The 60,948-nt window shown below is 39.5% G+C and overlaps 2 protein-coding genes across 7 annotated transcripts; one reads left to right on the forward strand and one right to left on the reverse strand.

Moving 5' to 3' along the window:
- Nucleotides 1–30,143: 30,143 nt before the first annotated feature.
- ap1m1 (adaptor related protein complex 1 subunit mu 1) lies at nt 30,144–46,695 on the reverse strand. 3 transcript variants are annotated; one of them, XM_032530574.1, is made up of 12 exons: nt 46,441–46,695; nt 45,357–45,513; nt 45,172–45,239; nt 44,945–45,075; nt 43,693–43,840; nt 41,110–41,236; nt 40,693–40,832; nt 38,120–38,191; nt 37,873–38,031; nt 37,547–37,672; nt 31,383–31,458; nt 30,144–30,967 (listed from the first exon to the last, which is right to left on the reverse strand). In XM_032530574.1, exons 1-12 carry the CDS (start codon nt 46,480–46,482, stop codon nt 30,945–30,947), a joined length of 1,269 nt encoding a protein of 422 aa, XP_032386465.1. In that variant the 5' UTR covers nt 46,483–46,695; the 3' UTR covers nt 30,144–30,944. The 3 variants fall into 3 exon arrangements, with proteins under 3 accessions (XP_032386465.1, XP_032386464.1, XP_032386466.1); XM_032530573.1 differs by having other exon boundaries at nt 40,693–40,835; XM_032530575.1 differs by lacking the exon at nt 46,441–46,695 and having other exon boundaries at nt 40,693–40,835; nt 44,945–45,074; nt 45,170–45,239.
- Nucleotides 46,696–51,230: 4,535 nt separating this feature from the next.
- On the forward strand, nt 51,231–60,546 carry LOC116698591 (tropomyosin alpha-3 chain). Of its 4 annotated transcripts, none has more exons than XM_032530577.1 (9): nt 51,231–51,575; nt 53,826–53,951; nt 57,740–57,873; nt 58,611–58,728; nt 58,832–58,902; nt 58,981–59,056; nt 59,378–59,440; nt 59,519–59,588; nt 59,779–59,961. In XM_032530577.1, exons 1-9 carry the CDS (start codon nt 51,462–51,464, stop codon nt 59,859–59,861), a joined length of 855 nt encoding a protein of 284 aa, XP_032386468.1. In that variant the 5' UTR covers nt 51,231–51,461; the 3' UTR covers nt 59,862–59,961. The 4 variants fall into 4 exon arrangements, with proteins under 4 accessions (XP_032386468.1, XP_032386467.1, XP_032386470.1 ...); XM_032530576.1 differs by lacking the exon at nt 59,779–59,961 and adding an exon at nt 60,229–60,546 and having other exon boundaries at nt 51,238–51,575; XM_032530579.1 differs by lacking the exons at nt 51,231–51,575; nt 53,826–53,951 and adding an exon at nt 56,278–56,561.
- The last annotated feature ends 402 nt before the right edge of the window (nt 60,547–60,948 follow it).

Raw genomic sequence — 60,948 nt, forward strand, 5'->3', positions numbered from 1 at the left:
TTTTGAATTTGAAAAAACTTACAGAAATCACAGAAAAAGAAAAAGTGTAAGGCACTCTGAGGCAGAGAATTATATTAAAATCTTTAATAAATGATGATATTTGTTTAAAATGCACTTGTGATTTCATTCATTTGCCATAAAAATAAAATTATTATTATGTGTATTATATTATTAATAAGTAATTTGATTCAGAAACATTCGTGAAACAAGTTGAGAATTTACATTGAAGACAAATAAAATAACTTCCCACCACTAACAGATTTTTGGTCTTGTTGAAAACTCAGAAGTATGTATGCCGTGGTACTAAAAAAACTTGAGAGTTTTTCTCTTTATTTCCCTGAAGGCACAAGCAGGAGTTGCCACATTCCACCAAATGAATTACCAGCTGTATGGGCACACCTGATACAACAAAGAGCTTCAACCAGGAGTCATGAATGTTCAAGAGTCATTCATCGTTTGGCACGGAATCCCATCTTATGTCAGGTTAAAGAAGAAAGCTTGCCCTGCTTCACTTTGTGGAAGCACCCTGAACCAACCAACCAACCAACCAGCCAATACCTCAACTAAAAGAAGTCACATTTCACAGATGTGCATACTCCACATCCTGGAAAACAGTGAATAAATATACAGCACTGTGTATTGCATGAGGTTTATACAAGCTTGGAGAAGATGCTGGCTTCTTTGTTCAATGTGAAATATTAATCTTTCAATCCTGTTTGAAAAGGAAGACAGGATTTGCAAAGCCAAACTGCCAGGGGGACAGGTGTGTGTGTATGTGTGTGTGTGTGTGTGTGTGTGTGTGTGTGTGTGTGTGTGTGTGTGTGTGTTTTGTGTGTTTACTCTTAAAAGGTCAACTTGAAACAATGGCAAAAACAGAGGCAAAAACAGAAAATCACACACACACACTTATGTTGTATATGTAAAATGTACAACATGTACTATATATATATACATATAGTACATGTTGTACATTTTACTTACTTGCCATATATATGCACCAACACCTGTTATTTCTAAGCTAGTGAAGGCAGACTTGGACAGTGTGATGGGAACTGTTTGGAGCCAGAACCAAAAAGACAACTTGCGTGTTGACTCAGTGACTCACAGCAGGGTTGTTGCTGTTTGCACTGGGCTGTTAATCACAAGTGTATATGGCCATGTGAGCGGGTGGAGGAGCAGGATCTGTGGCAGGTAGACTCCGATGGACCAATCCGGACACAGAGTAGAGCAAGAAAACAAACAACTACAAATGTGCAATGAAACCAAAGCGTATGCGATTCACGTGTGTTTACACTCTTACAGTTTGGTGTACAGGATGGTTTGGTGTGAAATAGATCAGAGGATTTATCTAGGTGTAAATGGTTGTCAGACTGGATGGAGCCCTTTGCCCAGACTTGCCTGTTGTGTGCCCATCCACGTGTTCTGGATACCCATGTGTCAGTGGTTATGAGTCACGCCAGACAACAGTCTTTGCCCAAACTTCCATGACTCATTGTGTGCTTGCTGGATGGGACCTGGACTGTCGATCTTTTCTCATGCCTTAAGTAGTCTATCTGTTTGACTTGAGCTTTTGTAAAGTAGTCCTATCTGTGTTTTTTTAATGCACACTCAAAGACAACTGAACGTCTGTCTTTGTCTTTTTCTTTGAATCAGCATCTTGCATGTCACTAAAGACTGCTTTGGTTCTTTATGATGGGATCTGCTGTGATGTGTTCTGCCCTTTTTTACCTCTGAAGAATGCCAGAGTGAGATGTTTTCAACATAACATACTTCTACATAAGTGCACACATACACACATTTCTTTGCTTTGGAAACATGCGTGGGCGACTGTCAAAGCCATGTATCGGTGCCTGGCCAAGGGTTACAGCCTGATAGAGACAGCGTTAACCTGAGTGCTGATATGGAGACAATATAGGTGTTTTATCTCTGCCTCTGGCTCCTTAAGTCAGCTATACACCACTTCAGCAACAGGATTTTATAGCAAGAGAAAAAATGGCCATAAACATAAAATGACTGACTGATAGCTGCACTCTGCATAAGGATGCCCTCTAATTAGAGTGCTTTAAGAGCCCAGGATCGACAGTGAAAACATGTTCGTGCTGCGCAGAAAAGCAAACACCGCCTGGGAGGTCACAGTTCCCGCAGAAAGCTCTGGAGTGTCCTCAGACCAAGTTCAGGACACTTCATAGAAAGTCTCACGGTGGACTTTTGGTGCCCAGATCGTATTTGCTAATTGCATGGCTAATTACAATGTGAGTAATAGGACAATTTCAACAAGTAAAACGTAAGGACTGTCACTAAAATCAAAAAAATAATGTAACAAAAATCAAGTTTGAATGAATCAGATCAAACACATTTTTTTTAAAAATTAATTTAAATGCAACCCATGTAAGTACCTCTAGCAGAAAATGTAAATTAACGGACTTCATTCTAAGACTATGATGAAATGGAAGGACACCTTACCCTTATTCAATGACCAACAACACAGCTGGGACAAACCACAAACACAGCGATGCTAGCACAAAGTGTAAAGTTATGGTCATAGAAGTCAACAGCACAAAGAGAGAACATATTCTTAAGTACACAATTTTGCAGCTATGCTTATTGACATCAAAAATTTAAACACATTAGATGTGATAATGGGAAACCTAAACTCGTGACTGATGGAATAATGACACTTTTTGAAACAATTTTGTTTATATTTTGGTAATTTGGGAATAAATCCTCAAGGAATTCCTCCAGTCTCAGCAATCAGACCTCCAACATCTCCTGTAATACCTGCTCCCGCACGAGTGAACCAACAAGCTCTCTTCCCCGACGACACAGGCCAACCTCTCTGCAAAGAAAAGCCTTTTAAATGATTGAAATATTTCAGATGCTCCTCGAGACAAAAGAAGTTAAAACAAGTGTGCTGAGTGAGAGGCAGGCGAGTGCCCCCTGACCCTCTGGTCAACCCGAAAGTGGGAAGGGTAATCCCGGTTTACACTGACTTCACTCAGCAGCTCCTTAGCACTGGAGTGATAAACATGAGTACGAGGAGGATTCTCCTCTCACCTGGAGACAACACATCGCCCCAGGCCTGACCCCAGAGGTGAAGACAGACCTGACATGACAACTCTATTGTGGAAGAGATACACGGACAGAGAGAGAGAGAGTGAGAGAGAGCCATGAAGATGTAAAGAGAGGGAGAAAAGGAGGAATAAAAAGCAGAAAAAGGCATGAAGAAAAGCCGCTTTTAGACATGGAACTACTGAAACTGCTGGCTTTGGACATGCAGGAAATTGGATAGTGAAAGATAGTTTAATGCAACAAGTGATGTCTTTTTTGTCTAGGTACTTCTCCAAATTCAGCCTTAGACCAGTTTACAGCCGTTTAAAAAACCTTTTATTTATTTTATTTTTTACATAAGTAGCTCAGGTTGCCTCAAAACTACCTAAATGATCAATTTACAACAGTTTCAGCTTCATTGTATTGCATGTTGTGATTGGTTAACATCCTGTACACAAAAATATTAGAATGTGACTGCTTTTAATCACACTTGAGCCATGAAGAAAATATCATGGAAATGATGGATACTTACAAAAAAGATTCTACTCAACCAATGCTTACAGGAACTATGCAGTATGTAAGCAGTATGAATGGGACTTCAGTGATTTTAATTTCACTTAGTAGTTTTAAAACATCTAATCTACAGTTTGTCCCATTGATTTTGACTGAACTGTGGTGTCTTTCCAAATATTAGCCACCTTTGCTGTTTTGCTTTCTTTCCATTGTTGAGTCTCATGCTGCGGCATGCTAACGCTGGCTCAGCCAATGCACATTAAGCTCAATTCTTAAATGAAAGACTAAGATTTGCTTTGGCGTTAGAAATGCTCACCAAATTCCAGGTGGAATGTTTAGTACAGTACATGTTGGGATCTGATTGGGTGTCACAAATCCAAATGAAAAGCAGACATGAAATTCCACCTGCATATCAACCCCTTGTTTTCTTTTCGTCTTTTCGAGGAAATCAGCAAGCTTTTCTTCGCTCTTCTCTTGCAACTGATAAAATCCCTGCTATCGTTCAAGGTAAATGCAGAGTTCAAAGGATGTCAAAACTGTTTGCAAAGAATTGGGCGTTGACATGAGCGTTACAGCCAGATTTCTTTTCCCCAGACTTATCTTAATTTCTATTGATAAGTTGAAGCTGATTCATCAGTGTCAGGTGGTCAAATTTGATCGCTTCAGTTTAAAATTGTGTGACTAATGTTAAAACTATATGTTTGTTATGTACACCGTTTTTGTACAACAGTGAGGTTTCTATTTGAGACCTGTGATTGGGTAATACCTATAAATCATTCCAAGACATGTTTTTGTAGACATGTGTAGGTGTGTTTTGTGTTAAACAGGCTTATAACACTATTACTACATACCGTGTGTGTGTTTACCTGTCCGCTCAGGTCTCTTCTTCAACCACACCCTCTTATCTTATGCCACAATAAAAAACTGCAGACTTGTAACATGCTACAAAAACAGTTTTATTGTATTTTGTTGTCAATTTCCTTGTACACAAATCCTAAATAATGTTAATCTAAATAGAAAGATGAACTTGCAGTAAACTTAAACGGAAAAATACTGATACATGTTGTAACTTTCATGTAAAATCAACAGCCTCCTGGAGATACACACAGCACAGAAGAAAAAATCCAACAAAGTGCAGCTCCTGCAAACAATTTGAGAGTGTTTTTTCCTGCTTTGTTGACATCTTACAGCAATAAAACTAATAAAATGATCTACAGAGGAGCTTCTTCGATGCAACCTTCTTGTAAAACGTTACTAGAAACTCCGTAAGTATTTTAATGAGCACATCATAAACTAAATATTCACTTGTGTTGACAGAGAGAGAGAAATAAAAGAGCACTGACTGTGTTTTGTCTGTCCTTTAACAAAGCACTTTTTGTGCTGCATCTGTCTTACTTTATAATTATTTACCATTTAAGAGGAGCATCAAGTCATGGAGGCAATGCCAGTTATGGGTTTGATGTTCTCACATGGGCAACAACATAAAATTCCTAACCATGTGAATTTTATGTCAGGCTTTATGCATCTCCTGACTCCACCTGCTTGTGGAGGATGCTTAGGATCCTTTATCGTCCTTCAGTTGTTTGTTAGCTTCTTGGCTTTGCAGGAACCCTTTTATCTCCTGCTTTTTGTCTTATAAAAATGAGAGTACTTTTAGTGCAGTCACTAAAAAATGGATTGCTGAGAAACAATAGTGTTAGTGTGATTCTGCCAAACTTTATTTTTAGATAGAGCATAAGATTTGATGGATTAAGGTTACATCAAGTCAAACCTTGACTATCAGCAGCTCCAGTTGGGCGTGCTTCCACACACACTCACTTAAATACACACACACCATGCACCTGTGCAGGATTGAGCTGAAAAGAGCTGATAGCAGTGTGAAAGAACTTGACATTTGTTTTCCTAATCACCTCCGACACCTTCTTTCTGTTTGTGCAGAGCGAGAAGTATCACAGAGCGCAACAAAGGCCCCATTTACTCACCATTCTTATTTGTCCAAGCGTGTTTCCCTCCAGCTCTCTGAAACCACAAGCTCATTATTTCATCCTCTGTAATGTTAGCTTTTAAATCCACATCAGCACACTCATTTGGTTGGAGATGGTAAATATTTATGCTGCATGTCACACACACACACACACACACACACACACACAACTGGCAAACAGACACACACATGCAAGTACACTTTTACACTCCCATTTGTTCAGATTTCCTTTTTTACTTTCAATTTGAAGTGGAATAGTTTGTGGCTGGATTCAGAAGTTAAATGATCATTTAAGGCCAAAGAAGTGCTGTGCTGTTTGCATGAGTGTTTCTTTGTGTTGCTTAGTTTCTTTGTTTTCTCATGCAAAGTGTTTCCAAATTGATTGATGACTGTGCATATGGATAGATTGTGCTTCTCTGGGTTGAATAATTGTGCTTTGGCTTTTGGAGTTTATCACTGATTTTCTATATGAAAATATGACCTGGCCGACGTCCTAGCCGGTATGACTCTCATGTTTGGAGTGTTGCTCATACTCGAGGTAGGCAGAAAGCATCAAGGGTCTTGCCAAAAGCCCACACTTGAATGGACCCACTCTGGATTGGATGTTAGCCACGGGGCTTAGAAAAGGGGCAAGAGAAGATATGGAAAGTGAAGGCAACAGAGGTTCCTGTGGTAATTGGATCAATCGGGGCTGTAATGCCGGATCTCTGTCCAAGAGGTTGCAGTCCTAGGAACAATAAAGATCTTAATCTGAATCTAAATATTTTGAAGTGCAATACCTGTTTAATGAAGCCAAAGTTCACCCTCAGATACTCTTACACTATTGGATATAACCAGCAACTAATGATCATTGCATTTCCTAAGCTATCTTGTGCTAAATGTCCTTGTAGTGTGCATGTTCAACATCATCTACATCTGCTGCAGTTTAGCAATGAGTTGTGTGTTGCGTTCACTCTTCGGCATGCACATACATACAAGTGTGCACTGTGTAGCTGGACTGTATGCAACAATACTATCTTAAAATGATCACTTTTGACATATAATCAATAATAAAAGACTCAATCTCTAGAGGCTTTGCATTTTTCAAGGAGAAATGTTAATAACAGTCATTTCAAACAGAGGCTCTGGCTTAGGTGGGGCCCCCTGATTCCTTGGGCCCCTTGGTCTGTGCCTGGTAATTCATCCATGCTCTCAGTTGTGCTGCAGGCTCTTAGCAAGTATGCTTGTGTGATGGAACATTGTCTCATTGTGAGAGTGAACACTGACGCTTTGACTTTCTAAAACAGTTGCTTCATGATCCAGGTAAAAATGATGCCACTGTGCTCCCCTCTCAGCTAGAAAGAAGTAAGACCTGACATTAAACATGACACAAATATTCTGCTGTCCCTAGTAGCTGCTGGATGTGTTGAGATCATTTTTAAGTTTGACCAGAAACATTGAAGTCAACAACAAATTATGCCCCTGAATGTGTCTCACAAATATTTTTTTATAAACAGTTTTTCAGGTATTTTTTTTTTTTAAGTCATTCACTTTTTTTAAGCCACTCCTCCCCCTCCCTCTACTCTGTGTCTCAGGTTGCCTGCAGTCAGGTAGGATGGCCCGAGGCCTCCTGTTAAATCCCCAGCCCAGACGTCTGCATAGCCCTAGTCTGCCTCATTGGGAGTCCTGCATTGATTGCTGCTTTAAGTCTCCCCTCATTGTTAATGTGAACCCTGCATTGTGAGGGTGCACTTGCATTGTGACGGGCTTCTTGTAATATTGTCTTGCAGAGTGCTGGGGAATTGGCTGTGTGGGCACCAGGCTGCCAGCAGCACCTGTGAGGTCTTGTTGACCGGTTGAATGGAGCCATCTGACAGACCAAAAGACCCCAACGAGACTGAAAAATGTGACAAACAAGTCTCAAATAGTGACCAAATACAATATATACAGGAATATGTCATTTGAACTTAAACAGCACACACAATCAAAAAATACATATTTTTTTAAAACACATAAATCAAAACTGCCAAAATTATTGTATGCCTGCACTGTAGCATCAATTATGCAATAATGAAAATGAAAAAAATGAATAATGACTCAATAATGAAACGTAATGGTGCTAGGGTTTTGTTGCATTTTGCCACAACTTCTGTGCAGAAAATGTGATGGGATTTTGACTCAGTATATAATTGAGTCATAAAAATTGTATTTAATTAAAACAAGTGAAAGATTATGTAATTGTTGTTTCCATCTCTGTATGAATTGCTTTTTAGCAACATTTAAAGCTGCTGTCAGTAACAACATTTAGTGTCTGGGGTATGTAAAATGTATACATTCTGAAAGATACTGTTAATACAAACTTATTTTAGCCTTTAATCTTCAAAAAAGGGGATAGGTTTTCCGATACATAATTTCACCTTAAAATGTCTCAAAATTTGATGCACAAACATAATGAGTTATCTTTCTGCTGCTCAAGGCAGACACCCCTTACTTATAAATCTCCCTGTAGAGTTCCAAAGACTTTCTGCCAAGGAAATATCACATATCATGTCACGTCATATTAAATATGAATCTTTACTTTATTAACTTGATTGAAATACTATGTTATTTATTATTATGTCTAACTGTTATCAATATTGAAATAAAAACACACACTCACACACTCAAACCTTTAAATGCGCGTATGTAAACTCACTGTACTGAAACAGAGAAACAGTCATTCCACATTCAAATGCACTCAGCTGCACAGGAGAAAGGAATGTACCATGTTTGTGTTTGGACTCCCCGTTGTTCCTGCAGGATGCTGTAATTAAACCTTCAAAAATCAATATCTTCTCTCTTTCTCTCTGTGGTTCTGTGTTATGACATCTCTCTCGCACTTGTTACAGAGCCATTGTTTCACTTTGCTAATCAAAGACTCAACTGCTATTAGATCAGGGAATGTTTTACATCTGTCAGCAGCCTGAACAAGCCAAGCTCCTGCCTCCCTCTCAGCACGCAAGATGATGCTAAAAGAATGACTTTGAGGAGGGAGAGAAGAAACTGTGGTGCTAATTTGGGAAATTTGTTTCTTTCTTTATATGTAAAAGTCTGAGGTTGATAGGTTTGTAGTTTGCTTTCAACAAACTAATATTCAAGGATATTGGAGCTATTGATGTCAGTGGGAGTGTTGATCACTCAGTTTTGCTTTATATGTGATTCTAAATGGGTCTCTGGAAAAAGGATCAGCCTGGAATAACCTTCTATATTAACTTGGATTCTTTCTAAAAACTATTGACTGTTGTAGAAGAAAACATACTGTATATACATTAGGTTTTGGAAACACAATCCTTTACGTGGAACTTTATACTGACGGTCACTCAGATAAACGCGAGGTTAGCTCTTCAGTGGAGTCACTGGAGGGATGTGGGCTCATCTCATGTAACTGAAGCTCACAGTGAATCTCGTGGATAATGATGGGGACTGAGCCTTCTTCTATTGTTCACCTGCATTGTGTTACATGGGAATGAGGACGGCAGGAAACCTTTTGTTGAACTTTTATATTTTGTATTACCACACCAGAGCTGGTGCATCCGCGTACACGCACATACACTAACACACACATTTACATTATTTGCAAGAGAGCTTCACAACTTCAAAGGCTTTAATTTGTGCACAAAGCAAATGGCAAGAGGAGGCAAATTAGAAGGGGTGCAAGGGTGCTTCTTCAGAAGGAGAGGAAGCACATCGGAAGAACCTTTAATCTCCCACAACCCTGCCAACACCCGGAGGAAATGACATTACATGACTTGCTGTAGTGATTTCATATTGGAAAATACAAAATTCTTTGCTGTCCCAGACATTATTGTCCCCAGCATTACATAGTCATGTTAGTTGATATTGTAAGCTACTCAATGAGCAGCTTCTTGGAGGTATTATGTTGCTAATCCAATCTGACAATGGAGGAAAAAGTAGTCCAATAATAATATTGAATTGTATTGGGTCAATATTCAAAGACTCCTAAAACATTACATACAACAGTTCTATTTACTTTCCCACAGTGGCGGTTCATTTATGTGACCGTAATCATGTGATTGTTCTTTTTATTGTAACAGGCGCAGTTAACAGTTTGAAACGTTGTGAAATAGAACTAGTTTAGTTAAGGAAACAAAAATACTAAAGGTTAGTAAAACATCAGGGATTGGCCTAAATTGAGTCATGTAAAACTACTAAAATGAGGACGTAACCTAACATAACGAGACTTTACGGATAACTAATGTCTGTAAACCCCATTTAACTTAAAAATAACAGTTGACGTTTGGTTTTACCCGGACACAAACCCTGGTCTCTTGAGTTAAAATCCTATCTTTGTTTGATTCTTGTGACAGTTGTTGTATCCGGGTTATCTAATTAAACTAAGATAAAGTTGACATACTGTATTCTGACATTTGAATACTTGAGATTAACTACTGTTTGTGTACTTCATATGTTTTTATCGTTATGTGCAGGCTCTGTATTATTCTGTGTTCTGTGTGTCTTGCAATTACAAATACATTTTTCTATTTCTGACAAAAACAAGGTAACACAGACACATATTTGTTTGCCATCATGGTCATTATCTGTTTACATCATTAGAAGCTAGAGGGCTTCATCCTAAAGCCTTATTGTTTTGCACTATGCACTACATTGTTTATCAAACCTCACAGAGGAAAAGAAAAACCCTAAGAGGATTCCTAAGTTATGGATTGCAAAGAATGAAGCGGTAGAACAATGTTTGATGTAAATTGTAACCTTTAAATTAGCCCGTGTCGTTCCAGGAGCCCAGCTTAACTCATCATCTCTTTCTTTGTGACAACCTATAATTGCAGACTTTTTAAGCAGCCCTGGAGATGTGTTGTAGATAAGCTGTCCAACTTAACACATTCAAGGCTTCTCAGTGGTTTCCTTTAGGCCTGGCGTTCCTGCAGGCGCCAGATTTTGTGTGGCAGTGTCATATTTCAAAGTCATTATTGAAAACACGTTAGAGTAAAATGCCTGATACATCTTGTGATTGGCAGTAGAGAAATGTCCTTGGAATTTAAGTTTTATATTTAAATGACAAATGTGTTCACATGTGTCACAATGTGTTTGTATGTTTTCTAACTAAAGAAGACGTGGATCCCCGGGATCATGAAAGGCCACCGGGGACAACAGTACTTGAAGTGATTAGTGGTCACAGCATTTCGTAAAGGCCAACTCTTTAATTACAGAAAACACCAATGGAGGTAAATATTCCGTCATCTGATAGCATCTCGGGTAGAGTAACCCCCCCCCCCCCCCTTCCTTCTCCCATCAACACTAAACACTTAGTGCTGGTAATGAATCCGTAGCCCTGAGGTCCCTCTGTCTCCAAACTAATCAAGAATGACAATAGAAGTAAATCTCATTTCTATTGTGAGAAAAACATTAGGCAATATGAAACAGAGGTGTTTTTCAGGTAGTAATTTTGATTTCACAAATGATGAGAATCTTTGTTAACCAGCACAGGTTAGATAACGCATTCAAGAAAACACTGTGACTACTGAATGAACTCAATGCTTATTGTGTACAAACAACTTTACTGGAACAACACAATGCGTGACTTTCTTCCTCAGCTCGGATTTCCAATGAGGATTTCTTGGCACATGCCAGTGATTTCTTGTCTGAGGCTGATTAACATCCTGCTTAACTCAAAAAGAGGAAGAGCTCGCTTTAAGTTGACTCCTCCAGCAGCAGCTTCCTTTGATGAGCTGTGATTAAACTCAACATTCAAACTGGTTTACTGGATTCAACCTTTAGTGCTCAAGAGGATGTAAAGAAACTCCTACAAACAATAAAACAGGTAAAGATAAAGAAAGTTAGAGCCAAAGTTTAGTAGAAAAGCTTTATGATACCGTATGAAAAAGATGAGTGTTCTTAAGATGGAGTTTCTTAAGCAGATTTTTCCATCAGGCAACTTTAACCTTGAAAGAGGAAAAGCCAGACAGTTCTGTCTGATGGTCTCGGTTGCATGAAGAAATCAACAGTCCAGAAAGAGAACTGGTGTCAAATTAAACAGCAAGGATGAAATAGTGAATAATTAAACCTGCTAATCAAACAGGTACATGAGAGGTGTTAAGTGTAATTTCTCATAGGATTTAGGATTTATTTATTTGATTAGGACAATGCACATTAATCAACATTTCTGTAAATGCGCCAGTGTTAGCAAGTCGGCTAATTTTCAACTGTAGTCTTAGTTACCCAGCATGCATGTCTTTATTCATGTCTGTTTAGAGATATTTTTAAAAGTACCCCCCTTTTTTAAAGATAGATTTTTGGGCGTTTTGGGAATTTATTCAACAGGATAGTTGAAGACAGGAAGGGGGAGAGAACATGTAGCAAAGACTGATGATCTTGCTTCCTATGACCTCATGAGGAGCAAGATTCCAGATCGGCCCATTTGAGCTTTTATTTTTGCAAAAGACAGAGCAGGATGCCCATACACCTATCTTTATTTCACTTTATCCACTATTGCACTGGTGGACCATGTGCAGGCTGGGGGAAGGCATATTAATGTTAAACCTCATAAAGTCAAATTGTCATGCCATGGGACCTTTAACATATGCACAGCCCACCTGTACAAGTCTTACCTGACAGAGCAGCATCTCTATCTGTTTGGAAGGCTAAAAGGCTTGGTAGCTGGATAGCGCAGTCTGGTACACTGATGTTCAACCATGTTTCCACAAAAACGTTCCATGTTTCCGCTTTCTTGCACATGGCTTTTGATGTGCCCTTCCCTGGCTAGCAGCATCAAGCGACACCGCAGCCTGAGGTGCTGGTCACCGTAGCAGGCGCATCGCGTTGTGTGTTGAGTATTCCTGCTGTAATAAAGTTTCCTGCAAATTATCCAATCTGTACCAGTATCCTGGTGTTACATGTGTGGTAGTTTGCTGCTGAAAAAGTCTTTGCCAGATAAACATTTTTACGAGCATCGGATTTGCACACTAGATCTTCAAAATCCCCTTCTGCTATATCATCTTCAAAACTACCTTGCGCAATCGTGGTTAGACTACTAAAATATGAATTAATTACTCAGCTTTCTCCACAGAGCAATAGCCTGTTAGCTTAGCTTCAAGATGGCTGACACTCAACTCCCATCGGGTAGTTACAGTCCCACCCCCTATGGGCGGGTTGAAAACTAGCTGGCTGTAGTCCGTAGCCTCTGGGCAAAAATGCCTCAGATGACGCAAGAATAACTATTTTTGCGTCATCTGATCTTTTTTCCAGCTTTTTTTGTCACTAAGGGAGGGAAGCACGGCAATTCGAAAATGCTACTGGGTTTCTACTGATACAAAGCTTAATGCTAATTGGTGAAGTATCCCTGTAAAATAAAAGTGGAGTAATTCGCATTGGGTTTCTGACACTTTCGGGTCAAAAGAGAGGAGCAAGGCAATGGAGTTGCTAGGCAATGGAAAAAAATAATACACAAACTCATCCCTGGAACCCTGGAATATTCTGATGGCAGGTCGATTTTTGTAGTATGAGTCACGATAACCGCAACCACGGGTGTGCTAACATAACAGATAACAGAATTTGGCCAAGATGGGATTTTGGATCATTTGAAAGAGAAATCTGTCTGAGGTAGTTTATCTTTCCCATTTTTTTTTTTTTTAATTGGTCACTTATGTCCCTGGCTGACAGAATAATATAATGTTTGACTTTATTTCTCATTACTCTGAGAAACATTTTTCTGCCTTTTTTTTAATTTAATTTTGTGGAGATAAATCTTGGAAAATATAACTTGAATCAGTTCCAATAAATGTCTCTGACGACCGGATACCTATAAGAACTGTTAGATGAATTAAAACCACAAAAGGAGACCTGTGGATCATTTCTCTGCTGGGTTATAAAACTCCTTGGCATGAATTTAATCTTCTCCTGCAGTAGATTAGATTACAAACTGGCATATTACCAGATTCAATAACTACTGTAGCCAATGTATTTATTCTAAACCCGAGATAAGGCCTTGACTTTTGCAAACAGTTGGCTTCGGGTGATCGTGCCGATTGGAAAACAAAAGGTGTAGACTGACTGCAGCCCTGCAGGTCACATGAACTTCACAGATGAAACATGTGCTAATTACCTAACACTGGCACCATGGTCATGCCTGATCCAACCTCGAACAGTGATTTGCAAAGCGAGCAGAGCCGCAAATACATGTCTGCCCTCACAAGATGTGATGGACAGCAAGACGTTAGACAGACAAGTCACAGCATATGGCAGCAGTAGCAATTATCCCTTTGTATTCTTTTCTTTCTATTTGTTCTCGTTCTCTTTCTATTCAAATTAAAATACCTATTTGATGAACTAATGATGAGTAATTAATAACAGCGCGAACCATGTGCAGTCTTGTTCTTTTTGCTACCAGCAATGCTGACGAGCAGAGTACCTGTCTCTCTTATTATTGATGACGTTTGGCAACAAGCATTGGCTGGAGACTTGTAGGATATTTCTGTATCTCAATCACATTCACCAAGCAGAAGTGGAAATCGTAAAATATTTTACCCACTCGACCCAAAATTTAAAAGGTTACTGCTCTGGAAGCTAACTGATGTGTTTGTAATACTTTTACAATAGAGCTCTAGGGCACAGAGGACCAATCTGTATCAGTCATTAGCTACACAAAAAAAAACTTGCTGGTCGGATGAATCTATGTAACTTTTAGTCTTTTTGTGAGATTTGTTGACATTAAGAAAAACACAGAATATCACCAGACTTATCTTGTAAGGGCTTAAAGCACGGGGAGGAAGCTGCTACTTGTGTTTTTACTTTTGGTCACGTTTGTTGTTTTGGACCCCAGGGAGACTAGCTGGTCGTCTAGGCTCAGCTAATGTGGATCCTTACAATAAATACAAACATAAAATAATTTTGGTCACTGAAAAAGAAAAAAAGTGTGCATATTCTGTTGTCTTCACGTTGAAAAATAACAATGTCCTTGCCTTCCTTGTTAGTTGTAGCACTGAAAAACAATATCTGTTATTGGAGGGAAGACCTAAAATATTAGGATTGTACTCACTACACTCACATCTAAAACATTCAAGGATTACACATACAAAAGTTAAAGGTCCGGTGATTTGACTTTACCCAAAGCACAAAATGGTCATAAAACATTACATATTTTGATAGAGTTGTCAACCAATCCCAATGACTCACAGATTCATTATCCAGCCTCAGAGAGTTCTGGCATTCAAAACTCTGGCCCGTACTTCATTTAAATGGAAGAAGAATGCTCCTCGGCAAAAAGCATTTCAATAAATTGCAATTTAAATTAATAAAAAAATGGTGGTGCTTTTCTGGGTCATTTTTTATTATTTCATGACACGACCAAACACTTAACTATTTTCATCATCATCTGTACAACAGTGGCACATAGTATGGAGCAACCAACCAATGTTGCAGCACATTTCTGACAAAAAAAAGTTGAAGAAAGCTGACTTGGCATCATGGTATATTATTGCTTTAGTTGTTTCTTTTGTACAAATCTTCATGTTCATGTATGTTACAGGCCACTGCAATCAGGCATTGTACTGCATGTTGTTCCTCTACAGATCAGTACAACTTAATTATGTCAATTGAATCCCTAATTAATGCACTTAAATTCAGCAGTGTTACCTTGAGATTCCATCCACTCATAAGTAACCAAATTAGCTTTAACTAGTTACACCTGTTATAGTGAGAACACTGTGCTTCTCTTTCCTTGGAAGGTGCTGGAACTGGAAACGCTTTCAACTCAAGTAAACGCCTACACGTTCATAAAAGCCTCAAACTGGACAATGAAGCTTGAGTTGTTAAACATTTTATAGTGAAATACCCCTGCCTGTTCTCTCGGCCTCGTACACACAAGCAGAAGTCAAACATTTACTGACCCTAAAAATAAATGTTTTCTGCCAATTGTATAATTACATGGCGCGGGGATGTTAGCGTGTAATGTGATGCCGTGATGTGTGTTTGTGAAGGGAAGGGGTTGCAGGAAAGGGGTTGCGGAAAGAGGAGGGAGATGGGGCGGGGGAGCTTTGGTACAATATAATTAAAATGGGATGGCCTTCACAGGGCTCAACTTGTTATTGTCTATTCAACCTCAAAAAGACAACATATAAAAATAGACATGTGGCATAAGTTTTTCTTCTTCGTCATCTATATATTTCACAAAGATTCAATGAATGAATACGTATTTGAGATGGTGATGCTTATCAACATCTCAGGATCTAGCAAAATGACAGCCTCAGCATTCCCTCAATCAAGTTTTTGTACCAGCACATACCATTTACATGTATATCCGCTGTAAACCTGTCAACACAATAAATCCCCTTTCTTTACATAGTAGCCTACTTTAAAACTTCAGGTAAACCTTTAACCGTTGGTGTTCCCTGAGTTTCACCCCGGGCTGGCCAGTGCTTGCTTTTCTGACTTATGCAATTCCCTCCAAGAGGTATTTTATTGAAGTGGTTGCCTATTTGCCCTCACATTAAACGCCTGAGGAATTCGTCCCTGGGTTTGCTGAGGTTGTTTTGATGTGCATTTAAAAAGCCAGTGTGTACAGAAGGAGCTCATTCACAGCTCACAGGGACTCAATGGCTTCATTTGTCCTTGAAGGTAAACACTCACAGAGGAGGCCCTCAAATATGGCCTTTTCAAATGCCAAGGCCTCCTCGGCTCTCCATCATATGTGACAATGAACAAATTCCCATTCAAAAGCACTTACTGTGCGATAGCGTAGCATTGTGGTGCCTTCAACACACCTGAGTAAATGAATGAACCACAGCACTGAGGAACAAAGCATGTTTACAGTTTAATAAACGTGACAGCCATGTATGATGTACTTTTGCTGGATGAATGACATGTTTCATCACTGAAAACCTTTTTGAAACATTGACATCAGACCAAAATAAAGACATTTTTTCACTGGGGATTAAAATAAATATGTCACGAAGTGTTGTCTGGGTCGTGGTCCCAGGCCTTTTCTTGGCTTGGTACTTACCTTCCACCCGTCGTCCAAATGTTGTTCTATGGGATGATTAAACTGGATGTTACCGGCGGATGGCTTATTGTAAATTAAATAAAGGTGCTGGTACAATAGTTTTCATACCAATTGAAACTGTCCATGTTTTTAGGTGCTTTGGTCAACTTTACTTCATGCTACTTCCACTTGGACTGGCTGAACTTTTCAACTAAATTAATCCATTAAATCAGCAAACTATTCATCTAATACAAATTTTGCTAAGCATTCAACTATTTTTCATTTCTTTTTGCTATTTCAACTGTTTACTCATGGAGTTTGTGTACTTTTCTCCTGTGCAATGCTTTATTTTAGTATGCCCAAAACCCATTTTAATATTATTTCAAGCGGGGAACTACCACAACTGGTGCAACAGGGCTTTTCAAATGCGCCCCCGCACAACCCGAATATTTTTGGAACCCAACCTTGGATCTTTTTTGGATCAAAGCAAGAAAAACATTTTTGGTTCATAAGAATTGTGGAACTGTTTCGAACAAATAATTGGGAACAAAAAGAAAAACAACAAAAAAGCTTTTAAAAATAAAGTCAAAAGCCCTTTTTTGGTCGGTTTATAAACTAAATACTAAACAAAAGCACCCCATTTCACCCCGAGGGTTCCCGAAGGCCGCAATGGTTTTTTTTTTTTTTCAAAGGGTCCAGGTGGGTTGGTGTGGTTGTTCGATTTCCCGTGGCTTTTACGCACCTTAACGAACAGCCCTGGAGATCCGTGGGTTTCTTGTCAACGGGTTTTTTCCCCTACTTCATGTCCAACAATATGAAGGTTGAGACGGTGTGTAAAAACTTTTTTTTTACGTGGAGCCCCACATTCCAACACTTTTAATTTTCCCTTGGTTTGGGGTTATGCCCCAAAAAGGGGAATCTGAAAAAAGCCACCCCGCCATACTTTAGAAAAAAGAATTTTTTTCCTTTCTAACTGAAAATGAACCCTTTTGGGCTGGACCATTCCGAATGCCACTTTTTGGGAAGGGTGTTGTTTTTTTAAACAAAATGGTTTTCCCTTAAATAGACGATTGGTTTGACATGTTCCCCAAAACCTTAAAAAAAAAATTTGGGTTTTCATGTTAAACCCCAACACACTTTAAAGTCAAAATTTAAATTGGTTTAAATTTGGGAAAACTTGCTATTTGAGTTTAGCCTTAGTAAAAAAACTTTTGTTTTCCCCGGCCAGTCAATCTGATTAAAACAAAACAGAAAAATTTTTTCATGTTTTTTTTTTTTTAAATTTTGGTTTCCTCTGAAATTTTTGTTTAATTTTTTCTGTTTCACGGTCGCAGCTGCCTGTACAACCCTCCATTGTTGAATTGGTGTGCAAAGAGTATCTTCATGTGTGAAATGATAACATTTTTTTCGTGAGGATGTTTTCTCATGCCTGCGAGAATCCTGATGCCATACTTTAGGTCTCTGAGCTTTCGATTGCTCCACTGACCTGCACAGAACAAAGAAAAAGAAATGTCCCGAGTATCCACTGCATCAGCATTGTCTGTGCTCACCAGCGTGCAAAGCATGTAAATTGCAGGGAAGGGTGGGTATGTATACTGTAATTTCAATGGGATATGTGTGCTTAAATTAGAGCGCGGCGTGGTTAGGGGGGCAAATGTACCGAGGCACTGAGGCCTCTGGCTGGTGATTGGCTGTGTGTTGTGCTAACAGACAGGGCCTTTCCACTGGTTGTGACGGGCGGTTCTGATGTGGCCGACCACGCGGCCCTGATGACGGGGTTGCATGTGTTCCTTGACCCTGACCATAATGGACAACTTTTCCCCGCCGGAAGAAAATTACAGCCCCTCAGGAATGTTGCTGTTATTATTTTTCCTTCTTCCTATGAAATAAAAAAGGACATTTTAACGTGTAAGTCATTATAAAACCGTTGCAGCTAACCATCCACAGAGGGAAATGGGCTTTTCTGTTGTTGTCCATGTAGGAGGGTAATAGATGATTAAGAGGGTGTGTAGATGAGTTTATGGGGATGTTCTGCTAAATTAGACAAGGACAATCAACACATTTGACAAATTTCTTCCTCCATAACCCGCCTACTACTCCACTAATCCGCTGCTATGGTTGAAATGTATCTGTCACTCAATTTATGTCAGATGCAGAGGGTGTGGATGTCATACTTTGTGAGTCAACGAACGGCATACAGTTTTCATTCTGAGGGAACACATGTTTGAAGACTTTCCCACACAAGCTTCCAACAATATAACTCAAACACTTTAACACATCTCTGGTGGAGTAAAGCAAGTTTTAAATCATCTTTAAAATAGATCTCCTGGAGTATTCCTTCAAACCAACCTGTGCACGCTGGTAAAACTAAAAGTAACTCACTAGTCGACTCCATATAAACTGAAATTGCGTGATATATTTGGCTTGAGTCATTTGGGTACATTTAATAGGGTCTGTAAGAAGTTAAATAGAATTACCACATTGGTCAACACTAAAAGTGAGGCTGGTTTGGCTACAGTGGGTCCAGCATCTGTTTAACAGCTATGAACTTGACACAAAGGGGGGAACTCTGGCTCACCCTCAACCTCCTTTGGAGAGTACAGCCCAAACAGCACACAAACAGGTGGCAGAGCTGAGCTGTTTCAGCCCTTGGTAGTGTAACTCCACATTAGAATTTAGGTCAAGAGATTCTGTTGAACTTTTTTTGGTCCTCTAGTTCTTTTTTTGAAGTGTGGAGATAAGGATCACTGAGATTAGCGCAGCTTGAATTTAGGGAGATGACTCTGAAGGTCTACCATCACACATAATATCTGCTGTGGTGGATCAAAGGAGAGGAGTCCCAGCCCTGAGGGATGCTGTTGCATCTTGTTGCTCTCGCTTCACCTGTCCTGTCAGGTGTGTATGCGGAGAACAGGAGAACAGAAAAAAAAGAGAAAAAATGAGGCAGGTGAAAAATTCCTTTCAGTCTTCAAACATTTTACACAGTTTTAAGGTACTGAAAGCCGTCCTGCAGGCAGATCCGGATCCTCCACCTAAAATTAAGTGGATGTTGATCAAACAACTGCTGAAGATGCTGAGGACACTTGGCAACAAAACAACAATCCTACACATTGTAAATGTTAGAAAATAATCCTCCAAACCATACAACTATACAGGTTGTTTATTCGTACCCTGTAATAGAACCCAGGAGGAGGGTTTTACAAATTAGCACCCCTAGCGGTCCTCATATCTGAACAACAAAACGTAAACATTTTGTTAAAGCTGTGAAACGGTCACAGTTGGATTAGGTTTAGGCACCAAGACTACTTAATTAAATTTAGAAAAAAGATTGTGGTTTGGGCTAAAATCATGGACATTGCTTCACATCTGCTCAAGCATGTGACGCAGTAGTTCTGTAATCGACAAAAAAGACTTGCTGTTTACTTTAATTTTCAAACAGGAGTTAAACCCCGGTCTCCTGGGTTAAGGTTTGTTTGACCCATCCCTCCTAATGTGGAATTTGGTGCTTTTGTACTTAATAATTTATACACTTTATACATATCTATATTTGCTCATGTACTCATAATAAAACATGTTCTAGTGGTGTGACAAACTTAGAATATGTTTTTATTTTTGCTTTACCAGAACTTCAATGTAAAAAAAAAGACAAAAGCTTTTATTTACTTTTAAATTTATCTTTGGAAACCTGTCTTTCTTTAAGGCACCAGCAAAGATGATTCAACATAGTCTCTGCTGACAGCTGCATTCCAACGAGACATCCCTTTGATTTCCTTTCTTTCTACCCTCCAATCACATCTCTCACTGGCTACCATCTAACCAGCAAAACACAAAAGTGTGCCAAAATACTTGAATGAATGAATAAGATAACATTATCCTGAGCAAGGACTATTCTGGAAACTGTTTTCCCGTTGTTATTGGAGTTTTCTTGAATGCACCAGCAAGATGATTTTTTACAATTGTCTCTGTTCACGACTTTACTCCCATGCGACAATGAAACATCTTGGATAAAAAACTAGGAGCCAAAAATATGTTCATTTTGATGAATGACCAGTCATAATGTTTAGATTTCCACACCTTTTATGAACAACAGAAAACAATGCCTTAAAGTTAGAAAATTGATTTAAAAACCTAGTCCAAGGCCTATTTCTCTCAAACTTTGTTCAAAAATCTGTCTAAATCTGTGTTAGTGAGCACTTCTCCTTTGACGAGAAAATCCATCCACCTCACAGGTGTGGCATATCACGATACTGGTAAATGTTAGATATTTGAATTCAGCTCATGAAAATTGGGGGCAAAAACAACAGTGTTGCGTTCATAATTTTGTTCCACCTGTATTCACACTTAACCTTCTTTTCACAACACAACAAATGGCTTCACACACATTTAAGTCAGAGCTCATGTAGTCTTATGAAACCGAAGGATTTCCTGTGAAGATAACAGAAGACATTGGTAGGCCGTCCTAAGCTGTGACTCAACAATGTGTCCTGTTGAGTAGAGCAGTGTAACAGCCTGGGGATTGGCATAACTTTTTATAATTATTTCCTGTCTGTTTATTGAAGACAATACTGATGTCCATGTTGACACGGTTGAAAGATCCCTGGTGTATTTTTCTTGTTAAAACTACAAGTTGAACTTGAAGTTACAGGGAAGCACATCCTATTGTGATAGAAACACATAAAACAGGAATAATTGTGATAAATTTCCATGCTTCTGAAATGTTAGCACGGACACATGATTCTGAAATATTTCCTGTTCACAAACTTGGAATCGCAGTCTTTGATTCAGACTCATTATTTATCGCTTGAGTGCCTTATAATCTCCTGTGGGCATGCAAGTAAATTGCCTCTGTGTAGATGTTGAGATAGTGATCACAGCACTACAACCTCAGCTTTGGTGTGCTGACAGATGGAAGCTGGAGATTTTCAAACACTTGTGAATGCTGAGAGTAAAAAAGTTAATCAACCTGGGGTGAAAAGGTCAATTTAAAAGGATCTTTTCATTGACATATATTCAGGTCTCTCTGCAACATAGTATAATGAGTTTCCCTGTCTTTACCACCTTTTTTAAATATACTTTTGTCAAGTAAAAGTCCTTTACTTCCAGTTTTAGTGATTGTGTTGCTTTTGAAATTAAGGATCATGTCCTCATTGTGAGAAACAAGACTTGCAGCTCTTTGAGGCTGTACTTAACGCCATTAAGCTAATATGCTCACAAAGACAATGCTAACATGCATCAGCAGGTAGAATTTCCCAATATTAACTATTTCAGTTTAGCTTGTTAACTAATTAGCACCAAACACAAAGTATAATTGAGGCTTATGAAAATGGCATTTGTTTTGCAGGTACAAATCAAAGTATTGGACACAAATTTTAACCTGATGGTGCTATATGGAAGGTTAAGGGATCAACAAAGTGATTACGATTTAACCTGAGGGGGACATGCATGTCTGTATCACATTTCATTGCAATCCATCCAACAGTTGTTAAGATATTTCTGTTTGGACCCAAGTGGTGGACAGAACGACCAACTGCCCAACCAACATTACCATACTTTGTATGGTGTGGCTAAAACCTACGTTGGGATTTATCAATTTCAGAAAAAAACAAAAAAACATACATTTCAAAAGAAAAATGTAGTCCTGTGAAGTACTTATATCAAAATTCAAAGAACTTAATACCTTAAAAAAATGTGTGCCAGTTAATTTCGTGTCTGCAAAGAAGCATTTGAGCTGTTAATGAACATATGTCCCCACAGTTTTTTTCAATTGTGAAACACTATCTGTTACAATATCTAGCCAGCCATAAATCAGTCCCAATAATTGTAGAGACAGTAATCTCTGTAATTGCTCTGAGGTGGGCGAAGATCGTGTCTCGAAGTCTGCATGCCTCATACCACATTTACAGGTTAATCGATGTGGGAGGCAGCAGGCAGCCACCACACCTTCTAATTTACAGTAGTTACTACATCATACTGTGATATGAAGACATGCTGTGTTTGCAGAAAGAATGAAGAAATAGCATCAGATAATCTAATAAAATTTCTCAAAGATTAACCCTAAGTGGCATTCTTAACATGTGAGTTTATTTTGGGAGTGTGTGCAATTTACATTTAAAGATGTTTTTTTTCTATCTAAACGTTTCAGGATGTATGAATTCTTAAACCTCCTCTGTCTTATGCAGAAGCACACAGTAAGCTAACCACGTGTGCAACCACCATACCCAAATCATAAATGGGGGGGGGGGGTTAAAGCTCCCTGGAGAGACCTAATCATTGCACCACTGAATTATATACCCATCAAACAAGCTATTTCTGGTCTCAACTTCTTCATGTGGTTGAATTTCTATTTTTGCCTCACCCTTGAATTTTAACTGAATGATATTGTATACCCTGACCGTACTCCCATTGCAAATTATATGAGGGGAATCATCTGCAGATAGGATGAATCATAGTAGGTTATCACAACCAGCACAACATTAAGCACAAGTCATACTGAACGTGTCTCCTAACCCCTGTCCCAAGGATGCGTCCCAAAGGTTTATTTTTACTCAGCTGTGAATGGTTATGGCAGCAAACCACCATATGGCTGTAAGATTGAGTGGTCTTGGTGGAAAATGGGGATGGAAATTATAGAGGGAGAGAGCTGGTGTCACACAGGCCTTTCATTCCTTCACTTCTCCACAAGCTGATTAGGTAAATACACATTGGGACTGGGAAACAGTTACTGGTTGGGTTTATGAGGATACTGGTCACAAGCATCACCTGTCTTTGCAACAGGAGAATTTGTATTTTTTTGTATTTGTTTCACCCAGACAGTTGCGATGCAGGCCTTTCTATTTTTCAGCTGTATCCTACTTTACATTGACATTTGGCTTAGAGTCACAAAAATGGTATAAAAACTCCAAAAAGCAGACGTTATTGTGGACATGAGTAACACGAAGATTCTGCTCCTTTACCACAAAAGGATCATGTAACAGACAGCACCACAAATGTCTATGTGCATGTCGTGGAAAGGTTTCTTTTTAAAGTCGAACAAGTACAAAAAATTTTAAAAACTGTGAATTTTAGTGTCTAGTGTTGTATATAGTTTGCTAAAACTAAGAACAACGATAATTGGGTTTGGTTAGATTGAAGTCTAGGATTAGAATTACATCAGAGAAACTGAAAATGAAAACTTCACTTGAAGTAAAAGTCACAATCTGACAGATTTGAAGGAAAATCCTCCTGAAGTCCAATGTTTTTTGTCTTTTTATGTCTCATTCATGTAATGCTTTCATGTTGGGTAAAGTATCTCTGAGACTTTTCCTACTTGGACTGAATGTTAATATCATTCTCATTTTAAAACATTTAATAAGACAAAGTTTTGTGACCTAATATTATTTATGAGCCGAAACACACATTTTAGCAATTACATTTCCACACCTGGGAGCCACTGAGCGTTTTTTTCCCACTGGATCATCAGTAGCACAGATGGAGTAATTTTCCGGTTAAGTATTTTGATTATGACCGCCTCAACAGTAGTTGTTATGGCAGTATGGAGCTGCTTTTTCACTTTCGCCTGCCCAACCTGTCACTGGGCATCGGGTTTCTGAGTAATTAGCAGATTTAAAGTTGCTTACGACTTTGTCCTTTGATGTTAAGCATGTTGTACATGGCTTGATAGTCTTGGAGAGTTTGTTGTGGTGCGGGATACGCTGTACTTTGTGCGTGTGTTTACTTTGCTGTATATCCAGAGCCCATTTCAAAGAGGTAGCTAGTATGAACAGCAGCCCAAACAGATTCAAAATAAAACACAATGTTGGATCCAAACAGCCTTTAACCTAAGTAAGCAGGGCTGTCCTCAAACATGAGCTCATTGAATGGACTGCAATCACTCTTTGAAATCAGCCATTGTCACCCGTCAATTTAAGTGGAGTTGCTGTGAGAGGACAATGAAGCCCCACTGAAAACTGTCTAGCGAGTGACACTGATGTCAAACACATGTTTCCCCCACAGCCCAACAGAAATAGACAAGCCTATTTAGAGGGCTGGTTTGCATGCAGGCTCCAAGGACTGATGTTTGCAATCTGGGAGCCACAGTGGGTTTTTACATGATCAGTAATTCAAAAAGCGGTTGGCCAAAGAATTCATCTTGTGCCTCTTTGTTTTGCTGTTGCCATGCACTTGTGCTAAAATATCATTTGGTGCAACAGGCCAGCATTAAGACAGCAGAAAGTATGTCAGACGCCGTCCAAGGCCTATCAAATGTCCAGAAGAGCGAGAGACGGGAAAACACAAATATTTTCAGGAGCAGGGAGCAAAACCAAAAGGCGCTCTGGTGCACACTCAAAGTGAATTAGATGGTTTCTGATGAGCGTGTCAACATTTATTACAGCTGTTAGTGTCCAGATAATATCCAGATGTAGATGTTTAGCTGGTTAAAAAAGCAATTTGAAGGACAGGGAGTAGAGGTTTGTCCTCTGTGGTAAATGCTGAAGGGCTGCAGTTGTCAGAGTGCAAGGTGTCTTTATGCTTGTTGTGCACTTGTCTTTCTTTATCCAAAAAAGAAAGAGGAACAGAAGGTAACTGAAAGCTCATACAGGCCTTTGAACTTACATCTAACAGCCAGGTGTCCTTGTGCTTTCTCAAAGAGGACAGACAAGGACTTTACCCTCTATTGTGAGACAAGAAAAGAATTCTCAATCAGCATTCTGGCTCAAGCCACATTTATTTTCACAGTTTTGTTCATTGACATAAGAAGAGTGAAAGACTTCCTTCCTTGCAATAAAACATAAATTATGTCCAGTGCTATGTAAGCACACTAGGTGTTTCTTCTCTTTTTATGTACTTGATGAAGGAAGACATCTTTTTTTAACAAGACAACTTTCTTCTCATGCAAGCTGGACAAATCTATAGTTGTTTAGTGGGGGATTGTTTACTTTTAAAGACCAGTGCCATTACAGACAGTTATCAAAGGAAAACATGCTTTAAACGACCCTGCAGATTTGGCCTCATGTTGTAAAGAACCGTCATTTTAGATGTGTCATTTTCACATAATCGTTAGCAGTGCAGGGCATGTTGTGGCACTGCAACTTCACAACATAACAGAAAAATAAACATGTAAATATAAAGCGATAAAGAATGACTGGGGGCATATTTAAAAAACTATGCCTCTTCTATCGACCTTCAGTTAGGATCAGTGAGGACACGTTTACTAACAGACAAAACAAACACAACTCCACTGACAGCGAGCCCTGAGTGCCCTTTTTATTTAGGGTGCCATGACAGTATCAAGGGTAGAAGAATGTTACTTTATGCCCCACCAAATAGGCAAAATATGAGGGAGGAAAGCATTAAGTATTTTTTTTAGGTAAGTAATTTGACGTTTTGGGAAATGAGCTAACTTGCTTATTTGCCAAGCAATATGGCAACTTTCTTAAGATAAGTGGCCTGTTATCTGTAAGCATTTTGAGCTTTCTGCATGTATGTCTACGCTGTACACAGCGGGCGTACACTTACACGCCACTTGGCTTGTTAACGCCACATGCCGTGTCAACGAGAAAAGAAAGCTACAGTTGAGTTTAGAGAAAGATGAACCGGTTGGGTTTAGGAAAAAAAAACAGAGTTGGCTTTAGTAAGAGAAGAAGAAGACGAGAGTCTAGGAAACGTGGCATGCGGGACACGATCCACGGTCTCCTGGGTGAAAGTCCTGTGTTTTGCTGTGTCATACATACACCATTTCATGAGCTCAGTCTTTGCCAAGAGTGAGAAGATGGCTACCATGTTTTGATGTCTGCATGGTAAATATGTTGCCAAAAAAGACTGGAGCAGAGGAATCAAAGAATCCAGGAAGTATTGTGGCCCTGGCCAACACATTGAGTGGGATGTAATCAACTGTAAAATGTTAAAAATTATTTTAACATTTCAGTGGATTTTATTACTTTGCCTGGACATAGCCAGTCTAGTGGTTTTCCCCAGTCGCAGTCTTTATGCTAAACTGTACACTTAACTGTTCAACACCACAAGACATGAGATTGATCCTGATTCTCTAATCTTACTTTGTAAAATAAAAGACAAGAACAGGGAATAAGTGTATTACCCAACATGTTTAACTATTTCTATACCCGTCTACTGCCCTCTGATTTATCTTGGGACCACCTGGAGGGTCCAGCCCACAGCTTGGGTTCCACTAATCTGGTAGTCTATACTAATATAGTCTGTGTGTCATCAAATGAGGTTGACAATAAGGTTGTACAAGCTTCACTGCACTTGCTGATGTTTCAGACTTTGGACTCTACTGTTGATGATTCAGTTTCCAAGGCAAAGACATAACAAAACACTTGTTACATTAGATATCTTAATGGGAAGTAAACATAGCATAGGGCCCAAATGTTAACCCGGATGTGCACTTTGACCCTGTGACACTACAAGGAACTGACCCAATGTAAAGGCTCTGATGAGGCTGTATGACCTACTGTCATGCACTGCACTGTACAGTCTCAGCACACTATCTGTCAGCAATGTGTGGGCTGGAGACAGAGAGATTACAACAGTGTCTCAAGGCCAGGTAGGTTGAACACTCAGCTATATGCTCTTTAAACCAATATTATTCTACGGTCTACACACAAGGGTGGAAATTTCCCTACACTTGAGGAATACCCTGCCGTAAAGCCAGCACAGACCACACACTGAGCTCCTGGTGTTTTTTTTCAACCAGTGTAACAACTCCTTCAGGTTTCTGTGGGAGGAAGTCCCTCACATTCCACGGCTTGGCCTATAGTGAAATAGCTTTTCTCCAGTTACTGTCTCAAAGTGACTCACCAACTATTTGTATTTCACAACTGAGGCTGAGAGACTTCACACACACGATTATTGGGGCACTTTGCGTGCCTGAGAGGGGAACGACCTGTCTTGACATCACACAGTGATCAAAGTCCTGATGCGACACGAGAGGATTTCCCTCGGTTGCTAGGCGCCGGGGTTCCGTGTGTGGATAAACACGAGGTTCCTCGTGGCACACCTGTGTTTGAAGTTGACACTGCCACGCTGTCAGACCTCTACCTGTTGCTTCATCACACTGTTGAGTAACCATAGTTATTTCCATTGACAATAACTCCAGCGAGGCATCTGCTATAAAATCAATAACAATGGTAAAAAACGTTGTCATGGCAACCAAATAACTCTTCGAGGGGAAAGGTGAAGCTTTTGTTTCATTCACCAAATCAAGATGAGCGTGCCCGCAGTTGTGTCACAGCTACCGAGGATTTCTCTGCGTTGATCCATCCTGAAGTCCTAGACTTTTTCTTTGCGGTGCAATATTGTCAACTGGAGAAAAAAATGCCCCATAACGAATGGACACAATAAACAGCTGTCCACAGAGTGAGTGATTATTGTAAACATGACGCATGGTTATTTTACAGGATAAATCGACCCATATTAGACCTGTACTCACTTTTCAGGTGTTGCGTTATATCTCACTGCCATGTAGCAGTGCTTTACTTGTATTTTGCCCCAATATAGTCCCAAATCAATATCTACCTAGGAAATTGTCTAGTTTTATTCTGCATTGCTATTTGCACTTATTGTGAATACGCAGGCCACAAGAAGCAATTAGGTTGTTTTTTGTTGTTGTTGGCTCACTTTTACTCACAACATGCTATCCGGAAACAAAGAATTACTAGCGGCGGTGCTGCCGGACTAAGACAACGCATGCACTTAGACAAAAAATGCGTTTGCCCACCAATAGAAATATAGAGGAGACGGTGAATTTCAACCAACGATGGCGTGTTTCTTTAAATTAGCTCCACCTCGACCAGCTACCAATACAAAACTGATTACACATTAGTGCATCAATACTGATAATTCATTATTGGACTATATAATAATACAACATTAAGAGTAGCCATTCTACTGGACGAGTAATTTTACTTTGCTGACAAAACTTATACACGTTTACTTAAATATTTTGAATGCACAACTTTAACTTAATTAATGGTGTATTTTTAGTAATTGAGTAATAAATCTTAATACTTCTGCTTTAAGATTTTTCAGTCTGTATTTATTTTTAAATAAATGAGGAACCTGTGCAATTGAGAAACGCGTAATGATAACCTTGCGGTTAATCTTAGATAACAGAGTATATGTTTATGTAAAATATTTGTGAACATAAGAGAGGATACTCATGTTTTGGTGTAACCAAGCCTTCTGTAAGCAATGCAACATGAGTTATACGTCAGGTCTCTCCTCTAACTCCCCAGAGGTTGAATTTGCTTTATGAATGCAACCTTCTCATCATGTGCCAAATACTATATTCAAATGCTCTGCCAAGTATCACAGAGACCGTTCCCAAGTGAGGGAGAGCACACGTCGACCAGAAGTCTGTTCTACCAACAACTGTGCTATGGGGATTTTATGACTTTGAATTAGAGAGGCTTAATTTATCATGTTAGTACATTTGTAAAAGTGAATGAATAAATAATCCTGTAAAAATGAACCAGAGCCCTCATCCCACCAGACCGTGGGTGTTATAACCACTCATACCATTCAGATCATTGCTCGATAGGACAAGTATTCGCACACATGCTAAATTGTACTCTAATTTAAATTTAATGTGGGCACTCAGATTTGTTCCGCAAATAAGCAATAAGTTTAATAAACTCACTTTGCTTTTCTCTAAATGCTGCAGATTACCAATGTATTTTCTCTCAGTCACAATAATGACAGGAAAATGCTGCATGAAATCACATATTGTACTATTTGAGTTGTTATAGCAGCGATGTTTATGTGCTGCTAGATGGAAAAAAAAACTACAGATGAAGATAAGAACATAACTTAGCAGCTTGCATTTTTGGGTTACAGACAGATTAATGGTTGACCTGATCTGGCAGACTACCTTCAACATCGAAAGCTGATTAACAAAGTATTATCTCTCTGGAAAGTGACTCATATTTTGTGCACTGACTAGGCACACCTGTTATGTAGGTGTTTCACAAAAACAGGTGCGTGCAAAAAGAATTTAAAGAAAAGATTGTATCTCATTGCATCACCAATGATAGAATCAAATCCTTCATGTGACAAGTAAAAAGAACGATTCACGTATTACAGGTTATGGTGACATGAACCTTCTGCACCTTCTTCTCTCTAAAAGCATCTGCTTTTAGAGAGACTCACATGAGTTATGTGTATCACAGTCCCTTAAAGACAAACTAAAGAAATTACCTCATGCAGGACCACTGCAGTCTGGCTTGGCATGAACAATAGCTAGTCTGTGCTAGTCCATCCTACATTTCTCTCTAGCACGTCTGCGACCGTTGACCACAGCTTGAGTCACATCCTTCCCTGCTCTCCTGCTTGTTTACGGAGTGCTGGCACTCAATTGCCTATGATATCACGGGCCCTGGGTATTAAGAGTCGCACTGTTTGAAAAGACCTCCAGGACGGGGTGGAAAGAACCATCCAGGTTTTTTTTATACAATCACAAGCCTGATACAGGAAACCCCCCCCCCCCCCCCTCTCTTACTCTGCAGAGTTTTCCCCATCATTCAGCATTCCTCATTGGTCTGTGGGACAGGTGCCTGCAGATGACACTATGACAGCTCACTACGATGACTGCAGTGACATTACACACAAAATGACGCAGGGAGACGACGGAACACTTTTCTCTAAATAGACATTTAATGATTTGAAACGTGTGTGGTTACAGTACAGACAGGGAAAAGGGAAACAGGTGTTGAGGTGGAAAAGAGGGATTTTTAACTGGTATTCTGTTTACGGGGCAAATTAAACTTCATGTTTACTGCAAAGCTGAATGTCAGAGGAGTCAAACAGTACAACAGCCATGCAGGAGGGCACTGCTCTGGCATGTATCAATGGCATCACATGGAGGTGATAATACTTGAAAAAAAAGAGAACTTTACTTTGCTTTTCAATGTACAATTATTGAACAAATAACACTGGATTGAAGTTCATTAACATGTAACAAATATATACAGATAATCAACAAATAGGAATTGTGGCAGAACAAAGCAGCTTAATATAAAAAACAATATCCTACTTAGACTGACCGGAGAGTGTGTAATTAACCTGTGTGGATGTGATTACAGTAACTTTAAATGAGAATTGTAACATACTCTGCTAAATAATTTGACCCATTGTGATAGATTGTGTACATCTCTGCACTATATGTCCTAGATGTAAACATTACTCCTGCTTTCCTTGGCCTCATTCACATTAGGAGCCACACAGTAGTAAAGGATTTTGTCTTTTTTTAACTTTACCTAACTGAAGGCTCCATCTAATATTTGCATTGATCAGAAATCAATATAACTTCAAAAATAAAATAAAAAAGACAGTCTTCTGGTTTTATGACTGACACCTGCCATTGATAATGCATAAACGGCTTAACTCCTCCCCCTTGGGTTTCCACCTGCCTACTGCCGGCTGATGCGCTGCCTACTGGGTCCGGAGCTGGTAATCTGAGAAGGAAATGGACAAGACTTAATCAAATGGACAAAAGAAAAGCAAGTATCGGAGAGAAATCAAGTGGAGGCAGCTGATGCTTTCCACCCAAAATGAATCGAATATAAAGGAAATGAGATGAGGATGTTTGGCAATTAGTGGCAACATTAGCAAAAAGACCAACATGTGCAACCTTGGTAATCTCGGGTTGAAGATCAGGGAAGCTTGACATAAAAAAAAATTCACTTTCTCACATTTCACAGGACGTTGCCACATTGCCTCATGTTCTGCAGTGTATCCCCTTTTCATAGAACTGCTGCATAGAATCAGCTCGAGGCTGGTTCCCACCACATTGCACTGCATTGCCCAACTGTTGCCTAAGGCCTGCACATATGGGCACTCTGCACAAGTATTAGTGAACTCATAACGTACCTCCATTTTGGGTGATGTAGCGCACCCACGGCAGGGCCTGATATCCACTCTTCTCAATGATCTTCAGGTAACGCACCTGTTAAGGGAAAACAAAACTGAATGACTGGTATGGACATGGCAAATAAAAGATACAACTATTCTTTGAGTTTTTAGGTTTGCAGCTCATGATGCAAGTTGCTGGTGTATAGTGTAATTAATAAGACAACATGCCAAAAGTAATTTGCTGATCAATCCCAGCATGCACTGGTAGAGAGCCAGGATCCACCCTGGGCAGGTTGCCAGTATATCACTGGGCTAACACATACAGATTAAAAAAATAGAACCAAAATATACATTCCCACCTATGGGAAATTTAGAACTGACAATTTGCCTACTGTTACCTGCATGCCTTTTGACTGTTCACAAGTACCAGAGCACCCAAAACAAACCCACGCAGACAGAAGGAGAAAGTGCAAACCATACCCATAAAGCCCCAGCCAGTTTGAATAAAGGACTTCCAAACAAGCACTCAATAGCAATGTCCACTTACATTCTAAAACCTAATTATTATCAGGTTTCAAAGATGGAGTGTATTCAAACTGGACCTGTGTGTAACATAGAAAATACAGTGCTATAGTGCATTATGCTGCAGGAATAATTTGAGAAGTTTCTATGAATTTGTTGATATAGTATTTTGACTTTTGAGTCTCTTCTGGAACATCCTGTGCCTACAACCTTTGCAAAGGAGCAAGCTACAAACCTTTCACAGCCACCTCCATGGCCTACAGCAAGTGTTTAATATCCAAAAAACAAACTTCAGTGGAGTACTCCTTTAAGCTTGAAGCAAGCTACAAGTTGTAATAAGAGTAGTGTTGTTGGTGAGGAAGTAGTAGTATGAGTCACACTGAGAAGAGGGAAGTAGATACAGAACAGCTTTCAAGGGACACAAAGTTAATTTACATAACTGTATGTTTCGAGGCCACAGAGGACAAAAAACCATGCACATCAGCATAATAAAGATACAACTTTCACAAGCCGTTAACCAATATTTCAGCAGACCAGTGTTGCCAAAGAGCTGAATTTCGAGAAGACGCTCTCAAAATACTCTGCCATCCTGCCCATCACTGAACATATTTGCACATTGTCTGACCCAGTCAGGTGGGGGGGGGGAAAACTCAGAACTCACTTCTCTGTAGTATTAATATTTAATCATGTAGTACCAATATTATCGGTCCCTGTGTGCTACAGAACTAAATTACAGATGTATCTCAATGTGCTTCTGCAGTAATAACTTTCACACGTTTCTACTAAAAGACCTTTGCTGTCATAATTAACAGGGATGCGACTGAGCCTTTTTTGGCTGTCAAGACCTCTCTAAGGTCCCCATGCCATGACTCTATCATGCCGGTTCCCAGCCTGGAGCCGGACAGACAAGGCAGGAATTTGTGGCTTGAGTGGCGGCGGGCCTCTGGTAAGGCCTTAGTAGTGGCCGCCTTGTTATTACCTTTCACTACACAGTGAGGTCAGAGAGAGAGAGAGAGAGAGAGAGAGCACACCGTGGCCACCAGACACATGACGACAAAAACATAGACGCGGGATCACCGAGTCTGCCGGCACAGCACTTCTTCCTGAACCCAGCAGCCAAACATGCAGTCGGCCTGACCGTGGGTACCTAGTCAGCAAAATTGCATCCAATGCCTCGGCAAAATATCATTATGGTTTGTAAGATGAGAAGGGGAAAGGAGGATGTTTGTTGTATCTCATTTGGTAAGTACAGACTACATGTGTGGTCTGGATTTATCGGTGTTTGGTCGAATAAACTATGGCCCAAAAAGCATCAGCCAACTTGATTGGCTTTCTCAGGATCACCTAAAGACAGGAGATTTTAAATTGTAACCACACTTCTGCTGTTATTGCCACTCGGCAAAAGTGTGGGATTGCTCCATTTCTAGTTAAATTTACAAGGTGCAGTTACTTGTATCATACACACTTCACATGTGCTCTTCCCTACACTTAGTGGTAGAGTTAAGGGGAACTTTCTCATGCTTTGATATTTACATGTGTCTAATTAAGCTTCACAGCCTCTTCTCACACGTAGAGAGTGGTGTTACTGGCTGCATTAGAGTCTGAGACCTAGTCTGCTGTTACCCTGTAATAAGGGAAAGGTTGCTGGCCTGGCACAAGAGCTCGATGGGAATATGGCTCTTAATATGCTGCTTCTAAAATGGTGGGTCTCAGTCCGTGGGATTGCAAATAGTGAGCATTTTAAGATTTTTAAGATTTTGGCTTGACAAACAGTTCTACTGTGGAGGCCTACAACAACCCCAAAAAAATGAAAAACAAAATAGAAAAGAATCCCCAGGGAGCACTGCAGTTTTCCGAAGTAGACCTTTTCAGGTATCCTTCTTCTAGAAAATTACAAATTTTATAGAAAAAAAAAAGTATTTACATTTAGCCTTAGTTTCATCAGATTGTTTTATTCAGTCTGGTTCCAGATGCCTACTGAGCATTATGATGTAAATGAATACCTTATTTTTTCTATGAATAATTAGGTAAATCCAGGGTGACTGCTAAGAATAAAAAAAAAAAAAACGCCAAATTTAAGCACAATAACAATTGAATACATTGACCATCTCACTTTCATCACTGGAGACACTGACACTTCTGCCCAAAGGGTGTGTCCAGATTGAAGTGAACAGGAAATACTCTGTTTTCTTGTGTTTGAATACAAGCCAGCAATGGTTGGTAGAAAACCACAAAAAGAGGATCCATCAGCCAAACAGAGAAAGTCTGATCTAGTTCTACAAAGATGGCACAATGTAACAATTCTTTGCTTTTATATTACCTTTAGTTTTTTCTTAAAGTGACTTATTTTAATTTAAAAAAAAACTTGAACGCTCATTTGTTTTTTAGAAATAACATTAAAGTTAAAGCCATTTTTAATTTTAATTTTTTTTAAAGGACTTTTAATGTAGCATTGGTCAAGGCACTGTCAGGCACGTGCCTTTGTTGCTTCTCTATGACTTAGTGCACTTGATTTAATTCAAGCATCTGTTCATTTATGGATGGCAAAGATTTGAAAGGAAAAGAGATTAGTTTTTCAGCTGCCAAATTACCTTGGAAAATGGCAAGCATTCTTGTACTGCCAATACCACCCCAATTAAAAGTAGCACATATTTCTATTATCTTGGGTTCAAGCTTGTTTCCGAGTGGGCTGCATAATGTCCACACAACTTAATAAGGTTTTATTGACTTTCATAGGAAATGTGGAGAAACTGAAAAACATGACCTCTCACGGCTTTTAATGAGAGTTACACAGAAAGCAGTGTTAAAAGTAAAGAAGTATATAAGTGTGTTAGAAGAAGAGATTCAGGCCCCCTATAACATGAATAGTAAGAGCATACTGTAAAATATGCTGGTAATTATTTAAGTCAGTTTTGAAATTTAATTTGATATACAATTTAAATGCTTATACTATTTTAGTAACTCGTTATTGCTCAATAACCAATATACTCTACAGAGAGTGAATAAGAAATACTTATTTTTCCTGTGATTAGTATGAAAACTTTGCTGCATGTATTAAGCTTTACCATCCACCATTTGGATGGCTTCACTTAAAGAAACTAATCTTGTTATTTAAGGCGGTAGCATTGATAACTTGTCACCTGTCCTTAGCAAAACTACCATTTAAATAAATGCACCTGTTTACAAATTCTGGTTCAAATATCACCTACCCACAGTGAGGGAAATAAGTATTTGATCCCCTGATGATTTTGTACCTTTGCCCTCTGACAAAGAAATCTAGTCTATAATTTTAATGGTAGATTTATTTGAACAGTGAGAGACAGAATTACAACAAGAAAATCCAGAAAAACGCATGTCAAAAAAATGTTATAAATTGATTAACATTTTAATGAGGAAAATAGGTATTTGAACCCCTCTCAATCAGAAAGACTCCCAGGTTTCTTTTAAACAGGTAACGAGCTAAGATTAGGAGCACACTCTTAAAGGGAGGGCTACTAATCTCAGTTTGTTATCTGTAGAAAAGACACCTGTCCCCAGAAGCAATCAATCAATCATATTCCAAACTCCCCACCATGACCAAGACCAAAGGGCTCTCCAAGGATGTCAGGAACAAGATTGTAGACCTACACAAGTCTGGAATGGGCAACCAGACCATTGCCAAGCAGTTTGGTGAGAAGGTGACAACAGTTGGGGCAATTATTCACAAATGGAAGAACTATCAATGTCTCTTGGCCTGGGGCTCCATGCAAGATCTCACCACGAGGAGTTGCAATGATCATGAGAACAGTGAGGAATCAGCCCAGAACTACACAGGAGGATCTTGTCAATGATCTCAAGGCAGCTGGGACAGTAGTCACCAAGAAAACAACTGGTAACACACTACGCCGTGAAGGACTGAAATCCTGCAGCGCCCGCAAGGTCAGTGTTGTGGTCAGATGAGACCAAAAAGGAGCTCTTCGGCATCAACTCAACTCGCCATGTTTGGAGGAGGAGGAATCATATCTATGACCCCAAGAACACCATCCCCACCGTCAAACATGGAGGTGGAAACATTCTGCTTTGGGGTTGTTTTTTTCTAATAAAGGGGCCAGGACAACTTCCCCGCATCAAAGGGACGATGGACGGGGCCATGTACCGTCAAATCTTGGGTGAGAACCTCCTTCCCTCAGTCAGGGTATTGATGGGCCAGCCATGGGTATTCCAGCATGACAATGACCCAAAACACACGGCCAAGGCAACAAAGGAGTGGCTCAAGAAGAAGCACATTAAGGTCCAGGAGTGGCCTAGCCAGTCTCCAGACCTTAAGCCCATAGAAAACCTGTAGAGGGAGCTGAAGGTTTGAGCTGCCAAATGTCAGCTTCGAAACCTTAATGTCTTGGAGAAGATCTGCAAAGAGGACTGGGACAAAATCCTTCCTGAGATGCGTGCAAACCTGGTGGACAACTACAAGAAACATCTGACCTCTATGATTGACAAAAAGGGTTTTGCCACCAAGTACTAAGTCATGTTTTGCAGAGGGGTCAAATACATATTTTCCTCATTAAACTGCAAATCGATTTAGAACATTTTTGACATGCGTTTTTCTGGATTTTTATTTGTTATTCTGTCTCTCGCTGTTCAAATAAATCTACCATTAAAATCATAGACTGATCATTTCTTTGTCAGTGGGAAAATGTAGAAAATCAACAGAGGATCAAATACTTTTTTCCCCCCTCACTGTATTTTAAATTCACGAGTTCTTGCTCAAAATAATGAAGCAAAATGTCAAATGAGATCTGTTTATTGTAACACTGAGGTGGAATTTGTAAATGCACTAGTGGAAAACTTGTGTGACAACCTGTGGAAAATGTACCTGTGGAAAAACATCTTTTCGGGCAATAATATGATATTTTAAAATGAAGTTTGTCAAGTTGCCGTCGTTTCCTCACATCAAGACACGGGAAAACTTCATTTTGTGTTACTGTGGTGCTACACGTATAATCACAGGACAACTGTGATTATACAGAAAGTGCAGCACATCTGTGTAAGTCTGTGGTCAGCAAGAGTTTTCATTCAAACATGAAGGAACATTAGCTTCTCTCTCAGTTTCATGGGAATCACAATCAAAGTGCAATGAATCTACTTACCTGTAACTAAGAATGACACTTTCTATCACTGTGATTTACATGGAGGCAGAGGGCCTAGTCCAAGTTAATGAGCAGTTGCTTTCTGATTTGTTGAACAGTAGAAATGTTCTCTACCCCAAAAGGCGTCTCATAGTTTAACTGTGCTCCCTTACTGCCCCCTCTGGCAAAAAAACATGAAAAATATGAATTGTTTGAATTCCTACAATGGAGAAAGAGAGAGTTCATATGAGAGACACTGCTACATGCCATGAATTCTAAATCCAGGATTACAGGGAAACAACCAAAAACCGCAAGATATGTGGACTATGCATGCATGCAAACTGGGCGATAAACAAACAGCAGGTGCAAATAAACTCCAGCATTTGTTTTATTAAAATATTTAAGACTTATTATCTCTCCGAGTTTCATCTTATTTCACCTCTACCCACTTGCTGCTGCAGGTAGGTTAAATCAATTACTTTTGCAAACACCGCTTGACCCAGGCATTGTGTTTGTGTGTGTGTGTGTGTGTGCGCGTGCGCGCTTGGGATGTACCTGGATGCCTGAGGTGGTGAAGTATGGGATCTCAAACTTGACACTAATTGGTGGCTTCCCCTCCTTGTCTTCCGCCTCTACACTCGGCAGACCAAAGTGGGCTCGCATCAAATACTCCTTTCCACCCTGAGAGAAGTCAGAACATAAACTTTATAATACTTAACATTATCTTTTGTATAAAACTGACCGTTTAACTACAATGACGAGAGACAGGTGAAAAACACAAGCAAACTGTAACCAAAAATTTTAAGCTAATACTTAAAAGCCCAAACATAAGATCACACAGTGGCGTAACCATGTGTATGATACTCCTGAGTCATGCTCACAGGGAAGGACTTGATTGACCAGACGATCTCGCTGTTCTCAGGCACCCACTTTACACTGCCCACTGTGGTCTTGAATTTGGGTGAGTCAGCGTCCGTTGGAACAGGAATGTGGATCTCCACGTTGTTGGCCGTGGAACGCCTTTTGAACTGACTCTTTGCCTTAGGCGAAAAAAAACAAGCATGTCAAGTTCAACACAATGTCTCGCCCTTAAACCCGGGCATAATGATGGTCATAAAAGTGACCTACCTTGATCATGTACTCGATCCGACTGTGGGAGTGCTTCTCAATGACAGATTCAATCCAGATCAAGGGCTTCACCTTAAAATAAAAAACACATATTTTACCCACTATCAAATTCATTTTAAACAGGCTATAATACACTTTTTCATACGTCAGTTTAAATTACATATGACACAGTCACCACCTGGTGGACTGCCAGAATAACTACAACCAGAATCAACATAAAACATTGTTATGTAACATGTGTGTTTTTTATAATTGTGACCAAGATACATACTAAGTCGGAAAATTCACAGTTTACTTTTGATGAAGAAATATATAACTTTGAAGTTGTTGTGTCACTATATTTTGTTTTGTTCATTTTTTCACAGTAGTACCACTCACCCATAAAATTGAGGTTTTGTGGAAGGAGGAGGTATGACAGGTATGATAGAGTAATATGCAACTCTAGAAGGTTTTTTTGATGTATATAGCCAGACAATGAATGTATAAATGTGGTAAATTCCTGAATGACATGTTTCTTGTGTGGAAAATGTCATGGTTGCTAGTAGCTATAACTGGAGAAACCTCTGCCCCACTGTACTACTTCCCCTCCCAAAGGGTTACTGGCAATCCTATTGTGAAACATTATTGAGAATTTAACAGAATTTTGACCTTGTTTAACCTAAAGTTTTTTGCCTGTAGCCTCCCCATTTTCCCATTACATATGATTTTCCACTTCTCTTCATGACTATGTTCTTGACCTGGTTAATGAAGCAATTTAGCCTCATTTGAGCAAAGGCTGGTTTGACCGTGATCCCATCGCATTCGTTTTTTTACAGGTTAGGAATTTGTGTTTAAATATCAATATAAGACCTCAAGAAAGTCCAATCTCTATGTTTCACCAGGAGAAAACTGTCAGCTGTCAGTGGTAAGGGAAGTCATTCTGGTGGGCTGCTTTACAAACTGAGCCAGCATATATTGGAAAATAAAACATGGAATAACACATCTACTGTGGTGTACGGTCATGATTCACCAGATTTTACTACAGTTTATCAAACACAGTGTAGGATTGATAGTGTAGCGGTTAAAGTTAAATTCTTCAATCTGCGTAGTTCCTCTAAATGTGATTCTATGGGTCGTGCCGTGCACTCGGCACCTTCACAAGTTCAAGAAAACGAGGACTCAAACAAAATAACAAATTTGGCAAGCTGTCCAAATACATTTTTACAGCAATTATTTCATTTGTTATATATAACGCTTGTCTGATAGACCAACAAAAAGTGAATACAGAAAGTAACACCCGGGAACAACCATTATGGCATAGGGATCTTTCATATGTTGTAGCAACATTTGTATCTATTGCTGTTGGAAATCAAGATTCCGGGGAAGTATTAATAATTATTTAATATTAGGTCAACAGCGTCTCCACCTGGGGTTCACAGGAATAGATAGCCAAATGAAGGGCCATTAATTTAACTATAATTTTAATCTATACTGTTTATTGACCCCCAGTGGGAAAATTACAGTTTACACTAGTGTTTGTTAGTATTCACTACACACAGGCCTGAAATACACACACATGCTCAGGACTTAATCGTGCACAAATGGAGAGTTGTCAGAGTGAGTGGGCTGCCAGCTGGACCAGTGCCCTGAGGGGTTGACGGGGTACGGTGCATGCTCAAGGGCACCTGGCAATGCCCAGGAGAGGAAGTGGCATCTCTCCAGCTACCGATCCACACTCCATACTTTGGTCCGTAGGAGCACTTAAACCGACAACCTTTCGGTTCCCAACCCATCTCCCTACGGACTGAGCTACTGCCACCAAATAATATCTTTTTGGAAGAGTTATTAGAATATGTTATTAAGAAGGGCAGTGGGATTCAGCTCTTATTGTGTTGTAGTGTACTTCTGTAGTGAGTTCTAGGCACCACCTCATTTAAGAAGTAAAGAAGGTTCACGTTACAAGCTCGACTGAGGAAATGTGCCTTGTACTCCTGATTTTGAATCCAAGTTATTACAGTGTTTTCTCTAGATCCCTTAGGTGGCTTTATCTGGTAGGGGATTAAGGGGTCCTGGGTCAAAACAATTTTAAATTTTGTAATCAATAAAATGCAATTTCACATTATTTTGGACCATAATTACCTGTGTCACAAAAAAGGGGAAAAGCTAGAGCGAATAATACAAATTAACACAAAGCTTAAAGACAAAACTAGCTAAAGAAGTCTTCTTTGGAGCAACTAAAATCATTAGATGTGAGAAAGGTATTTTGGTTACATTTATTTTGCTTAGGTGGTGCCCAAAAATCGTCTTAGGTGCTGCATCAAAGCATAGAAGGGTAGGGAAAACCCTACATTAGTTGCTTGTATTGCTTACAGCTGATTCATTTCTTGATATGGTGGACTGTAAGGACATTATACATGCAGAACCCAAGGAACTTAAGACTGATGCCACCTCAGAAAATGACCAGCAAGGGATTTTGTACTTTGCAGGTGTTCATTTCACACCCTTCCTCTTGTTAGGGGTCAGTCGATCGAACCGCCAGAGCCTGCTGGTAGAATACACAGGGGGGTGGAAGTTGTCTGATCTACAGTACTCACGTGAGTATTGAGACGGTAGGACATGAGCTCAAACTCTCCATCAGGAGGAATGAAGGAGATGGTGCGGTCGTTCTCAAAGCGAGACAGACGGACACACTGGTGAAACTTCACATCTTCCAGCTCTACCGATTTACTCTTTCCTCCTCCATGAAAAAACAAAAGATGATATCAAAAGAAGAAAAATAAAAGAAGACTGCATTGCAAGAAATGGTGTAATTCCGGCATAGCAACTAGAACATTTAGGGTTTTTCCAACAAGCGTCAGGGAACAGATATGATGTCTGCGAATGGGTGCCAGGAAGAATAGTCTGATTATCACTTTTCTATACTTTGAAAGGGTTTATCCATCAAATCAGTCAGTCAGCTGCTCAACCAGTTAACACAATATGACCAAAGTCTGTTACAAGAGATAACTCACTTCCAGTGTTTTCAAAAAGAACCTTGTCGTTGAGGCCCAGTCGCAACTCAGGCATTCCAGACAAGAAGACACGCATCTTAATGGAGCCAACGATCTCACTACGTAGAACATTTCCATTGGCACTAACCTGAGAAAGATGTGGATTACAAGTAGCACAAAGAACCACGTCAAAGACAGCATTAGCCACTTAAAGAAAGCACTCGCTGCAGTCTACAGGAAATACATCAAAATCAGCTAGCTAATGTTGTGACGCACGCTGGGAGGAAGTTCACTAGCCATGTGACTGGCATTCCTTAAATAAATAAATAAATAAATAAATACATTTTATTTAACAGCGCCTTTCTAACACTCAAGGACGCTTTACAGAGAATAAAAGACAGATATAGGGAACATAAAAGTGTAAGTAGTAATAACAAAACAGATAAAACAAAAAACAAAACAAACAAAACAAACAAACAAAACAAAACAGGAACAGTGTATTTACAGATAAGCGAGCTGGAACAGATGGGTTTTAGTCTAGTTTTGAACAGAGGGAGAGAGTTGATGTTGCGGAGGTCGGGTGGGAGTGAGTTCCAGAGCTGGGGAGCAGAGCGGCTGAAGGCTCTGCTCCCCACGGTGATGAGTCGAGCATGGGGACAGTGAGGTGGAGGGAGGAGGAAGATCTGAGGGAGGGGAGGGGACGGCAATGTGTAGGAGTTCTGATAGATATGGAGGGGCAAGGTTATGGATGGCTTTGAAAGTATGGAGAAGGATTTTAAATTGTATTCTGAATTGAACCGGGAGCCAATGGAGCTGCTGAAGAACCGGGGTTATATGATGAAATGAGGGGGTTCTGGTGATGACACGAGCTGCTGAGTTCTGAAGAAGTTGAAGTTTATGGAGGGATTTTTGAGGAAGGCCAAAAAGGAGAGAGTTACAGTAGTCAAGGCGGGAGGTGACGAGGCTGTGGATAAGGATGGAGGCAGTGTGAGTGGTAAGGGACGGACGGAGGCGGTTTATGTTGCGTAGGTGGAAGTATGCAGACCGGCAGATATTATTTATGTGTGACTGAAAGGAGAGGGAGGAATCGAGGATGACGCCCAGACTCTTGACCTGAGGGGAAGGGGAGACCAAGGAGTTGTCGATTGGTAGAGAGAAACTATTGATTTTGGATAGGGTGGACTTGGTGGCTACGAGGAGGAGTTCGGTTTTATCACTGTTTAGTTTAAGGAGTTTGCGGTGAACCAGTCTTTTATTTCAAGTAAGCAGTTAGTAAGGGACAAGGGGGGGAGCGAGGAGGGGGGTTTGCTGGATAAATAGAGCTGGGTGTCGTCTGCGTAACAATGAAAATGAATGTTGAATTTGCGGAAGATATGCCAAGGGGAAGTAGGTAGGTGATGAAAAGGAGGGGGCCAAGAACTGAACCTTGAGGGACGCCAGTAGTAACAGGGGAAGGGTGGGATGTGAAAGATTTGAGTTGAATAAACTGAGTGCGGTCGGAGAGATATGAGCGGAACCAGTCAAGAGGGGTGTGAGAGATGCCGAGGGAAGAAAGTCTATTGAGGAGAATGGAGTGAGAAATGGTATCAAAGGCCGCACTGAGATCGAGGAGGATGAGGATGGAGATGAGTCCGGAATCAGCAGCTGTGAGGAGATCATTGGTGATTTTTATAAGGGCAGTTTCAGTACTATGGGAGGGGCGAAAACCAGACTGGAAAGGTTCATAAAGACAGTTAAGGGTAAGAAAAGCATGGAGTTGAACAGACACTATTTTTTCAAGAATTTTAGAAATAAAGGGAAGATTTGAGATAGGACGAAGATTATTATAGTTGGTTGGGTCTGAGCCAGGTTTTTTCAGAATCGGTGAGACGGATGCTGTTTTGAAAAGTGAGGGGACAATACCAGAGGAGAGAGAAGAATGAATAATGGTAGTTATGAAGGAGATGAGGGAAGTGAGACAGGTTTTGACCAGAGCTGTGGGGAGGGGGTCAAGAGAACAGGTTGAGGACTTGGATTTACGAATGAGATCAGAAATTTCGGAGGGGGTGGGCAGTAGAAAGCAACAAAATGACTGGCTATTGGGGAGGGGCAAAGGTGGAGGGGAAGGCAAGGGGGTCAAATGTAATTGCTGGTGAATGGAGTTGATTTTTTCATTAAAAAAGACAACCAGTGAATTACAAGTTTCAACTGAGTACATGTGAGAAGGCAGAGAATCAGGGGGATTAAAGGTTTTATGGATTATTGAAAAGAGAGACCTGGAGTTTCCTTCGTTGGAGCAGATGAGGTCAGAATAGAAGATTGATTTAGTTACGGCTATTGAGTTTGAGTAATGAAGAAGATGAGATTTATACATTTCTTTGTGAATGGAGAGACCAGTTTTTTTATAGAGGCGTTCAAGTTGGCGACCCTTGGCTTTCATGAGGCGGAGCTCAGGTGAAAACCAAGGGGCAGAGCGGAAAAAGGACACAGATCGGGTTTTGAGAGGGGCAAGGAAGTTGAGAATATTGCAAAGTCCAGAATTATAATGGGTGACAAGGTGGTCTGGAGAAGGTGGTCTGGAGAAGGCTTAAGAAACACAGCGCTTCTAAAACAAGGAGTTCTTACCAGGAGATTGACTGACTCAATGACGTCCAGGAAGACCTCATTCTTCCTGTACTTGATACCTTCTGACCTCCAAGAGACAGCATTGGTGACTGTGGCGGGTGGTCGCGGGGCGCCGGTGTCTAGCTTGTGTCCCTCCTGGGTTATGTATCTGAGGGACAAAAATGTAAACACTGAAGCAAAATAGAGAAAAGGGGAAATTAACTGTCTGCAAAAGTGAGTTACCAGAACACATCAAAGACGAACAGAGACTCATTCTCATGGTTACTGAATAGGGAGGATTGTCTGACTTATTACTGTACTCAGAACACTTGGGGGAAATCAAGAGTTAGCTTACTACATGTCTGCATCCACTACAGTCCCATGAGTTCAAACAGGACAGTAAGATTCTTTTGCCTGTCAGATATATATGGAAATGACAAAATAATACCACAAGGCTAAGATTTAATGGCTACTCAACATTTAGTGCATAGCATTTTACATCAAATAGCTGGTTTAATAGGGTGTGCTTTAGGGCTGCACAATTAAATGCAATCCTATTAAAATTGCAATACGGACTAGTGCAATATCCATATTGCGGGGGGCGCAATATTTGTTAATGTAAAAATATGTGTCAAACCATTCTGAATTAAGTATTGTGGTGCTGCAGAGATGTCCCGGCCTACAAATTAGTCCTACAGACTAAAGAAAAAATCTTTGTTTGGCACAGATTCTTGCAAAAATCATACTGTAATCATTTTCATTTTTTTCAATGTTAATGATTTTCAATAAAAATGAGAATAATGATATAAAAACAATAATTCCCTCCAATATCCTGAATCAAACAACAATCGCAATATCAGGCAAAATAATCACAATTAGATATTTTACTCATATCGTGCAGCCCTAGTGTGCTGCACCGATTGGTAAAAACACAAGGAAATGTCATCATGAAGATTAGCGCTCAAAGAAATTGCTGACCAACAGATAATCAAAGACAATTTAATCAAATCAACAAAGCTGATTATCAGGTTAAAAAATACCATTAAAAAACATTTAAGCTTCTCAACTGTTACAATTTCAGCTTCTTTTTTTTTTAAATTTAAATAATTGTTAACCAAATACATTTGTTTGTTTGGTTATTTTATAGACAAAACTGCAATAAAAACAAGAGCCAAAGGTTAATCAATAATGGCAGTATTCATTGGCTGCATCTCTAATAAATAAATATACATAAAGTTAATTGCAGTGAGACTACGGCAAAGAAGATACTTACTCCTGCAGAATTTTGCTGTCGGTGGTCTGAGGATAGCCAAAGTCCATCAGCTCATCCATCAGCTCGTATATAATGACAAAGTTATCTCTAATGCTCTCTTCCTCTAATTCTTTGAAATACTCTGAAAAAACCTAAAGAAAACAAATGTAGTTTTATTAACCAGTACATTGACTTGTTATTGTTTTTAATGGAGTTAAGAGGCTATAGATAAAAGCATTCAGTCCTACCTGGACAATTTTGTACAAGAAAGAGAAGACCAGCGAGACGCTAGCGTTTTTCTTGGATGTTGCGACCACTGATGTGATGTGTGTTAAGAATTTAAGAGTTGTAAATCCACGTGGAACAAAAAATATAATAACAGTGTTGATAAGTTGTGTGGGTAAAAACACAATGGAGTGAACAATAAGGATACAGTAGAGGTTATTGTGTTTGATCCACATAAAACGAACTCCCCCATGGGCCAGGATTGGAGAGAGGGTCCCCTCCTCCTCTTTGTCCATCAGAAGGGTCATGAAGTGCTCAATCTCAGACATGTCCACATCCCCCCGGTAATTTCGGCACACCAGGACCTGAAAGGGAAAGACAGTATTTGTGCAGCTCGCAATGTCAGCTGCAACACTGCTGGTAATGATGAAAACCTGATGAATTTTATGAATATATAGTAATGAAATAGTTGTTAAAATGTTGGTGGTCAGTTACCAATGTGTAAAATTACCAATATAGCCAAAATCTATTATATTTCCATGTGTTGATTGATTTATACTTTCTTTAGTTGTCCATCATGAGATACATTTTGGCCTGGTATATTTTGTGTACAAACAAAATTAGACATTTATATCTAAAAAACACCTTTACAACATTGCTTGAAAAGATTTGTTTTGTAAAAAGTCCACTTTTCTATTCCACATACAAGTAGCTGCCATAGACTATAAAAATTAGGTAGCGGCCTTGTCTGTGATGCACCTGTTACCTTAACTGATTTGCTCCACTAAAACAGAGCTGTGGGGGGGGCTGCAACAAACAGATGTTCAACTGGATTCTTATGGAATGAAATGCACATCAATGAATAACGTTTACCCCGAATTTACCAAAAGTCAGCAAAGGTTGAAATATGTTAATAGGTAGCTAAGTCATGCAATGTATGTAATGCCTTGCATTTAAGCAAGGAGGCGTGAAATTGTAGAATTTTGAAGGGAGTTTTGGCAACCGTTTGCCTGCTGCTAACATCTGGTCACCTGTTTCTTTTCTTATCGTTACGTGGCCTAATATTTCTGAGTTTAAACATCACATGAAACCGACCTCCTAGTTTGGATGCACTTTGCGGTTTTACATTAAAGGCCCAAACCTTAACACATATTATCAACGTATGCCGATGCATTAGCTAGCCTGCTGCAGACTAAACCACATCATAATCTGTCAGCGAAGAATGTGTTAGCAAAGCTACTAGCTAGGCTAACGTCAGTTTAGCAACGTAGCAGGCTGTCCCGTTATCTTACCTTTCCTTTTAAATCCAAGACATACACTGCACTCGCAGACATCTTGAACTAATTTATACGAGCTTAGTTCAGCTCCTTTTCAGCCGTTTATTGATAATGTTTGATATTAACTACTTCAGGGCTAAAAAAACAAAGAACAGACTTTTATTCATAATACTGTAAAGAGGAAAGCCACCCTTCCCTTTTTGTCACACCATCCATGCATCTAACGTGCGCCCTCTGCGGAACAGGAGGATGTACTGCTCCAGAGTGAGGCATGACCCTCGGCTGTATGGGGTAAGACCTATTTTATTCAGTCTATGGTTATATATAAAGTTAATGGGTATGACAGATAAGTGTGTTTTCCCATGAAAATGTCATGATTGATAGATTTGTTTATGAATGGATGTGGTAAATAGATAGGCCTATTTTAATATCTAGGTATTCAAATCAAATAAAAAAGTGTTGTCTTGTTGACTGTGCATCATGTTAAATCATGGGAATGTTAAAATTGCCTTTGCCCTGTGTGGTAACTCAAAGTGGTTTTCTGATGGAAGCAACATGTCACCTGGTTGTCCTGACAACAGCCCACTCACCCATTTCCATGTTTTTGTCTCATCCCATTCATGTAGACATGGAAGCATGGGATGAAATCCTTGAGATACTTATCTAAATGTCCATATTCAGTTTCACATGTATAATATTTCAGCTAACATTATTGTTATATTTTAGATTGCTCTCATTCTATCTTTTGTGATAAAGCGTGTATGTAGTAAAAACTTGTTAGATATATACAAAGGTTAGAACACAGTGCACAGACCCAAAATAGATTCAATTTGACCAAGACAACTATACATTTCTAGTTTGCCTTTTTTTCATACAAACATGCTCTTCAGAAATTGCAAACAATGTTAAAAGCTTCCATGGTTTCTGAGTTGTTACAGCATCCTGCCTCTTTTTGTCATCAACCTCCAACCATCCTGTAGCTCTCTCTACTGGACGAATGGTTGATCTTTTCCAGTTTCCAGTTTTTAGGGAAAACCGCTCTTGCCACATGATGATCACCATAGCACCATTTTCAACTGCAATGCAAACTGTTTCCACAAAGTTAGTAGCACACTATTGTCTCATATTGTATGCTGTATGAATTGGCATTTATTGAAACTAACCGGCATAGCCCAGACAGTGAAAAACAGCCCTAGACAACAAGAACAAACAAGACCTTTACACAGATTTAATGAAAATAATCCAGACACTTGTGGCTCGTCGGAGGAGACATTGATACGTTGTATTTACATAACCTCTCTGCCCACGTCTTTGCCTCTTGGGTCTCTTTCCTGAAGACATGAAACCAAGTAGGTTGTACTTTCTGATGAAGAAATGTAGCGTATGACAAAAGGAACTATACACATTGTGGTTTTTTGTTGTTGTTGTTACTTGTTTGTTTGATGTTGCTTTTTCTTAATGTTTTCTTTGTGTGTATCTATATTACTGTTTTTTTTTTGTTGCTTTTGTGTCCTTATTTATTGTAAATAAATATGAAAAAACAATAAATATATCCAACAAGAACATAAAAGTATAGTACATAAAAGTATTTCCACACAGTACATGTGGTCATCAAGTACCTAGTTGGGTGGTAGGTGGTTAATCTTGCATAATCTGCCTATCATTGTCTTTCCATTACGATGGTACTAACATGTGTCTAACCTCACTAAAGTTGAACTCAGATTGTCATTCAACTGCACTGAGTTTGTGCAAATCTTTACTGTCATAAGTGCTGGGGTGACCAACGTCCTAACTTTATACTGAAACTTAATGAACTTAATCATCTCACTGACTATAACTGCTGATGTGCAAATCTTAAATGGCAGCCAACCAACAAACACTGACTTCATCAGAGGTGAAAATACTCCTGAAACATTAGTAGAAGCATTGCATCCTATTTCTTAAAATATACCACTTATTAATATGTCAGTGTATATTAACAAACAAAGCCACTGGAGTAATTATTGAGGTAGTACAGGCTTAACATTAAAATAACTTTGGTCTAAAAGCCTGCTCAAGTATGCTAACCCAAACCAATGGTACTTTTCACCTCTGATAGAGATGTGAAGTGGTAAAGGATTGCAAAGAGATACAACATGTGATGTGTGAATGAACAGCTGGGTAGTTTTGGCAGATACACAGTGAAAATTTGGCATTGACATTTGATAAAGTTAAATATAGAGGCAATTGAAGCAGAGACAGAAAAAAGGACTACCATCCAAGTTTTTTACACTAAGAACACCACCCCCCTTTGGTGTGAAAAGCCTTTCAGCACCGGGCTTGTGCGAGACAACTGTGCCTCATCAAAGTGACAGATCTTTAATCCCCATTGCTGGTAAGAAAGAGTCTAGACATCGTCAGAAGTCATAGATACAATGTTACTGAGTTACAGAGCCAAATATAAAAGATTGCCAATTCCCTCAACCGCGTCCATCAGCCGGCTTCCATACACTCACTGGATGTAGTTGCGTAGTTAATGAACATGTTTGTACAGAAGCCTCAGAGCTGAACAAGGCTGACGTGTGTACTTTTGTTGCGGAATGGGCTTGCCTCAATACACTATGAGTCAGTGCATCACGCAGGTGTTACAGCCTAACTAAGTTACAAGTGCAGGTGTTGCCACAGCAAACTTTGGGAATATTAGATATTCATTAGTGTTCCTTTAGACTGATACTGTAATACATATGTTTTCAGTGTGTAAAATTGATCATACAGTGGCAACATTTAACATAGAACTGTACTGTATGTGTCCACATATCCCTTGCATGACATCAAGCACTTAAGGTTACTAAAACTGTATTTGTATTCTTCATGGTAGCATTCATATACTTTACACTCTAATCTGTTCCGCCATTCCCATGGCTTTGTAGTTTATACTTAGCAGGACTTTGACTCTAGTCCCAAGGCGATCCTGTGGCTTTTGGGGGAGTTTTTACCATACAAGGAGAAGAGGAGTTTTGCTCGGTTTCCTGTGGGAGGGTTCTGATTTCTCTCACTCTGCATCTGATTCACTCTGTCTCTATTTCACTCTCCCTCAACTCCTCTCTCTTTCTCCCTCTCTGTTCTCCTTTTCTGGTTTGGCTCCAAATCTCTTTTCTGCTCACTATACAACCTGAAAAGAATTTTATTAAAATCCAAACGCTTCCAAATTCAATATTTCCTACATTAAATTATCAGAATTGTATCTGAGCAATCTATTATCATAACACTGTGTGCAGCCAGCATCCTGACCAACCCAAACAAGGCACATAGTCATGTCATGATATAAGCTTGTGTTAACCCTAGGAGTTTAAAGCTATTAAACTGCCACCACTTTCATAAACTTGGGCCAAAAAAGGCTGCAGTTTGCCTCCCCTGCTAAAAAGAATTCTATTAGTCTTAGAGTCTCTAACTCTCAAAGAGAAAAAATTTGTGGATCTATGTATCTGCTGGCTTCAGTTTGACAGATTTCAGTTACTCACTGGCTAACACACAGTTCTGTACATACATATGGATGTAATATGAGACAGAACTGGCCTCAACCTAACACTAAATTGCCTCAGCCAATCCTACATGCCTATCCTGTGAAAACCATCATGAATCTAAAAAAAAAAGATTTTTTCAGAAACTAAGAAATTAAAAAAAAAGATTATTATAAATACATATAGCCTACATATTTATTTATTTTCGATTTTCAATTTTTATATATATATATATAGTTTAGGTGAATTTTCTCAACACATAAATGAACATGAATTTCACTTGACAGCAACAATATGCTCTTCAAAACTCAGGTTATCTACACTAACCTAACACTCTTCCTAGACAGTGTCCTATGAGCACAAGCAGGACAATGTAACACAAGGAATAACATCAAATACAAGGGAATACACACAGCAAAAGTGACAATGTAACATGAACACGTGTAAGAGTTTATCTTCAGATGTCAATTAATTGTCCACTGGACTCACTGTTCTTTGACTTTCCTTGTAATCTTTATTTTTAGCCAGGGCAGCTGGCACAGAAGAGTTGAAAGCAAGCAGACAGGTCCATTAGTGATGTCATCATCACACACACAGACAAATGCAGTTCCATTTTCTAAATAGCACATAGGTACATAACATGAAAATCCTGTTGCAGTAACACAGGTTGTTTCCACCAGTCAACAATGCTTTTTTAAATTGTGCGCTATAAATAACAGATCTAAAAAAGGACCGAACCAATAGTAATTAAGAGACTCTTAATTGCAGAAGTCTTATGGTTTATGCCTGTGTAGCTCAACTGCAGCGCCCCAGCTGCCTGGTGTAGATTGCAAGTAGACAGCTCTTTCTCTAAATTTTCTTGGGCTGGATAATTTTCCAACAGCCCCTTTTCATTCAGCAGTATGAAAACTATGTCCTTTCTAACCAACTCTGGCATTATCATCAATTTGAAAATTCCTAAGTAAGAACACAGGGATATAGATATGCAGCCCAAAGTGGAAAAAAATGAAGCTTCAGTAACTCATATTACCAATGTGAACAATATCCTTTTGATGTCTGAGTTCTGGAACATTTTCATTCCTCTTATATGCTATTCCTCTCCTGTTGTGTTCAAAACAAAAAGACCATGATCCAAATAAGGACATAGGAGATCTACACCATGTCGTTGGTACAAAGAGCCTCAAGAGGTGAAGTTAAGATTAGGGAGGGGAGCACAGTTCTAGAGTAGCCAACGCTAGGAGTGGCGGAAGGGGTAAACAGTGGGAAAAGGGCTGTCACTAGAGACTGGGGCTGTCTCCAAACCTCCAGTCAAGTTTAAATCACATAGAGCTCCACCGACTCTCAGTTTGCATCCTCCTCTCTGCTCACTCGCTCTGAGCTCCCTCTGTCTGTCCTCCTCTCTGCATCTGCTGGTTGCTCTCCCCTTCAACCTTGTGAGGGTGTCTTCCCCTGAACATCTGCAACAGCTTTTCAACTAAAGAAATAAAATCTTTTTTTCCTCCAAAGCCTGCGAGACATTGAGACCCAACTGTCACCATGGAGGCCATTAAGAAGAAGATGCAGATGCTGAAGTTGGACAAGGAGAACGCCATTGACAGGGCAGAACAGGCGGAGTCTGACAAGAAGGCAGCCGAGGATAAGTGCAAGCTGGTGAGACAAGTCTGATGGTTTGGGAACACAGGATGGAAGTGATGACTGTATAACACTGATTTGTAAACTGAATCTAGGGATAGCTAGAAAAGAATTCAGTATGATCACAGATTTACTTTCATAAAATGGATTTGTACATAAAATAAGGACAACTTTAATGATCCCACACAGGAAAATTGAAGAAAGAAGTACAAGAAATGATGTACAGTATAGAGAGCTGCTGCAACAAAATAGTTTTATTCTCTAAATGAAGGTATCTAAGTAAACTTGAATTAAAAAGTGACAAATTACTTGTAGAGTTTTTGTGTGATGTATGTACTGAATAACAGTGGTAAATCATCTGGATTATTTTTTGTGATTATGTGTGTATTTTTCATAGCAGGATATACTGTCTCTGAATATCAGAGTATCAAGTATTCTTAATAATGTTGTGATATTCATTTTAACCATATTACACAGCCCTATCTAGAATTAGTGTAACATCTAATTGTTCCCTTCAGAACAAAGTTGGAAATAGTTTCTGTTCAAGTATAGTGAAATTATGTTTTTGAGTTATTGGGACTGATAAACTAGATTTTATTTAAGTGTATTATTTTGTGAAAACAAACCAAAGTGATTAATTTGCTATTCACGTATTAACATAGTAATTCTTTTTCAATTACATTGACAATCTGGTCTAAAATAAATACATAAATACCTGACGACTTGCGCAGAGGGACTTAACATAAAATGTCCAGTATTTCCCAAAGCACCAAATGCTAAATAACAGAGAGCAGCTGATGCTGAGCCACTAGGTCTTTTGGTGGTCGGGGGAAGGTGGAGGATGTCCACAGGGACACACAAACAGAATGGCAGAGTGACGACTGCTGGACAAATTACCCACACTGAATCACAGGGATTACTTGAAGCAGTGCTGCAGGATTTAAAACAACCCATTTTATAGCAGCTGTTTTATATGCTCTGATTCTTTACCAGGAGTGCACTGCATTACCCACCATCCTTGTCTGAAGGATGTCTGTAACATATCAACAAAAAACAGCCAAATTTCAAATATCTGCACATCCATATTTGGTGCTGCAGTGCCAGGGCCTTAGACAGTTTGTTATTTCAAAGGCTGTCTTAATGATAGCTTACTTGTACCACTTGATACAAGCAAAGTATGGAATCTGGAGATGTAATGTGATATTTGAGGTTTCTAAATGGAGGTAGTTATTGCACAGTGGGAGGTCATCATGAAGGTGCCACAGGAATGCTAGAGAGCAGGGAGTTGGAGAGGCACAGATGAAGCCAGGATCTACATTAAAGCAAGTGGAAAGAATCTTCTCTCTGGTTTCTAATCAAACCCTCAGAGAGCACAGCAGTGACAGTCGTCACTGGCACTGCACATATGGACCCCCAGCACGTCTTCCATGTCAAGGAACAGTCAGCAATAAATACTAGAATAATATGCAGAGTCCTTTAGTTTGTTGGGATGGCCCTGATTCAAGCAGTGCTAAGAGATGCTTTCTTTGCTATTCTTGGCACGATTGTACGGTCCTCAAAGTGCAGTCAGGCTGACGCAAAGCGCTGAAAATACACAATATCCTAACATGCATTACAGACAACCGTCTCCTGCAGGATCGGCTCACCCCCATTACAACAGAATTAAAAAAAATCAGCAGCGGTGTCCTTTTTAGAATCAATGTCTTGGGTTACTCATGATAATTCACAAACTTTAAAACAAATGGTTTACGCTGGATCTGTTTTCTTCAGAAGAAATACACCAGATGAAAACCTTTGACAACTAATTCTGTAGATTATAGATACACTTTGGTTCAAAATTAAATATTTAAACAACTATCAGATGGGTTGCCATGAAATTGTTTTTTAGACATTCATGTCCCTTGAGAATTAATTGTATTGGGAATCGTCTGACTTTACATCCAACGCCGTCTTCAGGTCAATATTTTAATTTGTCCAATACTTTGGTTAATGACTAAATATCTGTAAAACTGATTCCCATCAGCTTCTGCTGTACCTGGTGTTTTGAGCTAAGTTGCAAATCTTAGTAAGATAACACACTAAAATGACCTGCTTCATGTAGTTCTACTCGAACATAGGGTCAGTTTCAGCAAATATGAAACTGACCCTTAGCCCCCCCCCCCCGTTATCATTGTATCAAAATAATGCTGGATTTCTCCATGCAGTGTTTTTAATTCATATTTATTTGGTATGCCTTCCTAAATCTCTGTCACATTTGCCTTCTTTCAGCTGGAGGATGAGCTGCTTGCTCTGCAGAAGAAACTGAAGGGAACAGAAGATGAGCTTGACAAGTACTCAGAGGCCCTGAAGGACGCTCAGGAGAAACTGGAACTGTCGGAGAAGAAGGCCGCAGATGTGAGTTGTGAGACGACATCTGAAACACATTATGCACATATTACAGTGGAACACCACAACTTCTAAGTTTCAGTTTTATGACATATTGATTACCACTCTTTCAGATGGAGTAACCTAAACATCACTCCATTATTGAAAAAAGACCAGAGATAGAGACACATTCAGTTCTTTGCAGACTGAGGTTTTTTTTGTATGAAAATTGGTTTAAAAAGGCACGGAATAAAGTGTTTTACACACTCAATGTTTCTACTGCTTACACTTCCAGAAAAGGCCATGCCTGGACTCGCCTTATTGTTTGGTTGTTTCTATAGTGATAGTGGCAGAGTGATAAAACCATTGACATTCAGAAAATAATCAAAACCTACATTTAAAATGATTTGTCTAGTAGTAATCATGGAAACTAAGGGAACAATCTTTAAGTCCTTTGACAAAACAAAACAAAGGAAAATAAACCTTCATGTTAAAGGTTTGCCATGCATTTGAAAATCCCTTTTTGTGTATTAAACACAGGCACGTACTGTAATATATATGTTGTAAACAATTAAGACTAAACTCCTTCTTTCAATCTGTTACCCACCACCCTCAATGTAGAAGGCAACTAACGACCCTGAAATAAATCCTGAAATGACTAACTTGTATCCTGTAATCCATATAGTGTTAAGTAGTACTGATTGGTGTCTTTGGGAGGTCTGTAACATAGCCATTTCTCCAGCACAGGCAAAACTAGGCCAGCCGGAGTAGCCGACCAGGAATCCCAGGAATGCAGCTTAAGCAAACAGAGAACCCCATACTGCAGTGTCTAATGAAATCAATGCGCTGGCCTTTTCATGGGGCGGAGATATTACACTCTGCTCTGACTGGCCTTACAGCAACTATTTCATTTATGATGTTTCTTTTACGGTAACATTTCAGCTACCTGATATCTGATTAAGTGTTATCTTTGATCTAAAGCAAAGGGTTCTGCAAAAAAAAGAAAGAAATGGGGACAAACAGACTCAACTTGGTTTGCTTTTTTGGGCAATTGTGACCAATATTACTGATACAATACCAGAAATACTTTTCTAATGTGGTTATAACAGTGATGCATGACAATTCTCTTCATTTACCGTCTAGTTTTTTCTCATTTTTGGAAAAATCTGGGAGAAACAAAACTCTGTGTTGTTGTAAACACGTTCAATTACTGGGGCTGTGACAAACATTTATTTTCATTATCCATTATTCTGGTGATTATTTTTTTCGATTATTATTGCCTCGTGTGGTCTAGAAAATGTCAGGGAAATGATGAAAAACACAATTTCTCACAATCACAACCTTCTAAAGCCCAACATGACATTTATTTCTTCTGATAAGCAGACCAAAACCCAAATATATTCAGTTTACTATTCCATAAGATTTTTTAAAGCTGCAAAATTCTCACAACTGAGAAGCTGGAACAAGTGAATGTTTCGCATTTTGGTTTTAAATGATTAAAACAATGATTGATATCGAACGATATTGATTGTTAAAATAGTTGATGATGAATTTCAAATAATCAATTAATGTTTTACTTGGATATATATCATCAAGCCTTTACAAGTCTAAAACTACCAGTAAAAGCAGATAAGATCCCAAAGGTTAAAGGTCAGAGTTGTAGGTCTGTCTTCTTTCACGCTGCTTATGAGGAATTTTCAAATGTGATACAAGGACAGTCATAGAAAATAAATTCGAGCTTTGCTCTGAAAAAAGGAGGAGGAGGAGGAGGAGGAAGAGAGCAGGAGGAAGGGGGCGCTGAATGAAAGTGTCGCCACCCAATGGCTGCGGGTCATTTCTGCAACCAAATCAATTTACATTCCATGCGGCTCCAGGTCAACGGCCCCTGCTGAAGAGGATTACCGCCCCACCCCACCATTAGCCCTCCCTCCTTCCCTTGTAAAAAAAAATCTTTGGACCTTTGATTTCTACACAGTTAACAACCTGCCTCACTCCTTTACACTCTCACGTTTTTTTTTAGTTTCTTCTCTTTTTCCGCTCACACAACCATATCCAGTTATATGTCATGATTCACATTAGATAGCCTATGATTCACATATCTGAATCAGACCGATAAATCAGATGAGGCAACTGTTCTCTTGATCTCTGTGCCCTCCTTCTTTTAAGAGAGAACAATGCAGCCCAGCAGGCAACACCTTACATTTGCCATATAAGTCCACAATAGAAAATCTCGCACACCTCTTTTGTGAAGAAAAAAAAAGCAGTGCCTTCCCCTCCTAAATCCTGTGATGTCATCTGAGACAGGCTTCTTCACGGGATTGGACGATCTCGCCATAAATTTCCTGAAAACTCCCAGCCCTTTTTTTCTTCTCTCATTCCAACCCCGCACGTCCCTGACTTCCTGCCTGAGAAAAAAAGTTTTCCTCATTATCGTTTTAAGGTTACAGCGAATCGATCTAGACCGCTAGTTAGATTTTTTGAGCTCCTTCATAGCTTTCTTTTTGAGAAAACAAAGTAATCGAGACCATGGAGACTGTAAAGAAGAAAATCCAAACTCTCCAGCTACATGTTGATGAGGCAGAGGATCGTGCACTGGCAGTACAAAGGGAGTTGGACACTGAACGGGAACTGCGTGAGAAAGTGAGATGAATCATTTATCCGACTTCCGTCGCATTCTCTACTTTAACTTTAACTTTTCACATTGCCGTCCTGTTAAGCATCAGAATTGCAAATTGTAAAGAAATTACGCGCAAACTGTCAGTGTCGGTCTGCAGGTAGCAGTACGCATACTCCTATAACGCCCCTGTAAGAATTTCAAACTTTTCCTGTGAATCTCAATAGTGTTTGTTATTATTACCTTGTAATATGTGAACTCGTCGTTTAAAACGTTCTTGTTAAGGTGGGGCACCATTGTAACGACATTCCTTCTCAAACTCTTGTTCGGCTGCTAACATAAACCCGCATTAGATGAAATGCAACTATAGAGCCCTCAGCAGGCTATTACATTAACCGGCAGCGTGGTTGTTCAAATATTAAGGCGTGGCAGGCTTATCACATTTTAAAAGTAGGCCTAGATCTTTCCCAATGTATGTCAAAGACACTTGGAAAATTGTTTTCCTGTTTCTCCAAGATCCGAGTAGTCTTTGTTCTGCTTGCCCTTTGAGCTTTTTGTCAGCAAAACACATGACACACATCTGAAATTAAGATTAGTTTAATCCTTCCTTCTCTTCAACCTCTACACAGGAAGAGGAGAGCAGACATGGTTATCTGTGATATCAGTCCCACAGGAAACGGGGCCAGAAAAAGCAATCGGTTGGGCCCTCCCCCCCCCCCCCCCCAACAAAAAAAAAAATTACAAACGTCAGGCCAGCTGTGCCACTTCAGATATGTCAGGGTTAAGTCTGCCACTCTGTTATTCTGTGTCAGCAGTTTTCAATGTATCTGGTCAAGCTGCAAAGTCCAGACCCCGTCGTGCTTGTTAACAGTGAAATTGATTACATAAGAAATTTGACGTATTGCACTGAAGAAAAAACCCCAACAGGGATATATGCATGCCCAGAGAGTATTGCAATGGGTTTCAGAGAATAAATAGACTGAAGTAAATAAATATCCATAAAAGGCTCATAATTTTCAGCCCATGTCGCTGTAAGAAATATATGATTACACCTTGATATTACAGTGCTCACAACCAATATAACTTACACAGCTAGTTAACAATGTGCTACTTTGGCCAAGCTCAACAGTATCCTTCCTCTTGTTGCAGCAGTTTGTTTCCTGGCTGACCTGTGACCTCTCTTTGTGTGTGTGTGTGTCTGTAGGCGGAGAGCGATGTGGCATCTTTGAACCGCAGGATCCAGCTGGTGGAGGAGGAGTTGGACCGAGCTCAGGAGAGACTGGCCACAGCCCTCCAGAAACTGGAGGAGGCTGAGAAGGCTGCAGATGAGAGTGAAAGGTGAGAATCAACACAGACCTCCAGTCATAATGTTGTAAGCCCAGATGGACGACATACCATCAACTACAAGATTAGAAAATGATCATCTAATGGCTTTGAGGGTCCCAAAATTGCCTGTGCTTGTTTGATAGGATGGTAGCAGTGAAGAAGAGCCTCATGGGAGGAGAAGGCCGGACACATTTTAGTTTTATAAAGTGGACAACAGTGGCAAAGCTGCTACTTCTGGAAATATCAGATAGGATAAAATAAGATTTCCAGGGGGGAATTAGGTGTTAACTGCACAAGAAATGGATCAGATAAAGATGTGATAAAGATTAAATTAAAGCTAAGGAAATAAGAAGCCTAAACAATAAATCAAAATTAAACAAAAGCTAAATACAGACACAAAATAGGTTAGTGATTGTACAGTATAAAATCGGGAAGTCTCCAATAAAAGTTTGACTTTAGCAGCAACCTCAAATACCACAGTATCACATGGATAATTAAACTTTAATTAAACTTAAATTCTGACAATGAGTTACACATTTTTCAACGTTTGGTATGTCCAGTGACACTAATACCTATGAGCTCATTTGTAGCTTTCATGGAGAGAATGCCAGCACAAAACAGTCCTAGCATCTACACAATGCTGGGACTGAAATCACATATAATAAACATAGCCAGAAGCAGTCTGTATTAAACTGCGGTGTCTTTGTGGTCGTGTTGAACTAAAATCTGTCTGTCTTATTGATTATCAGAGGCATGAAGGTGATTGAGAACAGAGCCATGAAAGACGAGGAGAAAATGGAGATCCAGGAAATGCAGCTCAAAGAAGCCAAACACATCGCTGAGGAGGCAGACCGCAAATACGAGGAGGTACGTGCACGGAGATCACATTTCAACTGGCTTTCAGTTTTCAGATGTCATTTTTGTTTTTGCTCAACTGTGCTCAACAATTTTACGTCTTTTTAAATGTCAGGTTGCCCGCAAACTGGTAATCCTTGAGGGTGAGCTGGAGAGGGCAGAAGAGAGGGCAGAAATTGCAGAACTGTAAGCTCAATTGTTACCCATATAACACACCATTGTCAAACACATACAGAAATTGTAACATTTTCTCTATTTCTACAGTAAGTGTGCTGACCTGGAAGAAGAGCTGAAGAACGTCACCAACAACCTCAAGTCGCTAGAGGCTCAGTCCGATAAGGTAGGTGATGTAAATCTTTCCTGGAGGAGCAGTTTGAGCCTGCTGTTCGACATTAAAACCCCTGGAGCAGCAGAGTATATTGATTTAAATTGACTAATAAAGTAGAGGAACCCATTCAATTTACCTGCATATATGTCCCTATTCTGTCTAGAATGAGCTTCAAAACTGTAAAACTAACTTTATAAAAAAAAAAAAGAGACATGTCATGTAACATGTATATTAACATATTGAGAATGAAAAGGTGGAATAACTCTTTTTCACAAATAAAAACATTGTGATATTGTTTTGGCATTGAAATAACTTTCTTTTCTCTCTCTACAGTACTCTGAGAAAGAAGACAAATATGAAGAAGAGATTAAAGTCCTGAATGACAGACTTAAGGAGGTAAGTTTAGTGTCTGCTCAAGCTATATATTGTCTGAGGGGAAAATGTCGGGATGATTAACATGTTGTCTTTTTAAAGGCGGAAACCCGTGCAGAATTTGCAGAGAGGTCAGTGGCTAAGCTGGAAAAGACCATCGATGACTTAGAAGGTACACCTCATTTTAATCCTTCTTTTCAAACCTTGATCTACACGTTCTTCACTCAACCTTTGATCAAATCTTTATCGTTTGATCTGATTTCTCTCTTTCCTCCTGCTTTCCCATCTTGGTTTCCCATCTTGGTCTGCACATCTCTGCATTGCCCTCCACCTGCTCTCTGTCTCTGCCCTTTGACCTGCAGACGAACTGTACACTCAGAAGCTGAAATACAAGGCTATCAGCGAGGAGCTGGATCATGCCCTCAATGATATGAACACCATGTAGACCGTGCATTTAGCTTTCACTTCCACTTTGTCTCTCCTTGCCTGATTGGAAGCTCGTCTTTTCACCCTTTGTTCTCACTGCCCCTTGCTCCTTTTCTCTTTTAAATGAAAGCTCAATAAAGATATTTTCCTCTTTTACTCTGTCTTCTGTCATTTGATGTAAGCCTGCCTAACTCTGCAGCTGTAATGACAAGAGTTTATTTATGCATGGGCCATAATCAAAAGGCTAAATTTTATATTGTACACAAGTGTTTTTCTTCTGGTATGTCTACTCTAATCATATTTTATTAGTTTACCTATTTCACTTACGTGATCTGTTCACTGACATAGCCATTGCATTTTATATCTGCTGTTACTTTTTATTGCAGAGAACCTATCAAAAGAAAAAGAGCAAAACGTAGGAATGCACCAAGTCCTGGACCAAACACTGCAGGAGCTCAATAGCTTGTAAAATGCCATGAAGATCAAACCAATAAAAAAAAATGCCATTTCTACATGCCATCCATTCTCTGTAATATCACTATTATTCCTAAACACATACCCCCTTTTATATATTTATGGTTCTTTTGTTTCTTTTCCTTTTTTAAAAATGGTTTTGGGACCATATGATAATCAGTTTTGGTGCTGGAAATTGTGTTGTAGACCAAACTCTGAGCACAAATAAAACTGATCATGATGATAAAGTGGTGCTTTGTGTTATGTTGAGTGTGTGTTTATGCATATGTGTTGCCTATGTTTGTGTGTCCTTAGGGCATTTTTAACACAGTCATTAACAGCAGCAGCAGAAAAGCTCACCCTTCAATTAACGTGCTAACATGCAGTGCTGTTAATGTGTGCTCTGCTGTGACCGTGAATCACCATGTAAGGTTAATGTTAAATTAAATGTTAGATTGTTTTTTTTGTTGGCCACTAGTTAAGACTTGTGGACTATTGGTGTAAATTAACTAAATGAGTAACTACTATTATGATTTGACATTACTTTTTTTTTCTTTTGGTTTCACGGAAAAAGCACATGCGAAAGGGAATTAAGTTAAGTCATAAGTATTAAACCATAGAAACTTTGTAGTGTTATTGTATAATTGGATTAG

The sequence above is a fragment of the Etheostoma spectabile genome, chromosome 12 (genome assembly GCF_008692095.1).
Source record: "Etheostoma spectabile isolate EspeVRDwgs_2016 chromosome 12, UIUC_Espe_1.0, whole genome shotgun sequence".
In the NCBI taxonomy this organism is placed as follows: Eukaryota; Metazoa; Chordata; class Actinopteri; order Perciformes; family Percidae; genus Etheostoma; species Etheostoma spectabile.

Bases quoted from the DNA above. Each gene is read 5' to 3' on its own strand.
- LOC116698591 (XM_032530577.1), top strand. From the start codon at position 51,462: ATGGAGGCCATTAAGAAGAAGATGCAGATGCTGAAGTTGGACAAGGAG. The intron at 51,576-53,825 runs GTGAGACAAGTC...GCCTTCTTTCAG, and splicing joins CCGAGGATAAGTGCAAGCTG to CTGGAGGATGAGCTGCTTGC. The intron at 58,729-58,831 runs GTACGTGCACGG...TTTAAATGTCAG, and splicing joins CAGACCGCAAATACGAGGAG to GTTGCCCGCAAACTGGTAAT.
- ap1m1 (XM_032530573.1), bottom strand. From the start codon at position 46,482: ATGTCTGCGAGTGCAGTGTATGTCTTGGATTTAAAAGGAAAG. The intron at 45,514-46,440 runs GTAAGATAACGG...TTTCCCTTTCAG, and splicing joins TCTTGGATTTAAAAGGAAAG to GTCCTGGTGTGCCGAAATTA. The intron at 31,459-37,546 runs GTACATCCCAAG...TTCCCTTAACAG, and splicing joins TCACCACCTCAGGCATCCAG to GTGCGTTACCTGAAGATCAT.